Genomic DNA, 70841 nt, shown 5'->3' on the forward strand with positions numbered 1-70841 from the left:
CCTCAGCAGGGCAAGCCCAGGGCCCCTCCCCTCACCCTGTCAGCCCAGTCCGCTCACCCAAATACAGCTGCTTCACTCACTCCAGTGTCTGGCTTCTTCTCAGTCCACCTTACTCCGACCAGTGGGGCTTCCCAAAGCCATCGTTATCTGTGTTAGCTTGCTTCACTTTCCCCCCAAGTACTCTTCATTCATTCATTCACTCATTCAAATACTTCTTGAGTACCTACCATGTGCTAGGTGCCTTCTAGGCATTCAGTGACACAGAAGACCTGATTCTACCCTCACAGAAACTTTTCACTGTTCCAGTCTGCTTTTACTTTATCCCTGTGAGCTGCTCCATCAAATTTCTTGTACCTTTAGAATAGTTTCAGATCTTTTAGGAGGATGACCCTGATTATTAAGCTTCCATTGTGGGCCAAAGTGCTAACTTCTAGGGAATGGAGCCATTCCCCATTTATGTATACCTTGGAAGAACAGGGTTTCCATCCAGCTCCCATTGCTAATGGTGCTTCAGCCACCTGCCCCTATGTTTCATTTCCCAAATTGAGCCCCGTAGTGTCTCCTTGGATGGGTCCTATACTAGAGGAGGCATAGGACAGCTGCTGGGTGTGTCCTGGGTTTTTATAGTACCAGGTTACAAGGGCCTCAGGCAAGAGTCCTCTTTTCATAGGACCCAGGGAGAGTGGGCAAGCTGCTTCCTGTGCTTCCTCTTCTTCAGGACACTGCAGCTTCACTGGACACCTTCTCTACCTTTCCCATCAGGGAAGACTAGCTCCACCCAGCCAGATGGGCAGCCCCACCAACTGCTTGGGAAAGAGGCTTTCTCATCTTTTCTGCTTAGTACCTCCTACATAGGGAAGCTGCTACTGTTTTCCCTCGGGGTCTTAGAAATATTTGGTACCCAGCCTAGGATGGGAGAGAAGACATGGCAATGCCACTGACGATTCTGGCCCCCTTCTTCAGCTGGTTTATTTGTCTAGGTTTTCTCTGAGCATCATCTTTTGCACAGTTAGCACCTACAGGGACCAAGGAGTGAGCCCTTACCTGTTTCTGGGGACCCTCTTGCCAGGAAAGCCAGAAAGGAGTTTGTCCAGCTTGGAGTTTGTCAAGCCCTCTACCTAAGTCATCTATTTTGGGACTGGGAGAAATGGGCTTCCTTGGAGTGCAGGTCAAGGAGAAAAGGAGTTCCATGCCCATTGGTAACTGCTGAGCCCATGTAGAAAAAAATGAGCCAACTTCATAAGTTGAAAGCAAAGCTAGCATTTCACTGGAACTGCTGCTGGTGAAAATGCAGGTCTGCAGGGCCTGGCTGATCCTAAGGCCTAACAGTGAGACCATCTCGACATGGCCTGGACATGGTGGGGGTGGTTACAGGTTACATGAATCAAGGTCTGGCTTCAGAGATGGAGGAGTGTAGCCACCTCTGAGCAGATGAAGATGGTTTGGGAGAGAATCTCAGAGTTCTGCCCTCAGGGTTGCCCCCCTCCAGGAATTCTTATAATTGGCCCATGATGTGGAAGAGAGTTTCAGTTTCTTCTGTCTGGATTCCTGAGACGCTCTGCACAAACTTCCTCGGGTTTCAGGATTGGCCTGACTCAGCAGGAACTTTGTTTCTAGAAGTAGGACACTCCTGACACTAGGCCGACAGCTGGCTCTGAGGCTAGCCAGCCACATCTGGGCATCTTTTGTAAACTCGCCACTGCTGTCAATCAGGGATGGCAGTGGGGAAAATGACAGGGAGAAGGCACCTGGGTACAGGGGGCTGTGGGTGCAGGCGTGACAGTGGTGGCAGAGCCAGCAGGGGACTGGGTAAGCTCTGCTTACAGGGTGGGTGGGGCCTGAGACAAAGAAGAGAGAAAAACCTGAATTGTTTTGACAATTTAGTGAGTCTACCAGCTCAGAAAAACCCAGTCTCAGTCTTGTTGCTAGAGGTTGGACTTTTGGGTAGATGGTGATTTCTGCTAGAGTGGCTTCAGGATTTCCTTCTAGTTCGCAGAGAGGAAATGACCTTTGTACACGCCTCCAAGTCACTGAATCATCTCGGGTGTCTAAGAAGCTGTAAAGGGAAGAGTGGTGCTGGGGAAATCTGAGGATGAGTGGAAAGTGCTGCTTGGTGCATTGCCTCTGTTGACGTAAAGATGTGAGAAGCTTACAGGAAAAAAAGGATCTAAGTACTGACTTTGTTGTACAGGTCTCTGATTGGCTTCCTAGCTCTCTTTCTTCTGCCTCCTGGGTCTTCCTTTTCTTGCAATGCCAGAATGCGCTAGTGTAGCCTGGGAAATCCAGTGGTTGGGTTCTACTTTGGAGCATTGAATCAGGTCTGCAGGCAGCGGCCTCCTGAGCACACGTCCCCTGGCTCCTGGCTGGGATCCATGCCACACCTGCCCACATGTGCCTGCATCATGCTCTGCTGTGGCTTGGAGGGTGTTTCAGAACCTTTGCATCTGCCAAAGAAGCAGCTCCAGTTGGTCATGACTCAGTAGCCTGTCCTGGTGGCTGAGCGAGGCTGTCCTTGAATCAGTGGGGTGCACGGATGTCCTCCAGCACCCCTGAAAGCCTCAGCATCCACATATGTGACTTGGGTCACAGCTGGGCATTAATTGGTCTCAGTAAAAGCACTTTGATTGGGCTCAGATGAAAGGAGCTCAGAGAGTTCAAAACCAGACAGGGCTTTTGGGATGAAGAAGGGTGGCAGCTGTTTAGGTGACAGTGGGGCGGGGGGAGACACTGGAGTCTCAGACAAGGAGTTTGAGTGTGGAACCCATAGAGTTCCTCACTCTTATCCATCCTGACTGCTGCTTTTGCAGAGCAAGGACCTGGGGGAGAGCTGGGGCGTGGGGACGGCTCACTCCAGATGAGAGATCTCTTCCCCATCCTAGGCTGCTTCCTAGATGACCACCCCAGCGCACCCCCATTCCCTTTCCCTCCCATAATCTGAGAGAGATACTAGCAAATCACACCAAGGTTACCTAGAAGAAGCTCATTTCCAACATCATAGAAATCTAGAGTCCGAGAAAAGGCTAAGTTATTCTCAATTTGACTGGCTTTAGATAGCTTGGACTTTCCTCTGTCTTAGCTCCCATCATCTGAGCTGGGATGTTCTCCTTGCAGTGCAAGCTTGGCATGCCTCCCTGCATTCTTCACATCCTCTTGGGAGAAGGGTAACTATCATCTCAATCACCTTGGATAACTTTGAGGCTGGGACAGGAATGCGGTTGACATTGGGATGGCTTTCTCAGGAGACACCTGGAAAGAGGAATCGGGGGGTGGGGGGTGGGGTGGGAGTGGGGAGCAGGAAAAACTGCCCAGAGCTAAGCTTTTCTTCATGGCCCCTGGGGAAAGACTGTTTGTCCCTGGACTAGTGGAGGTGAGCACTAAATCATAGAATCTCAAAGCTGGAAGGGACCTCAAGGACCCTCTGGTGCTTGAATCTCCTTTGTAATCTCTAATCAAATGGTTGAACAGTCTGAGCTTGCATACCTGAGATGTAGGGTGCTCATTACCTCACAAAGCAACCCAAACCATCTCAGATCAGCCCTGATGCTCAGAAAGTTCTTAATATTGAGTCAATATATATCTTCCTGTGCATCCACTGTGAGGCCCCAGTTCTTTGGGACCACACTAAACAAGTCCAGGCTCTTTTTACACAAAGCCCCTTCAGATAGCTCCTCCCCCAGCTCCTGTACAGCCTGCCCCATGTGGGCAAGTGTCCAAAGTTCTGGAAACACAGAGCTCTTCTGAGCATTATTTTTTGGGGAGAGGTGAGTGGGTTGTCAGAGGGTAGAAGACAGGGAAAACGGGGAACCTCCCACTTTATCCATTGGGCTAGGCATGTTGCTCTCCAATCCTGACCAAGCTGTGTTGCCTCTGAGCCCTGCCCCCTCTGGCACCACCTTCCCCACATTCCTTCCCCTCTCCTGGTGTCCAGGCAACAGGAAACAAACATGGAGAGCAGAGGGAGGGCTGGTCAGGACAGGCTTAGTGGGGCAGCTTCTGAAGCAGACACACAACCGGCTTAACTCTGCTGTCTGCCAGCTCCCACATACTTCCCTGGCAACAGCCAGGAAGGCAAGGCAGGCCTAGGGCTGCCCTGGGGGCTGAGGGTGACCAGTTCCCCTCTGTGGATATGTGTTAGGGAATCCAGATGGCAGAATCAAAGGCAAATTTTATTTCTATAAATTCAATGGTCAGAGTCCCAGTGGACATATGAATTAATCCATCACAAGGTCTCTCTCCACATACAAACATGCACATGGTCCAGGAAGATGCATCTTAGTTGCCTAGTCCATCCTGAAGGCCTGGCTCTGACCCCAGTGAGTGCTCCAGTGGATTGGGTAGAAGGCCCCCAAGGTTCAGTTCTCAAGGATCTTCCCGCTTTAGTCCAAAAGTAACCACCAGCTCTCTCTCTTGATTTCTCTCTCTGGTCTCTGGCAGGGCCCTGGTTTATTTCCCAAGGACTGAAGGATTTCTCTGGCTACCTCTTTCCACTCTCAATTCTCCCAAAACATCTTCAGATAGCCTTCATCTCTGTTTAAACGTCCTTTCCATCAGGTCATGAGCCCTGCTTTGATTACCATAGCTCATCATTCTGGAATAAGGGGTTGGCACCCCTACCCTTGTCTATCTCCCCCACTGGGTGCTCTAGAAGGACAGACACTGTTTCATTAGTCGCTGCTCCCCAGGCCCTAGTGCAAGGCCAGCCCATTTGCTGAATGGATGAAGGTTCTGCAGGAGATAGGTGATCGTGTTGAGGTGAAGATCTCTTTGATCTCCAGGGTCTCTTAATTCTTCAGGTCTGTCATGAGGAATTCACACACGCTTTACAAGAAATTCTTCTTTCCTTCACTATTCTCTCGAAAACAGTTCTGTTCATAACATTGAATCAACCACGCTTTGCTTTGCTATGGTGCTCTGCTGACATAGTAGTGGGTTAAGCCACTCCTTTCAGTGATGGGGACCATTTCAGTGCAGTTTGCTCTTATGAGTCTGGGTCAGCTCTAGGATATCACTCATGTGGGCATATCCAGGCTCTCTCCTTGCATCCCCTCTTCTTCTGAGGTGGACCAGTAGGAATTGCCAAGGCTTGGGAAGACTGAGTCCCTGGGTCACATGTGTCTGAAATTCTTGCTTTCCAGCCCAGATCTGGACCTCAGTCTCTAACTCCAACCCAGATCCTGAAACAGAACCCCACACATGGCTCTCATCTCTCTCTCTCTCTAACTCTAGCCCTTCCTCAGCTGAACTCAACATTCTCCCATTACACCACCGGTACCACCTCTAAGACCACACTCTTCTTGTCTAAGCATGGCCTCACCTGGTAGTCCTCCAATCCCAAACCTTCATTGAGGGCTGGGTAGAAAGGCAGCAGCTGCAGCGACTCCCTGGCTTCTCCAAGACTGTGTCCTCATGGTGCCTTGTCTGTCCTCTCTGAGACTTAGCATGTTGCCCATTCCGTGCTGTTCATGACTCCTCCTCCCAGACCCTTCCTCAGAGGCTTTCTCTGCATAACCATTCCAGGGGTCTGCTGCTCACTCCTGAAGGGTGCAGGGGTGAGCCTGGTCTACAAGGGGACTTGGGAGAGTTGCTAAGGAGCCTGCTGACTGCGTGTGTGTGTGTGTGTGTGTGTGTGTGTGTGTGTGTGTGTGTGTGGTTTAGAAAGGGTTAAGTTATAGAGGGAGGGGGATAGAGGAGGGGAGATGGGAGCCTGAGGCCAGGGCATTGGGGGCTGGAGGGATGGTCTGGGCAGGTAAGGGCATGGCCTACAGGGGTTGTGTGGAGTTGCTGTTAAGGGCACTTTGGAGGAAGAGTAGGTGGGCCAAGGCCTCTGCCTGTCCTTCCCCCAAATGTTCTGAGGTGGAGCTGCACCTCATCTCAGAAGCAGTCCTTGGGTCTTTGACCTGCCTCGTCTCTCCTCTGTCTCTGTTCACTGCTTTCTAAGCCTCTGTCTTTGAATTTCTGTCTTAGAGTAGAAACAAATACAAGCCAAACTGGGGCACATGCACAAAAGAGTGGCCATTCTCCCCCGGAGAGCTATGAATTTCTCAGGGAAAAAGCAAGAGGCCTTTTTGAAAATTTGTGTTCCTCTGCCTCTCAGTAATCACTGTCTTGCCCTGGGGGCACACAGGGAACCCCAATAGTCTGACTCTGTCCAGACCTTTATGGGACCTGAAAAGGAAGTGGGTGGGGAAATGGGATGGTTGGGGTAGAGACTGGGTGAGGGAAAAAGAGAGGGAGGAGTTGGGATGGGGTCCTCCCAGGAGTGGGCCCTCTTCCTCTGCTGAAGATGAAGCTCAGAGAGAAACATGGGCCGAGAGCTAGACCTGTGCTAGGAAAACTAAGCTGATGCCCAGTGCCCTTACTCCACCACTCTCCCCCCCAACCCGACACAAGGCAGGAAGGCTGACAGCTTCTTTTATGGGCCCCAAATTGCAAGGAGGTGGCAATTAGCTCTCAGTGGGTCAGAGGAGAGCAACAGTGTACCTTCCTTTTAAGTCTTGGAGAGGCCACTGTGGAGCCCTCAAAAGTGGCTATTCCACTGGGAGCACCTAGGCCCTCCGTCTCCCCCAGCTCCTCCCTCCTAGACTCCAAAACCAGGACCCCATCTATCCCCCCAACAGTAAAACTGCTTCTGATGGACCTCATCTTCTAGTTTAATTTGGCGTCAGAGCCCCACTCATTGCTAATAGCTTCCTGTGTCCCTCCCCAGATCCCTTTTAGGGAGTGTGATCTGTGCTGAGCTAAGGTCGTGGAGCAGGACTTCAGAGGTTACATTTGTCATGGGATTAAATTGCTTCATACCCCTCAGATGAACTCATACATATTTGCAACTCTCCCCCAAATGTTGGGTCCCCAATCAACATATGCTATTGGTATACTCCCTGAGCACAGGGAGGAAAAGTCTAATTAAACTTGGATTTAGCAGAGGGAAGCTGAGGTCTTTCTTTATATATCATAAATAAAGCCTCATTTTTGATCCCCATGAATCTTCTTGCCCATATAACTTTAACCCATGTTCTAACCACAGTCTAGTCTAACTCAAATCCCAAACTCAATTCTAATCCAGCTGTAATCCCAAACCTAAATCAATTTCCACCCAGTCTGCAATTGAGCTATAACTGCATTCTCAAGCATAACTGTAAATGAAATTAAAACCCTATTCTTTGTCATAAGCGGATCCTGGCTATCAACACTAGTCTCAGTTCTAGCTGTTATGGTAACCCTAATCTCAACCTTAATTCTCATCCCAACCTGAAATCTGACCTCAACCTCATTCATAATTCCAACTAACTAACCCCAGCCTTTACCCCAACCTTAATCAAGCCTTTACCCAACTCTAACATTAGCTGAAATGTAGAACCCAATTAAACTACAACCATACCCTTCAGTTTAACCTAGCCTTACTCCTTTCTTTTCAGTCTCCCTCTTCCTGGTCCCACCTGTTCTCCCTGCCACCCATCACTGACTTTCATGTTTTTTTCCAATGGGTGTGTCTATTAACCCATAGGGTCACCAAGCCCTTTTCTTAGACCACTCTGGACCGACAAATCAGGATGCCTAGGTGTCCCCCACTTAGTCAGACCCCAGCAGCATCACCTGGACTGAATCCTCATGTTTCTTCAGGCCTCTGTTCCCTATCTGTAAAGTGGGCATAATGATCCCTGCTCTCCAGATTGTGCAGGACAATCCCATAAACCTCAAAAGAAATAAGGAAATGAGGATTTTCATTGTGTACATCTGATGGGATCCCAGAGCACCCTGTTATTGCTGGGAGTGTGGGTGGAGAGGTGTGGAACGTATAGACTCCTTGTGCTTCCTTACTGCTTCGTCTCATTTTTCCTGGAGGGTGGTCCCTGGCAGCATGTCTGAGCTCCATCACTCTCCACAAGACTCTTTCTCCTATCTATCCCATGCCCAATGCCAGGCCCATGTCTTCTGGAGCCAAGGGGAGGCTTGAGGCCTGTTCTGGGACCCCCGAGACCAACCAGCAAGGCTTAGCCCTCTGCTTCCGCCCTCTGCCAGCTGGGACCCTCCCATCCCAGTTCCAATCTGCCCAGACCTTGATGGCTTAGTCACCCTGACTAGCAGTCCAGGTTATGAGGGTCCTTGCTTTCCCTTCCTGTTCACAGAAACAAGAACACTAAGCAGTCCCAGAAGAAGTGCACGCAGCGGGTTTAGCACTTCTCAGCAGAAAGGAGGCATGCGACAGTGAGTGGGTAGACACGCACGGAGGCACACCCCCTTTCCTGGCCCTCCTGGTGCTATTCTCTGCGACATCCCTTCACCCACACATCCACTCACCTCACTCCCTCTACACACCCCGGTCCTTCTCCCCTCAGGCCTCACTGAACTGGTTGTAGTTCTGTGTGGGAGGTGGGGCTGGAGCCTCATAACACCCCCAGCTCCCAGGGATCCCGTACACTCGAGGATGACCTTGCATCAGGTATGGTTGGGGGGCACAGCTACAGAGGGAGCCGCCAAGAGACGATCCTGATCCCTGACACACCCCTTCCCTCCCTCATGCAGTCTGGAGGCCTGATTCCCTTTGAAGGGCTGGCGGCATCAGGGGTAAGGCGGGCTGGGCATTTCTGGGCCTCTTGCATCTCTTTGAGTCTTCCCTGCAGCCCCAGTGTCCCCTTCCTTTGTGCCCCTTCCCACAGTCCTCTGGGCAGGAGGTGTGTCCCTCAGAGGATCATGGATAGGAGGAGGCAAGATTTGGAAACTGTGTCAGACCTCTGTACCCTGGGGTCAGTGTTAACCCTTCAAGGTCTGGGCACCCTTCTTCCTCAAGCCTGGCTTCTCCTTCCTCTTCTATTTCCCCTGGGGAAGAAGGCAACAAAACTGAGTGGTGAGGGGAGCTCTGTGGACGTCATAAAATGGGGTGACTGTTGTCACCTGAGGACGGGACCAGGAGGAAGTGGAAGTTTAACAGGTGCCTAATTACAAGTCCCACTGGCCGCCCTGCCCCACTCTCAGGATAGGGAAGAGCTTGGGTGACAGCTGGGTAATGCCTGGGTAGGTCACTCTGTCACCCCGATAATTAGGGTTTTTGGGACTCCTCCCCAGGGCGGGGACCAGGCCCCCTCCCTCCCTTAGAAATAACTCCGGCTGCTCCCCAGCTGGGTACTCATTGGACCTTCCTGCCACCCTGGGCAGTGCTGGGCCTTCAGCTCCCCCTCCCTCCACCCGTCCCCACATACCCACCACCACCAGCCCAGGGATACCCAGCCCAAGCGGAGGAAACACCGAGCCTAGAGACATGGGAGTTCGAGGAGCATACTACCTTCTACTCGTGTGCCTGAGCCCAGGTATGGGTCTGGGCATCAGGCAGGGATGTCTGCACGGCGCCAGATGGGCAGGGAAAGGGGCAGCAAGGGGAACAGAGAGGAGCCCAAGTGGTAGTCTGAGATGCTCTGGCAGGGCGCGGCCCACCCTTGCCCTCCTGCCACCCAGGTTTGGATACTGCCAAGGGGTCTCTCCCCAGGAGAGCCCTGGGTCTTAAAGTTTGGGGCACATGTCTTTGATGGCTCCTCACTGTGGGGCTCACACATACATGCAGTGCTGTGACTGGGAGTACATAGCTGCAGGAACTGGGGGTGGGGTGGATGGTCAGGTGAGCAGCATAGCTGGGTGGGGACGGTGGAGGAGCCTGGGAAGAGCCCTTTTCACCAATGTGTTTGCTATTCCAGCGGGAGGGCCCTTTCCCCACCCCCAGGCCAGAGCCCAGGGCAGGGAGTTGCTTCAAGAAGTTTCTGGCTGTTGTGGTCTAATTGGTTACTCCCAGCTTAGCCAGTGAAAGCCTGGGCCTGAGACCTCCACTCCAGGCCCCCCGTGTTGTGCGAGTTCCAGGGTGGTGTTCCTCTACCTAGATGAGGCCCGAGGAGAGGTGGGGATGGTAACTCCCAGAGTCCTCTTACACACCTTGAGGGTAGGGCTCAGGTTGGATGTCATGGCTACCTGCCCAGGTTGGGGCAAGTCCCAGCAAGGGCCATTCTGTGTGGGCATTGCTGGAAATGGCTCTGAGAGTCCCGTGGGATCTGGATTGGGGGTGAGGGAGTGAGGTGGAGGAGTTTGTGGAGGTGGGAGTATTTTCAGCTGTTGTGTGTGTTAGTGTGAGACTGTGTGTGTGTGTGCGCGTACGTGTGTGAATGACTGTGTTTACAGCAGGACATCTGCAACACCCTCTGGTGAGAGCTGGGACATCTCCATGTGTGTGGCTTATGTCCTGGGTGTGTGCTGTGTGTATTTATGCCCCAGTACCCTCTTGTACTCTTGTGGGGGCTACCTTTCTTCACTACCTTCCCTTCCCCTCCCTCACTTCCAGAGGGAAGCAAGCTGAAAATTCACAAAGGATTTACAAGCTGAGACTAGACACTGCTTTTGAGGTGAGACCCTGCAGAGGGTGTGCAGCCCCTGGTCCTTTTGTGGGAAGACAATGAGTCACCACTGCTCTCTTCCTTGGATCCCACTGATTTCCCTTTCTCTCTCCACGTCTCCCTGCCCAGCTCTCTCGACCACGTTGGCCTTCTTCCCTCTCCAGCCTCTCTTTCTCAGGTTCCCTGAGAGTACTTCCTTAGTGCCACAGCAAGAGGAATCAGAGTGAGACACCAGGAAGAAATTCCCCAGGAGAGTGAAGGGGTACAGAAAGGCTGGAGCCCTTAGGAGGTGGTTGAGAAAGTTTTAGGAAGATCGAAAGGCTAGGGTGAGGCTCCCTGACCTGGGACAATGGAAGACACTCAGTCTAGTGCAGGGTGGAGGCACTCTTCTTCCAGCTTTGTCCCGCTTCCCCAAGTCCCCTTCCCTGAATACTTACCCATGGATGTAGGGAGAGTCCTCTGTTTGTGGGTTGCTTACAGGAGACCTTCAGGGTGGAGCCTCTGCTGTCTGCTGAGTTCTGGCTCATCCCTGGCTTGCCTTATGCGGCCCTAGGATCTGGAAGATAGCATCAGGATTCTTATCTCAGGAATGAGCTGGTGTTCTCTTGGCCTGGGGATGGAGGAGGCACCACCAGGTTCCGTTAGAGCCCTAGTAGCTAGCCTGCCTGCTCTGGGTCCCCCTGAAGTCTTGTGGGGTTAGACCATGGCTGACAGCCCAGCCAGTGTTCTGGGGGGCAAGTTCAGTGGGGGTGAGCTGTTGGGGGTGTAGGAAGTGTGCCTGCTGGCTCTCTAGAGCCAGGCTAAACTTCTGTATGTCTCGTCTTGAATGAGTGGACTTGAGTGTGCAGTGGGTGTGTCTTCCAGATTAATCTGGACCTGTTTGTGTACAGATGTGTGTCTGTATGGATCTGACAGTGTCTGTGTGTAGGAAGGTGGGACTGCATAAGTATGTACTTGCATTTTGAAGGCTTGCATCTATGTGTTGATGTGTTTGGCTATGACAGTGTGTACCTGTGTGTGTGAGACACTCTCTTAAGTGTGAAGATGATGCTAGAAAAGAGCCAGAGAAGGGCAGAGTAGAATGAGTTGCTGAGACCAGGGGCTAAGACTCCAAAGGACTTGCTGACTTTCAATGAAGAATGCAGGAGAGGGAGCAGGGCTAGGTGAGGGGCCTGGGGGTGGGGAGGGTTCAGAAGACTGGGAGGCAGAGCTTGCCAAGGTTGTGGCCCTGGGTACATACCCCTATTCTGTTCCTCTTTAGGTCCAAGTGGTTGGGGCTAGTGCTTGCTGGAGCTTTAGAGTAGGGAGGCAGAGGGGCCCAGTGCTGAGTTTCCAGATGCCAGCTCCTCACCCAGGCTGACTCAGTGGAGCAGGCTGGCAGCAGTGGGAGGGGTCTCAATTGGAGTGAGCATGTGGGGGTGGTTATACCCAAGCCATACAATCACACGAGGGCAGGACTCAAACAAAGTCCACACTGCCACACTTCATCACACAATGCTCACACTGTCCTACAGATGCATGTGGCCACAGTCCCAGGCACACGCCATCATTCATGTCATACAAACACAGCCTGGTCACGGTCAAACACAGGCATGCACTATCACTCAGAGAGAACTGACACAGCCAGGTACATGCTGTCACACAGGCATACAGCCTCAGACATGTACTGTCATACACAAGACATATAAAAACACCTCCAGTCTTCCACTCCAGATAGGAGCACCTCACTTAGCCCAGACAGGCAGCTTTTACCCAGCCAGGATCTTCCATCAGAGCATTTAACTGCTCTGTGTGTTCCATGTATGTGTGTATGTGTGTTTGCATGCGTGCGCACGCATACACACACACACACAAAATCACGTAAATATAAAAGTAGACACCCTACCTGGTCATGGCATGAGTATCCTTACATTACATGTGTGCAGCCACAAATACTCATAAGCACACCTGTACATGTGTGCATGCATATACATGCATATACAATCATGCATATGTACAAGCATATCTAAGAGCTATCTATCTATCTGTCTATCTATATATACACACACAGACAGGATTCAGATGCAATCCTACACATCATAGAATATAGACATATAGACACAAGTGTGCACAGACATGCATATACTGTTCATGCACACACACAGACACATACTTGGAGCAGCCCCTCCTCCCTGTGGAACCCCCACTAAGCCTGGGTTGCTGTTGATAGAGAATGGTGGAGGGAGAGGCTGAAGCCGACCACCCAAGCTCTGGTTCTGCTCCCCTCACCCTACCTGTCCTGTCCTTCCCCTAGCACTGCTGTCTGCTGTGCGCATTAATGGGGATGGCCAGGAGGTGCTGTACCTGGCGGAAGGTGACAATGTGAGACTGGGCTGCCCCTACATTCTGGACCCTGAGGATTATGGTCCCACTGGGCTGGACATTGAGTGGATGCAGGTCAATTCAGACCCCTCACATCGGGAGAATGTGGTAAGTGCCGGACACAGTGGTCCCCTTACCTTACTCCATGGTGTCTACCTGGTGGGCAGCCGACACTCTGAGGGGAGGAGGGCAAATAAGCAAACCAAGACCTTGAACTTCCCCAAGGCCTCTCGTGGAACGGAGCAATAGGGAATGAGAGCTCTGCAGTTACTCCAAAGGGATGGCACCTGCCTTCAAGAAGTTCCCAGCCTAACCTTATGCTTTCCAAAATACTTGGTCTTATCTGATCCTACCCATTTTGTAAGAGGTCACTGGGTCAGGCATCATCATTCTCATTTTCAGCTGAGAAAAATGAGTCTCACAGTTGGATGAATTGCCCAAGCCAGCTAATCCACATGACCCTCCTTGGCTCTGCTGTCTCACCACCTGTTTTCTTCTCTTCTTCACAGTTCCTTAGTTACCAGGACAAGAGGATCAACCATGGCAACCTCCCCCATTTGCAGCAGAGGGTCCGCTTTGCAGCCTCAGATCCCAGCCAGTATGATGCCTCCATCAACCTCATGAATCTACAGGTATCAGACACAGCCACCTATGAGTGCCGGGTGAAGAAGACCACCACGGCAACCCGGAAGGTCATTGTCACCGTCCAAGGTATGGCCAGGCTCCTCTGGGCTCCCCTTCCTCAGACTTCAGAGCCAAGGCGGCTTGGCCACTCTGAGCCTGGCTCTGCCTCTTGGCTGGGCCTAGCTCACAATAGCCTGCTTCCCTGCAGCTCGGCCTGCAGTGCCTGTGTGCTGGTCTGAGGGCCACATGGCACACGGCAACGATGTGGTGCTGAAGTGCTTTGCTAATGGAGGCACCCCGCCTCTCTCCTACAAGTGGGCCAAGATCAGCGGACACATCCACCCCTACCGTGCTGGGTCCTACCATTCCCAGCACAGCTTCCACTCTGAGCTAACTTACCAGGAGTCCTTCCACGGCTCCATAAATCAAGGTGAGGGGGACCCAGGTGAGGAGGGTGGGATGAGCAGAAGATCAGGACTCTGGGACCCGCTACGGCTTCTCTAGGTCATCAGTGGCAGCAAGTCAAACCTAGAACTCCTGTCTAAGGTAGACAGCTGGGCTTAAATCTTGGCTGGACCACTGACTGACTGCAAGACTCAAGCAAGTGGCTTAACCTCTCTGTGCCTTGGTTTCATCATGTATAAGAAAGGAATAATAATGTCTATCTTTCAGAGGGTTGTGAAGATTAGATGGGGTCAGGGATGCAAAGCTGCCGGCACACAGAAAAGCTGGCTAGTACTCACAGTTCAACAAAGATGATCAGAGCTGGAAAGAGCCTTAGAATTCCTCTGGTCTAACCCTGTCCTCATGGTACAAAGGAGGGGACCAAAGCTCAGAGAGGGGACCCATTTCCCTAAGGTGTCTCTGACCCATTGCTGGCAGAGGTATCCTTCCTTGCCTCTCTGTGTCAGCAGGGGAAAGGTGACTCACCCGGAGTGCTGAGTGGACCTGGGTGTGTGTGTGCATATGAACTGTCCCTCCTTCCATCACCCACCCTAAGCACTCGAGGCTGGGGATGGAGCTCTCAGATACCAGGTCCCTCTGCCTCACTACAGCCCTCTGATGCTCCTTCAGTTTCAGGTCTGCTGAACAATGGTGACCTGGTGTTGAAGGACATCTCCCATGACGATGATGGGTTGTATCAGTGCACCGTGGCCAACCACGTGGGCTACAGTGTGTGTGTGGTGGAGGTGAAGGTCTCAGGTAGGTGCAGTGGCCCTGAGGGCCCTGTGGCTGAGAAGATTGGACTGGAGGAATCTGGGCTGTGTTTTGGAGCCTCAGATGGCTTTACCTGCCCATTGCATTGTGTAGGTCTCTGCCTGGGGCAGCTGGAAAGCCCTGGGAGAAACATGGGTGTCCCAGGGCCCGGAGCCCCCCCGCCCCCCAGATACTCTGCCCTGGTACCTCCTGGTTAGCCAGGCACCTGCCAGGCTGCAGAGAACCTGACTGGTCTCTCCTTCTCTTCACAGACTCCCGACGTGTAGGCGTGATCATCGGCGCAGTGCTGGGCTCTTTGCTCGCGCTGGGCTGCCTGCTGGTGGGCATCTGGGGACTCATCTGCTGCTGCTGCGGGGGAGCCGGTGCTGGCGGTGGCACCTGTGGTACCTTTGGCTACAGCAATGGTGGCAGGGTCAGCGGAGGGGCCTGCAGCGACCTGGCTAATGAGATCAGGTAAAACCTGAGGCATGCTGCTTGCTGCTGTGCAACAGGGGGCCGGCGCCCTGCCCCTCCTCACCCCTGCCTGCCACCCCAACCCTGCCCACCATCACCACTGAGTGCTGGGACTGCAGCATGTCGACTTGCCACTCATTGCATGGCTTGTCTCTCTCCCCCTTCCCATGCCCAGTCTTCAGCTCTCCTCCCTGCCCTATCTCCCTCCTGTCTGTGCAACAACTCCGTCTTGTCTAGACTGTAAGCTCCTGGAGGGCAGTCCCTGTATTTTTCCACCTTTCTCCTGTATTGCGCGGGTGAAAACTCTGGATGTGTATATTTAAGAAGTGTTAACAACATAGTGCTAATAACATATTAGAAACAAACTAAAAATAAACATAGAACAAGACTAGTAGTGCTAATGATTGCAATGACTTGGGAATGAAGGAAAAGATGAAGATTGAGGGGAGGAGATGAGAAGAGAGGGACAGGGCAAGGTCAGGATTAGTTAAGGAGAGAAGAACCAGAAAAGCAGTTCCTTCTGGAACTCCAAGTTTCCCTCCTTATTAAAGCCGGTGGGAAATCATCAGAAGGGACTGGAGAGCGCCTAGGCTGTCTGGACACGTGTGGACCAGCTCTGTCTGTTGGATGGGATGACCCGGAACTGCTGCGGGGTCGCCGGCGCAGGAAGAGGCAGAGAGGAGAGTAGGTGGAGGCAGCGCTAGCTAGGGGGGGGCCCGGGCGAGGAAGCGCCGAGGGAGGGAGGCGCGGCAGCCCCGCGATGACCAAGAGCCCGTGCTCTGCCAGGCCGGGCCCACTCCTCGCCGCCGAGGAGCCCGCTCACCCCTCCGCCTGTTGTCTCCACAGGGAGGACGCCCTGGCGCCCGCGTGTAAGGCCAGCGGGCGCGGCAGCCGCGTCACCCACCTGCTGGGGTACCCGACGCAGACCGTCAGCCGCTCCCTGCGCCGCAAGTACGCGCCTGCGCCCAGCGGCGGACCGGAGGACGTGGCCCTGGCGCCGTGCGCCGCCGCCGCCAGCGAAGCGGGGCCCTCCCGGGTCTACGTCAAGGTCACGAGCGCCGAGCACGCCGACTGCGCCCAGGGGTCGCTGCCGGGCAAGGACGGACTGTTGGTGTGAGCGAGCGCGCGCCCGCCGGACTGTGTCCCGGCGGGAGGAGGGTGCGGGCTGCCTGCCCGAGGCTGGGGACACGCTCGGGCTGCGCCCACCCAGCCTGCCCCAGGCTGCCGGAAGGCTGCGGGCTGAAGGCGTTTCCCTAGGGAAGTGCGTGGGGAGGCAGAGCCTTCCCCCCGAAGTGGGAGGGGTGGGGAAGGGCGGAGAAAGGCCACCCGGAGCCCTCTTTTCCTCCCCTGGGTCTTGAGGCTTCAGGAGGAGGAAGACGTGTCCGAGAGCGGTTGAGGCGGAAGCCCAGTGTCCCCAGCCAAGGCAGAGGGCTTCGGGCCGGGCGGGTGGGGGTCAGGACTGAATTGTTCTTTGTGTGAGATCTGGGCTCTGAGGAGGCAGTGTTAGCAAAATAAAGAAACGGTAAAACCTGAGACAGGTGGCTGTGGTTCCACGGAGTGTTGGGCGTGGAGTCTGGTGGAGGCTCTGCTCCAGGATGGGGGACGTTGCTTTCTGTTGTCCCGCATTGTTCCTGCACCGTTTCCTCCTCAGATAGGTAGTATGGAGAACTGGAAGGGGCTGTCTAGTCCTACTCCTTCAGTACACAGGTGGGGAATTGAAACTCCTCGGTTTGGATTTTAAATCCAGAATCCCACTTTTATTCCAGAGGGTCAGATAGGGGAAACAACGGACTGGCAGGGGTGCCCCACGAATGTTCCCAGACCATTTCTTCATCCTTTTACCTCCTGCCCTCATCTACCCAATCCTGACTTCTTAGCTCTCCCAGATGTATGCCTTCCCTCTCAACAACCAGGAATGGTTTCAGTCATACCCTGGGGTAGAAAGACCTTCAAGGTCATCTAACCTAGCCCCCCTTTTAATGGAAAGAAGATTGAAATTTGTTGGGCACCCGCAAAGTGTTAGGTGCTTTCTGATATTTTGTCTTATTTAATCGTTACTTTAGTCCTGTGAAGTTGTGCACTATCCCATTACACAGATGAAGAAACTGAGGCTCAGAGGGATTAAGTATGTTGATCAAGGTTTTGATCCAGGCTTGTTTGACTCTGGGACATCAAGCTGTTTCTCTGATATTTGAATTCCTTATACAGCATTTCTGACAGAGGTTATTCTAGCCTTTTCTTGAATACCTCCAGTGGCATCACCCTACCTCCCAGCGCAGTCCATTTAGCCTCTGACTATCAAAAATATGCTCCTTCTATTGAACCCAATTTTAGTTCCCATAGAGCTTTTATCATTTGGTCCAAGTTCTATTCTTCGGGAGCCCTAAGCATCATATTTCCAATTCCGCTGCTTCTAGTGGCCCAAGTGGTTTTACTCCATAATGATGGCTGCAACAGGCACACAACTGCACCTGTGTCTGGTCTAGGGATTGAGGGTCTACTTCAGGGTCACTAGGTTCCACCTACTTCTGCCCAGTCATCTGCCTGTGGAGAGCCCAAGCACTTCTTTCTTTGCCTCTTTTTCCCTTGAGGAGAGAAGCTAGGCTTCCTAATTCTTCCTGCTTCTGTTTCGGGGCCACGTGAATTATGGGGCATGGATGGACTTCAAAAGTATCTGGGTTTCCGTTTTCTTAACTGAGGAAGCCCAGAAACCCTGCTTGGTTATAAATAACTAGGAAGCCCTTCCAATTGGCTTGGGTATTTACTAAAGGGTAATGGCATTGCTGGCTCTGCCTTGATAGAGCTGGGGAAGAAAAAGGAGAGACAATGGTGGATATTGGAGGCATCCAGGGACAAATGTCTTGGAGTGGGGATGAGGGTTCTTGGGATGGGTGGGGTTACAGGAAGTGAGGGAATTAAACGATGAGGGGAGCAGGGAATTGCAGGAACCATCCATCCCTTCATTTATTTATGAGCACCTATAAGATGACTTGTTCAATAGTTAGATCTTTTGCAGGACACTGGGCCTGGCACTCTTTTGCCCTAAGGCAGGATTGAGTAGGATGACTTGGAGAGGGCCCTCCCAGTCTGAGGAACCTCCTGCAAGTCTCAGCCACCTGCAAGATGGTGAGGGAAGGAGGCAGCCAGCAGGCTGTTTAACAGGTTGGGTAAATGACATCACCTTCCCCATTCCAGAAACCAGGGAGCCATACTCAGACAGCCTTCCTTTAAAGGGTGAGAACAGTGAGACTCTGGCAAGAAAAGCTCATTAAAAAGCAGCAAGAGAGATTTTAGAGAGACTCTGGAAACAACTTCCTGTTAGGGTGACTCACCAGGGAAGCCAAGGAAGTTCCCTCACTCTAGGCTGCATGGCAGTCATCAGCACAGTCATCACTGCTGGGTGTGAAAGGAGGGAAGTTTCAGTTCCTAGGATTTTGCTTCAGGGACTCCATGATCTTTTGTTATTTCTCCTGCATGAAACCTTGTCAGAGTTAGAGGGGGGCACTGGTTGTGGTGAATGTTTAACAGTGGCTTTGGGAGCGGGGTGGGGGCGGATAGGAGGCAGGAAAGCCTTAATTTGTAACATTTGCCATTTCTGTGATGTAAATTCTCTGTCATGGCTGATTTCAGGCTACTAACATGATGCCCCTGGTGTGGAGTCTGGCGAATGAGCAGTAGCACCCCACCGTGGAGTATTTCCATGGTACAGATACCGTAGTAGAAGTCAATAACCTTGAGAGCTGATATAGGAGTGGAGAGTAAGATAATTAGGAAGTGATGAGTTTTGAATACTGATCTCCTTTGTTTTTATATAACAAATTATATAATTTTTTAATAATTAAAAATTATTAAAATTATATAATTTAATTTTGAATAATGGCTTAATTTAACAACTGGCTTGTAAAACTTAGGCGGACCCTGCCACCAGGCCAGCAGGAGGCTGTGTGCATACAGGCTGCCTCAGGAGAGGGGGTCTCAAGTACAGTCCTGAGTTTTCTGTTTTTCCGTAGAGATACAAACAGCACAAGTCAGTTGTCCCCATTCTACGTCCCACTTTCCCCTTTTGTGTCTCCCCAGCCTTTTGAGAGCTGAATTCTAGTTCCTGTGGTCACTGAAAAATTATTTAGATAATTTATATGTCCTTGGTAACCACCAGCAACCTGACTTGGCATCCAGCCCTCGAAAATCTATTCAAGAGACATTCTGAGTCCTTCCTGACTCAGTTCCTTCTCTGATCTCTTCCCCGTGGTTTAGGAAGTCAGCCTCTAGTCACCTTCTCTTAAGCCCCAAATTCTCAAGACCATGAGTAGTATGCAGTCCCAATGAATTTCCTTCTGTGTGCTCCTGTTAGAGTAGCTATTATCATGCATGCTGCCCAACTGCATTTCAGTTACTCTAGGCCCGGTTAGATTGGGGTGAGTCTGGGGAGGGATGAATATTTTTTCCTGCCTCATTGGAAACAAAGGAGTTCTGAGAATTACCTAGTCACTGCTTACGCAGTAGCCTGTCTAGATGCAAGGAACTGGGTCTGAACTTTAGCCCTGTCCCCTGTGCTTCCCAGGGAGCCTCCTGGTGAGAGCCTGAGACACCCTTGTTCTGGAGTTTACATTGCATCCAGCCAGTGCGTTTGGAGTAATCGTTTCATTTATTCCTGATGTATGGAAACAGGCTGATTCCATTCAGTTCCTTGTAATTAGATTAGGAAGGAAGTGCTGAATGGAGAGAGTGTTGAGAGACATGGGACTGTGCAGGCAGATGGAGAGAATGGTTGCTTTGGGAAATCTGGAAGAATTTGGGTGCGGTTCACCATGCCTGCCAGTGGGCAGTGGACAAGATGGCTTTCTACCACCCCTCTGCAACCTTTGCCCTCAGCAGTCTTCTTGGATGCATTTGGGAAGGACGGGAAGGATGGGACACAGCACGAGGCAGGAGACTGAAGCCCTTGACAAGGCAAGAAATCGAGCAGAGGATGGGGCAGAACTGTCAATCTTATTTTAGAGGCTGAGTTTGAGGTGATGGTGGGCTCATGTGGGTGTCTTGAGAAAATAGGAAAGGAGGGAGGGAGAAAACTTGTAATAAATATATATGAGTTAGTCATGATCACATATGCAAAGGAAAAGACCTCAGTTTTGAGTCAGAAAGACCTAAATTCATAGATTTCATAAGCTCCCAAAGCCTCGGTTTCTTCATTTGTAAAATGGAATACCGTGTTTCCCTGAAAATAAGCCCTAGCGTGATTTTTCAGGATGATAGCCCCTGAACATAAGCCCTAATGCGTCTGTTGGAGCAAAAATTAATATAAGACGCGGTCTTATTTTCGGGGAAACCCGGTAGTAATAGGACTAGTTTGAAATGAAGTGCTTGTTACAGAGCCTGGTACCTGGTAGGGGCTCTGTAAATGGTTGAACCCCAAGCCTCCAGTCCTCAAAATATAATTTCATCTCCCACAAGAGTGCAGGTCTGGAGGCAAGAATCTAACACAGAGGTTGGGGTGGAGGCTGTGGCAATGGGAGGTACACAGAGAAAGGGATGGAGCGAGAAGAATGAAGCCTTGAGAATCAACTTGGAGATAGCTCACCATGCAGGGGAAGAGGCAAGGAACCCAGGAAGCAACAAGTAGAGAAGCAGGAGGAGAAGCAGGCCTTGCCTCAGAATCCTAGAATCCACATGCGTATGTTAATATTGACAGCAATCCTCATTACTAATAGTGAAATTAGTAAGAACAAGATGCACCTGAAACACAAGTCCGGCAGGGTCCCTGAGTCAGGCATGGTTGGGCACAAGCTGCCAGAATTCTCAGGGCCACTTCCCTGCCTTTTCTCGTGCAACTGCTCTCAGCTCCTGGCACTCAGGCTACCGCTGCTGTCCTCTTGGCCCAGTGCCCACTGTGGCGCCCCCTGTAGCACTCATCTTGATAGTCCCTTCTAGGTGTACAGTCCTTCCTGAAGGGTCTCCACACAGCTCTCCCAAAGCTGAGGGGGGGACCCTCCCAGAGGGAGCACATACATTTTTGGGAGAATCAGCTCAATCTTGGAACTGAGCTCCTTCTGATCAATACACGCCCCAATTCCTCCCTGTCTCCTCCTGTCAGTCCCTATAGACACCACCTGGTCTTTTTCCCTCCCCTTTCTCCTGCCTGGATGCCACCCTAAGCCTTGTGGCTCCTTCCTGCCATGACTTTTATGAACTGGCTCCATGGCTTTCCAAACCCTGGGATTCAGCAATAATCCCAGCTCCAGCTCCAGCTCCAGCCCCCACCCACCTCAGCTCCTTTGCTAAGGCTGTTTGTCTTACCTGTAATCTGTCTCTGACTGTCTCTTTTTTGCTCTCTCTCATCCTCTTTCTTGGCCTGCATAGATTCTTCACAAAGGCATTGGCCAAATCCTGTTCTACTGTCCCAGTTTCTACCCTGCTCCCGGATAAGGGAGAATGGTGGTTACTTTGTTATTTTTGCCCTGTCCTGAGGAGGCTAGGCTTACCACTGAGGGCAGGGCTATATAACCTCCTTTCTCAACAGCTCTCTCTTCAAGAGCTCTGAATCGCTCCCTGAGCTGATCTTCCCTCAAATTAGTGTATGGATAAAGATTGCACTAGAGACTCCTCTTTCCTGACTTGGAGTGCTGTGATTACTTCAGGACACAATGAAAAAAGCCACACACATCCCCCCAAATCCTTCTCAAAAGTGTGTCGTGTGAAAATTGCCCTCCAGAGAGGGCTTGGCAGCCAATGAGCAGAGTCAGGTAGTACCCGAGAAAGATCCCACTGGGCCTCCCGACCCAGGGCAGGGCCCACGCCAGGCAGGGCTCTGCTCCACATTATCACAGTGCTCTGTTCCTTTGACAACACGTTCTTCAGAGAGCCCTTCCCTGCACAGCATGCAGGCTTCTCATTCAGTTTATTAAGGACTCGAGGAAATGCCATCTTTGTGATCATTGCCATTAAAAAATTGAGCAACAGTTTCTTGGTTAGGAGCCTAACCTGCTATTATAACATTGTTCCTGTGGGGAAATTGGATTCCTTCCTTTTGACACCCATCAGCCTTTCCAGGAATGTAGAACACAGTTGGAGAAAGTGAGAAATGAGGATGGGGATAACCTCCCATCTGGCTCCCCTACCTCTCTATCCATATAAATCAATATGCCAATGACACAAATTTATACACGCAGGCCAGACCTCTGTCCTACATTCCACAGTCACTTATCATATTTAACAGACATCTCAAACTTAGCAAACCCCAAAAACTGCCCTGATCCTCCCTAAGCCTGTTCTACCCACTGTCTCCCCCATTTCAGTTGATGACAACTGTCTTTCCTTAGTTTCTCTCCCCACTTTTCCCACTACATCCAGCCTGTCAGGAACTCCTATTGGTTCTGTCTTCAGAATACATCCAGAATCCAACCCTCTTCTCCTCCCCTGTGGTTATTTACTGGCTCCTAGCTACCATCATCTCTTGCTTGGGTTACAGCCACAGTGTCCCAGCTGATGTCCCTGCTTCCTTCCTTGCCCACCTGCACTTTATTCTCAGTGGAGAGGCCAGAGTGATACTTAAATCACTTTTTCTCAAAATCTTGAAGTAGCTTCCCATTTTACTCAGAGCCAAGATCAAATTCCTTGGCTCTGAGGACATTGGTCCTCTGGGCCTTCTATGTCACCTCAGGGACCTAACCTACTTCTCCCCCTGGCTCTCTCCACTAGAGCCACACTGGCTTCTAACTTCTTGAACCTCCTACATAGGGCCTTTACTCTGGCTGTTCTCTTTGCGTAGAATAGCTTTCCTCCAGATTTCCCAAGGGCTGGATCTTTAGCTCTTTCAAGTCTTTGGTCAACTATTTCCCCTCACGGAGGTCTTACCTAAGATTCCAGTGCCCTTCTGCCTACACCCCTTCATCCCCCCGATTTTCTTTAATCCATAGCACGTATCCCATTCCACCATGTTATATAATTTATTTGTTATGGTTATTAATTAACTACTCCTGCCTCCTGTGTTATAAGCTCTGGAAGAGCAAGGCATCTTCGTTTTACTCCTCACTCTTATGAGGTCTGACAATTAAGTTCGTGAACTTGTTGCAACGATGGTGCTAAACTTTTTTGATATCAGAGGGATTATTCATTATGAATTTGTACCAACTGGACAAACAGTTAACCAAGTTACTATTTGGAAGTGCTGAAAAGGCTGCATGAAAAAGATAACCTGAACTTTTTGCCAACAATTCATGGTTCCCCCCCCCTTCTTCTGCCTCCCCCCTCCCCCCAACTCCGGTTCAAGCCACTGTTTCTCAGTCTAGTTGTGTAGGACACAACTCCCTGGCCCATGCTGGTATTATGAGCCTTGCGCTACCCTTGTCTGAGGCAGTCTTCAGTCGGCCGCTCACAGCAGTTCACAGCAGCCCATGGCAGCCCCCGGCATCTCACGGCCAACCTCCGGCTGCTCACAGCAGCCCAGCTCCAGGGAGAACTGTTGTTCACAATCTTAGCTGTAGAGGGCACAGCTCACTGGCCTATGTGGGAATCGAACTCGGCGTTAGGAGCACTGTGCTCCAACCAACTGAGCCACCGGGCCTGCCCAATTCATGGCTCTTGCATCATGACAATGCACCAGCTCACACGGCACTGTTTGTCAGGAAGTTTTTAGCCAGTAAATAAATAACTGTATTGGAACACACTCCTTACTCACCGGATCTGGCCCACAATGACTTCTTTCTTTACCCAAAGATAAAGGAAATATTGAAAGGAAGACATTTTGATGACATTCGGGACATCAAGGGTAATACAACGACAGCTCTGATGGCCATTCCAGAAAAAGATTTCCAACACTGCTTTGAAGGGTGGAGTAGGCACTGGCATTGGTGCATAGCTTCCCAAGGGGAGTACATCGAAGGTGACTGTAGTGATACTCAGCAATGAGGCATGGAGCACTTTTTCTAGGACGAGTTTGTTAAGTTGTCTGACCTCCTATACCTAAGCTCCAAAATATGCCAGGCATATATTAGGCACTCAATAAATATTGCTTCAAAGAATTAAAGAGGATGGGAGGAGACAGACAAACAGTAGCAGGAGGAGTTAACCCCTTCCCCAGGGCCCCCTAGGAGGTAAGAAATTAGTGAGGAGAAGCCTATCTCCTTGTGGGAGGCTAAGAGGTCCAGAAGGTTATTTGAGCCCAGCCAACTGATTATGCTGCCTGGAAGGGGGGACATCCAGAACTAGAATCTCCCAACCTGAGACTCGGCTTCCTCAGTGGAAGGGACATCTGAAGAATAGTTGCTTATTGTCCACTTGCACATCCCTCACCCTCTGCATTGACCACTTACTTCACAAGTATGGTTTGGCGATATGCTTATTGTGTGTCAGTGGTAAGACAGGTATTAAACCTGGCCTTTCCAGGAGCTCCCAGCCTCCTTAGGGAGACCATTAACCTCATTTGGAAAAATTAAAGAATGATGCACACGACTGTTGATTCGGCTACATGAAAAGCTGAGTGAGTTAATGCTATGAGATCGCCAGAGGGAAAGCTTCTGGGAGGAGTGCCTGGGGCTGAGCTTTGAAGCTTTTCTAGAACAAAATGGATAAAAGGGTATATTCTAGGCTGGGAGGTAGGGGAAGAGCCTGGATAAAGGGGAAAAGGGCATGTGCTTGTCAAGTTTAGTAGACAGACAGAAGAGCTGGTTCAATCTGGAATAGGGCTTCTAATGGCTGAGTCATCTCCACAACAAGGCCTTCCAAGGGTAGGGCTGGGGGAGAGGGGAGTTGAGGTGTGTATGTTAGCTGACATGGTCCCCAGTGAGCGGTGGTGGTGAGCATGAAGGGGGTGTTCCCTTCTTCATGTTCCAGGCTGAGGGCCCTTTTTTTCTCCTGCACTGGTCCAGGCAGTGCAGGAGCACTACTCTTCTCTTTAGTGTAACCGAGGAACCTGGCTGACTCAGCCCTCCAGGAATGAGGCCCTGCTTTGATGGCAGCATTGAGGCTATGCTGCTCCCAGAGGCAGAGATGACCTGGTGATGGGATGTTTCTCATACTGGGTGGTTGGACAACCTTACAGGAAGCAGTGTCTGAGAGGGTGGGATGTTCACTGGGGTAAGTGATGGCCAGACGGCCACAGCTTACAGTAATGGGACACAGCAGACTGCTGGTACCTTCTTCTGCTGGCCCAAGAACACCCCAACCCCAGGGCCCTGACTCATGCTGCCCTGGACTCTCTGCCTGCCCTCCCCGCCCCTAGGCACCTCATTGGTCCTTCAGAAGAATATGGGACATTTCCAGCACAAAGTGGCTGCATAGGCAGAGATAGGCCCAGCTCTGTGGCTGGGAGGCCCCCTGCAGTCAGGCACTGGTGTCCATCCTGGAAAGCTAACGCATATCACACAATTCTTCCACCAGCCAGCCTGACCCTGAGCAGCTCCTCTTGATGTCCTCACCACAAAAAGATACCCCAGAGAGACAGGCCCCATGGCCTCTGACCTGGCTTGTGAGACTTTCCTCTGTGGGATGATCAGGGAGTCTGTCAGACACAAAAGGGCAGTATATGAGCCACTCCTTTGGATATACTGCCCTACTGTGACCTTGACACTGTCCCTCTGCTTGGAAAGGCTGTACCAAGACAGCATCAGAGGCTCCACCTAGGAAATCTCTGTGGGACTCTGAATGCCACAGGAGTGGGCATGAGGTAGGTTGCATTAGGAGGATGTTGGAGTCATGGGCAGCCCCTCATGGCCACTGAGGCAGCTCCAGCACTCCCCATCATATCAGCTTTGTGTCTTTTCTGGAATCGGGTAGGCAGGATTCAGGCCAGCTGGTGGAGGAGCTAACCAGGTCAGGACGGACTTGGAGCAGTGTGGGCTGAGGATGCTATGTATGGGAGGGCCTCTCTGCCCCAGAGATGTCTTGTAGCCCCTCTATCCTCAGGTTCATATTGAAGGATCTGGAATGTGATTCTGGTTCTGATTATAGGCATGGACCAGCTGTCCTGCGTGGGAATGGAGCTGGGCAGAGGAAACTTTTTTTTTCTTCCTCAAATAGATTCACGTTTAAATTATTAAGTTACATCATATGAAATGACTTATTTTTGACCATTTTTAAAATTTATGAAAACTCCATTTTCATATAATTCAACCCAATACATTGTTTAGCCTCTACCTGTTTTGTTCCTTTAAAGCTCTGTTCCCTGATAATTAAGGGCCAATTAAGTCTTGACTTTATCTTAAACTTGCTCTACTTTCTGTATTTCCAGTTTTGGTAAACAGCACTTCCATTTGCCTAGTTACTCAGGTCAGACACCTCCATGTCATCCCTCACCCCCTCCCTATAACCAATGCTGAATCCTGTCTATCCCAGCTCTTAGATATTTCTTCAATGTACCCACTTCTCCCACCACCCCTACCCCCGATTCCAAGCTGTCATCGTGTCTTGCTAGGATCACTGCAGTTACTTCATCTTCCTGCTTCCACTTGCTTCATCTTCAATCCATTCTCCACACAGCCACCAGACAGCTTTTAAAAATGCAAGTCTGATCATGTTTCCCTTCTTAATGCTCCTCAGTGGCCTGCGTTCACACTTAGAATTAAATTTTAAATCTTACCATTTCCTACTGGACTCTGTATGATCTGACCTCTGCCGTTCTCTCCAGAATCTCCTTAGCTCATTACCCTCCAGCCATGGTACCTTCCTTCAGATGTTTATATACGCCAAGATCTTTCCAGAAGGGCTTTCCAGTGTGCTCATCCTCAGTGTGGCAGACCGCTCTACTTGGCTTTGCTATCTCCTCTCCCACAGAGAGCCCCTCTGCCTTGCCCCTGCACCAGCTGTGTTTTTTCATTCTTCATCCTTGCTCACAATTTTCAGTTCTTTTCCTTTATAGAGATTAGCACAATCTTAATTAACATCTGTGTGTATTTATTTAATGTCAACCTCTCCCAACTAGACTGCAAGCTTCCTGGGTGCAGGGGCCCATCAGTCTTGCTCACAGCTGTCTCCTCAGTGTCTCTGGCATGTAGCAGCTGCTTGGGAGAGATGTGCTGAGTGATGAATGCTGGAAATAGACTGCCTAGGCCTCCAGGAAATCGGGCTATTGTCCCTGGGGGCTTGCTCTTCATCATGGCCTTGAGAGGAGGTGGCCGTGCAGGCGGTGGTCTCAGGTTCAGGAGGTAGATGGGAATCATGATAGGAAAAGTCCAGAGGGAGAGGGTCCTCTGTCCTTAACATTTGTACTGATGAATCAAGCTAACAATTTGTTATATAAAATATTTCCTGTCCCCTGACTTTGACAAATACACCTTCAAAATGACTTGGGAGGCCAGATTTGGATTCAGAGATCTTGGACTCTTTGGGTTTCGTATCAGAACTTGGTAGCATAAGAAGAACTGGTCCCCAGCCCCAGGACTGAGGCCAGACCTCTTCTCTTTTCACCCACAACTCCATCCCACACAGTGCCCCCATTTGTGGATCCCAGGCTTCATGTCTGAGCTCTGCATGGACCCCTAAAGCTGCCCCTTAACTACCCTCAGACCTAGGGGTGCACGTATAGGCGGTTTAGTCCATCTTTGGGAAAATGAACCCAGAAAAGAGGCTTGAACAAGTTTCAGATTCCCATTTGGACAGGGAATTCCATGATTCTGGATTCTTGCGAGTCTGTTCGAGAAGGGAAGAGTGAGCTCCAGGTGGATGTGCCCTTGTTTCCTTGCCCACGGAGGAGAGCCAGAGCAGCTCTGCAGTACGGGCCCAGAGCGGTGGCCCCCCTTGACTTGGTGGAAGGCTGTTACTGTCTGCCCTTGGCCTGCTGAGAATAACTGGACAGGGGATGGACTGATAGACATCCTGCTGTGCTCATCCTTTCTGGACACAGCCTGCAGAGAAATAAACTGTCTGCTAACTGCTGCTTGGAGCTGGCTGAGGCCCTAGCGGGGAACTCTGGCCAGGGAGTGCTTGGCTGAGAGTTCCACACCATCTCCTGAGTGCTCAGGCCTCAGGACACCAGGTAAACCGGGACTCTCAGCCCCATCTCTGCACTCCCTGTCCCTCTTCCCAGAGCGGCCAGGCCTGCGGTCAGTCTTGCCACCGTCTGCATTTCTGACATCACCTTGTGTGGGGCTCTGGGCTCTGTGCTCAGTGTTCAAGAGGAATCCAAAGCCCCCAGTGTGTGTGTGGACTGCTAGGGATTTTCTGGGAGTGTTGGGCTGGACGATTGTTATCAAGTTGGGGCAGGAGGGATCCCAGTGTTTCTGAACAAGAGTTTGGAAGACTCCTGAGGGTCTGAACAGCCCCGGCAAGGAGATGCAGGCCTGAGGTCAAGAAACTGGGCCAGAGGGCAGGACTGAGTATGTCAGCATCTCACTCCAGACATCCAAGCCAGTACCCCCCACCCCTGGAGGGTGGTACCAGCCCCCACTCATCAGCAGACAGCTGTCCCTCTTCTGTGCTACCTAGAGGGGAATCTAAAGACAACCTACCACCCTGGGATGTCTTGATATTCTGGGAACACTGTCAACCAAACTTCTTTGTTGCTGTTGGGAAGAGCTTCCCCAGGAAACCACCATGACATACCTTCTTCAGTTCCTGCCAACTGAAGCTTTGCTCCCATTCAGAGCCTCTGTCTGTTTCACCACTTCCCTGTGGATCTGAATGGTGCTCCTTGGGGACAGAGGAGCACAGGTCAGGAGATGCCCCTAAGTGCACACTGGGGGCTGTGTTATGGCTTACTCATTGGAATCATTTATCCACACTTTGCTTCCCCAGTAGACTGTAAGCTCTTTGAGGGAAGGGATGGTGATGCCACTATTTAGAAATCTCTGTACGCAAGTTGGTGCTGATGGCCAGTAGGTAATCAGTAAATGCTCACTGAATGAACCGATAACATTTCCTGTTCTACAAATTCCTGTTCTACAAATTCCTGTTTAAACTTCATTTATACTTTATTTTGTTAAACCAACTACCACTTCTGACAAAATGTCCTGCAATCCTCCCAACCCCTCCCCGCCAGAGGGAGAATCCTTGACCCCAGCTAGGCCAGTAAAGTTCAATCTGTTTGTTGGGAATTTTAATCTTCAGTGAGCAACACAGGAACAGGAAATATAACATTTACCTTTTTAAATTTATTTTTTAAGATTTTTATTGGGGAAGGGGAACAGGACTTTATTGGGGAACAGTGAGTACTTCCAGGACTCTCTTCCAAGTCAAGTTGTTGGCCTTTCAATCTTAGTTGTGGAGGGTGCCGTTTAGCTTCAAGTTGTTGTCCTTTCAGTCTTACTTGTGGAGGGCACAGCTCAGCTCCAGGTCCAGTTGCCATTGCTAGTTACGGGGGTGCGCAGCCCACCATCCCTTGCTGGAGTCGAACCGGCAACCTTGTGGTTGAAAGGACGCACTCCAACCAACTGAGCCATCCGGGAGCTCAGCGGCAGCTCAGCTCAAGGTGCCGTGTTCAATCTTAGTTGCAGGGGGCACTGCCCACCATCCCTTGCGGTAGTCAAGGAATCAAACTAGCAACCTTGTGGTTGAGAGGACGCACCCCAACCAACTGAGCCATCTGGGAGGCAGCTCAGCTCAAGGTGCCGTGTTCAATTTTAGTTGCAGGGGGCAGAGCCCACCATCCCTTGCGGGACTCGAGGAATTGAACCAGCAGCCTTGTGGTTGAGAGCCCACTGGCCCATGTGGGAATCGAACCGGCAGCCTTCGGAGTTAGGAACACGGAGCTCCAACTGCCTGAGCCACCGGGCCGGCCCCCTAACATTTATTTTATGGTGGCCCCTGAGGAGGTTGTCCTGAGGCCTAAACCCCTGAGACCATCTGGCTGTTTCCTTTCTGAGGCCTGGTTAGTCTGTGTTTTCTTTGGTTCTCTTAGTGCTATACACTGATTTTTGTATGCTCCCAAAATTTATATGCTGAAACCTACTCCCCTGTGTGATGGTATTTGGAGGTGAAATCTTTGGACAGTGATTAGGTCATGAGGTGCCTCCCTCACTAAAAGAAATTCCAGAGAGCTCCCTGACCCCTTCCACTATGTGAGACACAGCAAGATGATGGCTGTCTTATGAACCAAGAAGCAGGCTCTCACCAGACACTGAATTTACTGGTACCTTGATCTTGGACTTCTAGACTCTAGAACTGTAAGAAATAAATGTCTGTTGATTATAAATCGACTAGACTATGATATTCTTTTACAGCAGTGTGAACTAAGACACAAAGCTATGCACAACTTCCTAATCCTTTGCTTTAGTTAAAACCAAAGTTGGTTTCTTTGCTTGCATCCAGAGAACTCTGATACAAGTGTTTTCTCATTATTCTTAACTATTCTAAAGAACATGATTTCTTAAATGGCCACATGAATTGTATTCACTTATTTGATTGAGTTCATATTGTGTTGTGCTTTCCTGGCAATCGTATTAGTACTTCTCATCAATCTTTCCTTTGTTTCCAATTCTGATATATTTCCTGAGTGATATACTGAGGAAAACGGCAGAAGAAAGGAAACTAGAATAACTCTTCTTTATAGGAAGCACAGATTGTTTCTGACACCCAGATCTTTCATTGGTCTTATTGGTTCCACTGTCTATTAATTTATTCTTTCTTTAATTTATAATTCATTCTCAATATTGGAAGGATCTTATGGGTTATCTAGAGCAGGAATGGCAAATTGGTTTCATCTTGACTCCCTACTTCAATTAATTGTTGGAGTTACTTGAGTGTTGTGCTGCTTGTGGACTCAGTGGGAAAAGTATGTCATAATTAATTATCCACATTCAACATGGCCCTGGAAGACAGAAGTCTGGATACATACATCACATATCTGTCATTCCTGATCAAATACAATTTCCCACCTAATACAGAAAGTCTCTAGTCTGTAGTATTGTTCTGAGATGGTTCCTGCTTAAGCACATTCATTGAAACAGCTCATTTCATATTTGGATTTCTCCATTTGTTATTAAGTTCTTCCCTGGTAGTATGTGTAAAGGGCTAGATTGATTTAGATAATCTAAAGCTAATTCTGACTCTGCCACTAATTATGTAATTCTAGAGAGTAACAATCTTTTTGGGTCTCAGTTTTCCACCTCAGAAATGAAGAACTTGAAGTGAATAACCACAAAGTCTCCTTTTAGCTATAAGATCCTATTATTGATATGAGTCAATATCTGCCTCTCAGTGACATGCTCCACTGGCTTCAGTTACATAACGTGGCTTACATGAGATTCCTTCAAATATCTGAGAACCTATGGCCTACTAAGTTGTTTGTTTGGAGTGAAACATGACCAGTTTCTTTAATCATTTCTCAGATGTTTCATCATTCCAGTCATTCTCTTCTGGACACTTGAGTTTTCCAGTATCTCTCAGGCCAATCATGCAGTGGGAGTGTCCCCACTACTCACCCATGTGCTCAACCTGACTCTCCTGGCAGACAGGACCCATGTGAGCAGTGCACAGCCCAAGGGGAGGCATGCATGGAGACTATCCTGGATCTGGGGATGGCTGTTTTAGAGGCTCTCCCTCAGGATGCATGCAGAATAGATGCAGGGAGCCATCAAGTCAGAGCTGGAGGGAGATGGTACTTCCCTGAAGACCAGTGAGTAACCAAGTGCTGATAAACCGAATAGGTGCTACTTCTTAATAAATGTGAAAGAAAGATCTGCTAGAGAAGTCATTAATGTTTGCAACCAGTGTTTTTAAGCAAGGCATTGGGTGCTCCTGTCTCCAATAATGAAAAAAATGTCTTTCTAACTCTTTTCTTTTGCTACACCTCCTCTCCATTCTCTCTGACATCACGTCACATGACCCCTTTATTTGTTTGTTACTTTTTTGTTTTATATTCCACATATGAGTGAAATCATATGGTTTTTGTCCTTTTCTGTCTGACTTAGTTCACTTAGCATAATACCCTCAAGATCCATCCATGCTGTTGCATGAGTTCTTTATATATTTTGGATAGTAACCCCTGATTGGAAATATCATTTGCAAATATTTTCTCCCATTCTGTTGGTTGATGACTTTTTGTTTGAAATAAAAATGTAACAAACAAAACAAAAGAAAACAAACGTATAGATACAGATAACAGAATGATGGTTACCGGAGAGGAAGAGGGGAGGGAAGGGCAAAATGGGTAAAGGGGGTTAAATATATGGTGACATATAGAAACCAGACTTTTGATGTTGTGCACACAATAGAGTATACAGATATTGAATTATAGTGGTGTACACCTAAAATTTATATAATGTTATTAACCAGTGTTACATCATCTTAAAATAAATAAATAAAATAAAAAAACAAGGGAGTGAGAGTGGAAGGGTAAAGGTCAGAGTGACTGACCTTGGGCCACAGCACATGGGACCTTGTGGTCTTCAGAATATTCCTTCCCTGGGGTGAAGGTAGCCAGGAGAGCCTCCTTCTGTTTGGGTGTTAGACTCCTTTCATAATAACCTTTGCATGATTATTTCCAGTAGGCTTGTGGTCAACCATTATCCTCTTCAAATCTGCCTTTGCTTTTCCTTGTTTTCATTATATTTTCCTTGAGCAAGAGCCTCTTTACCTTTCCTTCTGTGAAAAGGACAGATATAAGAGCTGCTGACTTGAAAACCTTATTATCTACTAATCCCTAAGTATAAAAATCTCTAAATATAAAGCACTAAACTGAAAAGGTATATACACCTCTATGTTCATTGCAGTATTATTCACAATAGGAAAGCTATGGAAACAATCTAAGTTTCCACTGATAGACAAAAAAATAAAGATGATGGGCGGGTGGCCAGAAGGCTCAGTTGGTTAGAGTGCGAGCTCTTAACAACAAGGTTGCTGGTTTGATTCCCACATGGGCCAGTGAACTATGCCTTCCACAACTAGATTGCAAACAGCAGCTTAAGCTTGGAGCTGAGCTGCCGGTGGGTGGATGGTTTGCTCAGTGGTTGGAGTGCAGTGCTCATAACACCAAGGTCGCCAGTTGGAGTCCCACATGGGCCAGTGAGCAGCGCCCTCCACAACTAGATTGAAAAAACAACGACTTGACATCCTGGAAAAACACATTGTTCCCCAATTAAAAAAAAAAGATGTGGTACATATATACAATGGAATATTACTCAGCCATAAAAAATGATGAAATATTGCTATTTGCAACAGCATGGATGGATCTTGAGGGTGTTATGCTAAGTGACATAAATCAGAAAAGGACAAAAACCTTATGATTTCACTCATATATAGAATATAAAACAAAAAAATAGCAAACAAATAAACAAAACAAAAACAAACTCACTCCCTTGTTTTGACCCAGCCACTCTAGCCTTCACTCTAGACTTCATAAACCCAGGCATGCTATCACTTCAGGGCCTTTGCATCTTCTGGTCTCTGGAACACTCTTTGCCCAGACACTGCATGGATCACTCTGCTTCACTAGATTTCTGTTCCAATGTCACCTCATCATAAGGTATTCTCTCACCACCTTATCCAAGATGGACCCCTTCTCCCAAAGACATCATTCTCTAGCCTTTTACTCTGCGTATCTTTCTTAATACAACCTGGCATATACTTGTTTGCTTATTTATTATCTAGATTATAAACTCCATGAAGGAAGGACATTGCTTTGTTCACTACTGACACACTAGTGCATTGAAGTGTACCAGCACACGCTGGACCCTCAATCAATACTTGTTCTTGTATGACTTCTAAAGCATCAATCCCAATGCTTATTAACACAAATATTGTTCTCACAGAAGCACTTTGAGGTTTTCAGTGGGGAGTTAATTAGTCCACTAGTTGACAATTGAGTCATTGGGGATGGAAACGTCAATTAATTCGAGCAGTGTAGATCTGTTCAAAAAAGCCCTGGTGTACCACATTACAAAACTACTGTCTCAACGTGGTCACTAAGAGTTACCTTGTGAAGGGTGCATTGTGGGCCCCGTCACATCACAATGTCTCTGATCTGAGGTGGGACCCTGGGGATGAAGGAAAGAAAGTGGGGCAGAGAGTGTGTGTGATTCCCCCATACAACCATCATGGCCATTGCTAGATCCTGGGCTTTCTCTTTCACATGACTTTAGAAACTGAGGCCAGTTTTGCAGATTCACTGACCAGGAATAGGGAATGTGTCTAGGTGTCAGGTTGGGGCAACACAAGCTACCAGATTAGGTGGCTATGTGCACGTTCAGGTAGACTTGGGGAAAGGTGATGGGAGAGAAGTGGGTACAGGAAAGGTATGAAGACTAGGCAAAGTCAGGTGAACAGCAGGGGACCTCTGAGCAGAGCTGGCAGGCAGGAAAATTCCAGGGCTAGTCAAGTGGAAGAGTGGCAATATGAATCTGGAGGCCATTTGTGCTGACTATTTGTCCAAGGTGAAGTGACTGCCCAGGAATTGGGAAGAAGAGGGAAGATCCTTGGACAGGACTGATATCTTGGGTGAAGTGAATTAAGCCACCCTGTGAAAATATTTCAAAACCTACTCCTGTTTATTCAATGCCTGCTTTCTCTCTATTATCAAGACTTGAATGAGGCTGCAGAGAGACATCCAATTATGCTTGGAAAGGAGTAACTATGAACCTTATCATCTACTAATCCTAAGTATAAATTTGTTTCATCAAGGTTTTTCCAGTGGCAGTGCCCCAGAGCTTTTCTAGACAGAAACACTCACTGGCAGATAGTATTTTCCAAAGATGGTCACAATAATTACTTCCATCTAACATGCTCTTTTTTCAAAGTGACCTTGACCATCTTCCCATTGAGTGGTGGGGTCTTTGTCCTCTCCCCTTGAACTTGGGTAGATCTTCTGCACTTGCAACTAAAAATGAATGTTCCAGATTCTAGAATGCCTCAACAACCATTTCCTTAATAATTTTCCTCTGTTTAGCTTTTCCTGGTTCTTCCCTCTCTTGGTCTCAAGCTGAGACACTCATTCTGAGCTGAGCTGCTTTTCTTGAAGTTGTTCAAGATCTTCCTGTTAGCTCGGGCAAATTTAATATCTTTTTTTCTGGTCACTGTGCTACATAGAGAGGAGAGAATCTCAAACCCCACCCCCAGATCTTGCAGGAGGCATGATGGTCAGCAGAGATGGTGAAGATGTCTATTAAAAAGGTGTTACCTGTGAAATGGCACCCATCCCAACCATAGGATATAAACCATCCTTCGATTGTCTAAAACTGAAAATGACATAAAAGTCTTTCAGGCCAGAAAGAGAAACCCTTGCCCCTCACCTCTCACCTTTACCTATTTCTAGACCTTTTCTTATGATAATGCCTTGGTCATCATGAAGCATCACGGTCTCAAACTATAAGGGCTGGGCCTGGGGTTAAGGCTGGGACTAGGGCTGGAAGTGGATGATTCAGACATTCACGTTTAATTCAAAGGTCTAATGTCTTTTAGAGCCTGGGACCCAGGCTGGAGACAATCCTTTGGTGCTAGTTAGTTAATACTTGTATTAGTCTGCTAGGGCTGCCATAATAAGATACCACAGACTAGGTGGCTTAAACAACAGAGATTTTTCTCATAGTTCTGGAGGTTGGAAGTCCAAAATCAAGGTGTCAGCAGATCTGAGGTCTCTCTCCTTGGCTTGAAGGTGGCTTCCTTCCCTCTGTGTCCTCCCATGGCCGTTTCTCTCTGTGTACACACATCCCTGGTATCTCTCCCTCTTCTTATAAGGACATCAAGCATATTGGATTAGACCTCATCCCAATGACCTCATTTAACCTTAATTATCTCTTTAAAGGCCCTATTTCCAAATAGTCATATTCTGAGATATTTGGGGCTAGGACTTCAACATGAATTTTGAAGGGACAAATACAGTCCATAACAATACTTCATGAACAGTTGTGGGGAATGAATGTCCTGGGTAATCACTGTCCCTGTGGGTCCTGGAGAATGTCCAGTGTCCTGGAGATGTCCAATGTCCTTTATGGAATGTCCTCTTAGGTCCATCTCGCCCAAAGCAGAGCCAGGATATGCAATGAGGGAAGAGGAAAGGGGGAGGGTATGGAAGGTCATACCAATGTTTTCTGTCCTCCCAGTGTGATGGCTTCCCAGGCTGCTCATGGAAAGTGGGATGGAGTCTCATGGGAGGTATGAAGACCATGGTAGTTTCCAGGTAGCAGATATATCCCAGACCATCATGTGCCCATGTGGTGGGGTTCCTCATGATCCAGGCATCGGTTACCTCCTCCCTCATGGCAGACCCTACACAAGGGGGTTCTCTGTGTCTGGAGCCACTCCATCAGCACAGACATCCTTCTTCTTTTTTCCTGGTGAGGATATCAGAAAGAAAGTTACTCCTCCAATGTTTGGAATCTTAACATCCTTGGCCTGGCACAAGGTTTCTGAATCCTAATTGTCCTGGCCCAAGATCACTTCAAGCAAAAAAACCCCACACTTTTTTTCCTGGTTTTCCATGACCCTATAAGAGGTGACACTTCAAGGACAGAAGTTCTTAATGTCTAGCCTTCCTCTGCAACTATGCTATACTATACCGTTAGCTGTAGAAAGTATAGAACTGGGATGGGCCCAGTTAAATGACTGGCCAGAAGCCATGGCCAGCCGGTGTGAGGCCCTTCCTCTATCCCAGGAGGTTGGGTTCTTTTTGTCCCTTCTCAGTGGCCAAAGTCACTCTTTTCTGAGCCTTGAAAAAACATTAGACTAAGTGAAAGAAGTCAGTCACAAAGGACCACTTTGTGCATTGTCCAGAATAGACAGTAGATAGAAAGTAGATTAGTGGCTGCGTAGGGCTGGAGGGGACGGGGGAATTAGGGAGTGACAGCTAAGGGGCTTGGGAGTTTCTTTTTAGGGTAATGAGAATGTTCTAAAATTGATTGTGGTGATGGATGCACAATTCTGTGAATACAATAAAAGCCATTGAACTGTATATTTTAAATGGGCGAATTGTATGGTATGTGAATTATATTTCAATAAAGCTGTTACAACAAAAAACTGCTCTTTTCCTGGCTTTTACCTTCTTACCAAGAATCCTGGGGACTGTCTGGGGCAGACAGGGCCCCTGGGTGGAGTGCATCCTCAGCTGCTCTCACCCTGCCTCCCCAGGGAAAGAATATATAGGAGCCAGTCATTCACCCCAGCTCCATGCTGAGTGGCTGGGCCAAGACTCTTGCCTTCTAGGACAAATCCACACTAATGAGGTCTCATGCATCCTTCTCCTTGCTGACCCACTCTCTCCACCCAGGGGCCAACAAGCCCAGACAGCCTGGGATGGACATGACCATGAAGCCCAGGCTAGTTGGGTGTTTCTTTCACAGGCAGGGCATTCTGGGGCAGAGGTAGGGCTGATAGGTAGAGCTCAGGACCCAGCGGATCTCAGAGTTTCACCTTCCCTTTCTCTTCAAGAAGGAGGCCTTGTCAGCTCCTGACCAGAGAGGCACTTCTCTCAGGGAGCATTTCCTAGACAAGAATTGGTTGGGATTCAACTAGACTTACACTCAACAAACCATTATTGATACCACCTATGATCCAGGAAACATTGCTAGGTGCTCAATGGTGACCCAGCCTTTGCCTTTAAAGGGCTGAGAATTCAGTGGGAAAGAAAGTGCAGTGAGTGCTGAGTGGGGTAATTAATGGACATTAAAAGCAGGATGCTAACACAACCTATGCATGGGGAAGAAGGTCAGGAAAGCTTCCTAGAGCGGGCACACCTTCATGTAGGAGACAACCAAATAAAGGAACTGGGTGGGAAATCATGGAAAGTGTGTTCCACACAGTGAGAATGAAATGTGCAAAGGCATGAAGATACTAGGTGTGATAAAAAAAAAAATACAGTGAATATTTAAATTTAAAAAATTATTACAGTAAAAGACACATTGCTATTAATCCCCTTCAAAATACTCCCCCTCGCTTTGAACACACTTATTCCATTGTTCTTGCCACTTTCTGAAGCAGTTCTGGAAGTCCTCTTTCATATCTTTAGTTGTGCTGTTATGGTTGCCTCAATGTCTTGAATCGATTAAAAACATTTGCCTTTCATGGTCATTTTGACTTTGGGAAGAGCAGAAGTTGCATAGTGCCAGATCCAGTGAATAAGGTGGACGAAGACACATCATAATGTTTTTATTTGACAGAAATTGCCATACCAGAAGTGATGCGTGACATGGAGCCTTTCCATTGTGATCATAAAATACAGTGACTGCTGCTGTCAAGTGCCATCCAACGGAAAGGCAGGGGTCTTCAATAAGGGAAGCGGCATGTTGAACCTTAGTAACAGCGTATGACAAGTTTCAACTTGTTTGGTACAGTCAGTTGGATGTGAGCTACAGTTGAGAGAAGGTGTGTTTTAAGGTGTGCCATAAATCATCCTCCATCATGACAACGCTCCATGTCACACATCGCTTCTCATATATGGCAATTTCTGTCAAATAAAAATCATTACAGTGTTTCCTAATTCACTGGATCTGGCACTGTGCGACTTCTAGCTCTTCCCCAAAGTCAAAATGATTCAGAACATCGAGGCAGCCATGACAGTGCAACTAAAGCCATTCACAAGAGAGGACTTCCAGAACTACTTCAGAAAGTGGCAAGAATGATGGGATAATTGTGTTCGAAGTGAGGGGGAGTATTTTGAGAGGAATTAACGGCAATGTGTCTTTTACTATAGTACATTTTTAAATTTAAATATTCACCATATTGTTTGATCACACCTTGTATATGTAAGAGAATAGTTCATTTAAGGAACTATAAATGAAACTTCAAGTAGTTCAGTCTGATTGGAGGCCAGGATATAAGATGGAGAAGGCCAAGAGATGAGATGGGAGAAATAAGGAGGGCAGATGATCTGAAGACAAATAGGAGAGGTCCAAACTCTACCTTCCTCTTGGGTACATCCCGCTCTTCCACCCACCTCCAGCACTTGCAGGACTCCCACCTGAGTAGGGTCCCCAGTGCCAGGCAGAGAGGAGACCAGCCAGGATCAGGAACAGTGAGACAGACACCATCACCAGCAGTACATCTTTGTAGTAGGCCTTCCCTACAGCAGGACATGAAGAGGCATGGTCAGAGGTAGACTTGAAGCTTCACCACCCCATACTGACCCCTGGCCCTTGGCATACTTGCCTCATGATGACAGCTCTCCCAAGGGATGACTGTAGTTGAGTCCCAGCTGACAGGGTTGGAAACAATGCAGGAATAGGCCACCCCCTTGTCTCCTGGTCCCAGTGAAACCCTCAGCACCTGTCCATTCATGAAGAGGCCAGGTGACTCGATACTAAAGTCAATGGTCCCCTCCCATCGCCAGCTATAGGTTATATCACTGATGTTGGTGACCCAACAAGACAGGAGCGCTTGGCAGGTCTTGGGGGGCTGGCCATCCCTCAATACAGCAATGAACACTTGTACCATGGGCCTGGGTACTGCTTCTGGGCAAGAACAGTAAAGCAGGTGTGGGTAACAGGGATGCTGGGCAGGACCCATAGCTCTGCCTCTGGGATCCACACAGGGTTAGATGTCACCTCTGACTAGATCACTCTTGTCTGGCTTCCCAGTGCCCACAGGATAGAAGTTGAACTCCTTAGTCTGGTATTCAAAATCCTTCATGAAATGGTTGATGTCAACCTCTCCAGCTGTCCCTCCTGCTGGTCCTCCTTACCTATCCTAATTAATTTCCAGTTCTCCCAAACATGTTATGCTGTTCCATGCTTTCATATGGCTAAGCTGTGCACATATACCTTTTTCTTCTTGTCCTCCTAGAAAACTTCTTGGCTTAGCTTGGACACATTGCTTGCTGCCCTAATTGTGAATCCTTCCCTTATACTCCAGGTATGGCTGTGAGCTCTCCAAGCACTCTCTCTATCCCTTGTCATAGCACTTTTCTCACAATAGATCAGTCAGAAAGACAATGAGCATTTAAGTCAAGCAAGAAAACGCACATTCCTGGACTTTTGGAGCTTAGAGTTTGGTGAAGAAGACAGATACTGATAAGTGATTATGAATAATTAAGAAAATAATTACAGTGGTACAAAATGCTGTGAAGGAGGTGACCAGGGTGCAGTGGCTATGTCTTGTTATCTCCATAACCTTCACTCTCTAGGTGCTCAGCTACCTGGGCCAATGACAAATTGGTATCCTGGTGTTTTAGGCTGTGGCTTCCCTTTCCTATATATGTTGATGATTAAATCCTGAGTTTCTGTGGCAATGGGGACCAGCAGGAGAGAATTTTGGTGACAACAACAAGAGGACTCAGTGTCTGACAACATTTCCAAAGTCAAGCAGAGCGAAACCTCATTAATGCCAGCCCAATCTGCTGGGATTTGTGATATGAAAAAAGAAAAAGATTTGCCAGGCACACTAATAGTATACAAAAAGATTATAGGGAGGGATATTTACTTTTTTTTTTTTTAATTTATTGGGGTGACAATTGTTAGTAAAATTACATAGATTTCAGGTGTACAATTCTGTATTACATCATCTATAAATCCCATTGTGTGTTCACCAAATATTTACTATTTAAGAGGACAAGTTGCTTCCAAACACGATGGGCACAGTAAAATCACCCATTGACATTTCTAGTAACTGATCTGCTAATTCAAATTCTTTTTATCTATTGTCAAAGCAGAGCTCCTAAGGATGGCTTTGTGCAGTTAGTTCTAATCATGCTAAGTATTGGAAGCAATAAAACAGCAATTACCTTAAAATCTGTAGTCAGATGCTGAGAACAAGGCATTTTAGAACTTAGTGGTATGGGTGCTGCATGTATTATCACATTCAATGTCCTCATTTTATATGTGCAACAGCTGAGACTAAGAACAAGGGAGAGGCTCCCAAGCTGCGTGTACGGTTGTATCGGTTATTCACTGTGGAGGGCATTGGCTAAGGTGGGTAAGAGCTGAGGGTAGGGGTGCTGAAATTCAGTTAGCACTCTGCTTGTCAAGCTGGCTCAGGCTGCATGAAACCAGAAAGACACCCATCTAATTGCACAGCAGTACCCTGAGTGGCACACCCAAGGACAGCTAGTTAGCGGTCTCCGTGGGGTCTCTCTCTCCTCCCAATTTGCTACTTACTTTCTCTCCCTCCTTGTTTCTCTCTTCCTAGCTGTCACCCCTACTCTCCATTATTAAATTTGGATCTTTTCCTCCCCTCAACAAATTTCTGAGGTTTTACTGAAATAGTGTTTTGGGGTCACTCACATCTTTTCCAAGCTATTAGGTAGCTAGATGAGAGATAGAAGGCCATTTTTTTCTTGACCAGCAAAAATATAGTGGAGGTGAAGGTGGAGGTGATGTGGAGCTGGTGGAGGTGATGGTGGTGGAGGTGATGGTGGTAGAGGTGATGGTGTTGGAGGTGGAGGTAAAGTTGCTGGAAAGAAAGACCCTTCCAGTCCCTAGTGAATTCAGCCACCCCAGTCGAGGTGCTGAATGCAGCTGCGTGAATGACCCTAGCAAACCCATATGGAGCAGAAGGTCTGCCTGGCTGAGCCAGGCCAACACAGAGAATCATGAGAAATAAGAATAGTTGTGTTTAGCCAGTAAGTTTTGGGATAGTTTGTTCTGCAACAATGAATGACTGAAAGAACCCATGAATGTTATATAGTAAGAATCTCTAAATACATCTAAAAGAGATTATACTTTTGAACTGATAAGAATAGGCTAGCTTCTGTCCTAGATGCTTTCCCAAGCATCACTGTATTTCACTGTTATGGACATCTATGTGGTAATAGCACGATGCCCACTTAACAAATGAAAAGGTGAGTGGCAGGGAGCTAAACATTGTGTCCAAGGCTATTGAGCCAAGAAAAGACCAAGTTGGAGCTCAGACAAGGATTGCAAGAGGCAGAGCTGGGCTGCTGCAGATAGGAGCTCACTGGGAAGAATCTGAGGAGTTTTCTTAGATGTGACTGCAGGAGTAACTGGCCTCTGAATCAGTCATGAAGTCAGAGGCCTGAGGTTTCTGGAACCCACTTCTCCCAGCTCCCAGGACTCAGGATACCTTTCTAAGGCTTTGTTGGGGGAGAGGTGGGACAGAGAGCCAGTGTCAGGTGTACTCATCATATACCTTGAGTTGCAGGATCTGGGTCCAGGTCCGATCACCCGTGTCCACCAGCAACACAGAGAAGTTGCCGCTGTCTCCAGACTCCAGTGGCCAGAGGTCCAGACTCAGGTTGCTGTGCAGCTGGGTTCGGCCCAGGAAACGGGAGTGGTACAAAATCTCCAGGGAACCCTGGAAATATGTGGCCAGGAGCTCCTCTGAAGGCCATAGAGATCTCCAGATCACTTTGCGGACGTGGAAGCTACAGGGGCACTCTGCCACTAGCAGCAATGAGCCCCCAACCTGTCCCTGCACGTGGGCACCAGTATCCATAATGGGAAGTAATGCTGCAAGAACAGAGCCCCGTCATTTTGCCTGCCCTGAGCTCTTCCTTTGTCTTCTGTATGCAGCTGAGCTGCTATGAAGCAAATTAGAGCCCCCTCCCCACACTCCCTCCATCCAGATTGAGGGTGCACTGTGCCAGGGGCTGGGAATAAAATAGTAAGAAAGATAACTTGGTACCTGTACTCATGGAGCTCACAGAAAAAGTCAGCTTCTTAAGCAAGCAATTAAAATATACTAAGTACCATGATGGGGAAAAAGGGGTGCCCTAGTAGAACATAGGCAGGGTGAAAGGGTGACCTCACTGGCCTTGAGGGGCTTAGAGAAGAAATGGTTAATCTGAAGCCCAAAGGAGGAATGGAATCAGCCAGGCCAAGCAGAAAGCTGCCTGGAGCGAGAATGGGAAGTGTTACAGGCAGAGGGAACAGTGCCTATAAAGGCCTGGAGGGTGAGAAAGCATGGTGCACAGGGAACTGAAAGTAGTTGTCGCAGGAGGAGTAAGAAATTGCCACTGCAAATTTGGAGGGAGCCAGATCATGCAGGGCCCTGAAGGTGACATTGGAGTTTGGGCTTTATCCTTAGAGCAATGGGGGCCCTTGGGTAGGTTTTAAGTAAGAGAGTAACAAGATTAGATGCATGTTAGAAAGATCAGTCCAGCAAAGGGGCAGAGGATGCATTGTAGGTGGGGCAAGACTGAGGCTGCTTCTATTAATCCAAAGGAGAGTGATGGAAACTTGTGCGGAGGGGGAGTAACTGGGATTGGGAGAGGTGGCAGGAACCGAGAGAGATTAAGATGCATTGTCAGTGGGATCTGGTAACATACTGGATCTGAGGAGTGAAGGAGAAAGGAGTCAAGGATGGCTACCAGGTCCTTGGGTGGCATTCCCTGTGATCCAGAACAGGAAGAGAAACAGAATTTTGGGGGAGGGGAAAGATGGCAGGATGCTGAGTTTTGCTGAAAACATATTGAGTTTGAGGTTATGTGGGTGACACCTCTGCTTGAAGTGTCCCCTCCCTCCTTCTCTGGCAAATTTCTGCTCATCCTTGAAGCATTAAGTTCCCCTGACCTCCCCCATTCATCTTCAGAGGTTACACACTTGTTCTCACAGGGGCCTGGCATCACTGCTGTGAATGCCTTACTCCACTGTTAGCGCCTGTTTATGAGTCAGCATCTCCCACTAGGCTGTGAGTTTCTCTTCATCTTTGCACTCCCTTTGCCCACCACCGTTCAGGAGGAGGATAAGGAGAAGCTCAGTAAATTTTACTGAATGAATGGCAGAATTTACTGACTTACCTTGTGCCTGGCACAGTGGTGGACACAGGTGTACAGAGCAAAATAAGAGCAGACATGGAACATACTCAAGTGCTGGGAGTTTGGTTAAGGAGACGTGTTCTGGATGGTCACTTATCCAGCCACTGGTAACCCCAGCCCCTCAGCTGCCTCATTGCCCTCCCTAGCCCAGATCAACGCAGGCCTGACTGGAGATGGCTTCAGGGTAAATGCGGGGTGGAAATATAACATAGAGAGGAACTAGCACTGGATGTCCGTCAAGACTATGTTCTATTCTATCCTGCTCTGCCCCAATGAGCTAGATCACCTTCAGCTGTCACCCTCCCTGTATGGACTTCCAATGTCCCATTAGTAAAACAAAGGGATGCACCAATCAGTTGCACTCATCTCATTTACCATTAAGAGCCCTTTAGAAAAATTATTTTTGCTTCCCATGTCCAAAGATTTGAAAGATTTGTGAATCGAACAGATTCCTTTTTTTGAGAGATTTCCTTCACATGTTTAGGAATGTTGAAACCTGCAGAGCCTTTGGAGCCCTCAAGGCCGGGGACCCAGACGAAACACTGGACAAAGTCATCTCAAAGTCCCTGTGAGTCTGATGTAAACAAAGGTGTCTTTGTCTTTGCCACACTCCACCACTCCTATCCCCTGGTTTTGTAGTGTTGACCCCTGTCACACTGAGCACTTGTTAACCAAGGAAGGGAAATCAGGCACCAGGCAGGATGGAGGGACCGCCTAGTGCTGAAGAGACCGGATGGGTCTGCATCCCAACATCACACCATCATCAGCTACCCCACATCGACATGTGCTATATTTAACTTTCTCTTGCCTCTCCTCTCTACTCAGTATCCACCTCCCCTTACACAGACTTCAGGAAGGATGTCAGCTTTCCCACAGGCTGTTGGAAAAACATCCTTAGATTGTAAGAGCCCTACTCTGCCCTGCCCTTTCCTTCTCTCCCCAGACTGTATTTAGAATCCTCATGTGTTAACATTGCCAGATCCTTACCATTCTCACAACCATCTCTTTCCAAACCACTGTTTTAACTGCCCTGGGCCACAAAACAGCTTGAGTCTCATGGACATGGATACTCCCAGTGCTGCTGCCTCCTTCCACCCAGGACACCCTGCATCTCTTTGCCTCTGCCTAGCTTTCACAGTTGCCCCAAAACTTGCTTCAGTCTTTCCTACCCCTCCTTAGCTCCTGGGTTCTCACTTGGTATGGGGAGCCCTGCCTAGATGTCTAGTGAGAGGCACGGGGTGAGGTTTCAGTTTTCTAAGGACAGGTCACTCACCTGCTCCACTTACCTGCCCAGAGACTCCACAGGGACCACATGGTCATCCTTCTCTGGAGAGGCAGGCAAACTCCCTGGACAACCTAAATCTAAAACATCCCATGTCAAGTGGATGCATGGAAGGAGCTGTGGTCCTTCTGGACAGTCCCATGTTCAGAATGAGGAATCTTGACTCAGAACAAGTTGCAGGCCTTTCTGGCTTTTCCAGGAACTATTTCTTATAAGTCAGCCTCTTCTTTCACATGCCTTTGGTTGGCCATGCAATCACAGGCAACAAGGGCCTCCACACAAGCCCACATCCTCCCCTCTGACTCTCGCCAGGCATTCCTGCATCCCACCCTACACCATAGCTGTCTGTCTTTCCAGTTGCAGCCACAGAGAGCCCTCTAAACTGCAGTTTCCATTGTCATTTCTCCTCTGCTTTTTTTTTGACATATAATATTATATTACTCTCAGGTATACAACATAGTGATTAGACATCTGCATACCTTACAAAGGGATTATCCGTAAATCTAGAACCCCTCTGACTCCTGATACATAGTTATTACAATATTATTGACAATATTCCCTATACTGTACTTTACATCCCCGTGACAATGATTATATCTGGAAATTTGTACTTCTTTCTTTTTTTATTAAATATATTGGGTGACATTGTTAATAAAATTATATAGGTTTCAAGTGTATAGTTCTATAATACATCATCCATCATCTGGCCCACTTGACATCTGACCATGGTGGTGAGCATTTTGTGTTCACCACCCAAAGTCAAATCTCCTTCTGCCACCATATATTTGACTCTCTTTACCCTCTTCTGCCTCACCTTCTGTTTAAAATTCCTCCATGGCTTTCTGCTGCCCTCGGGATAAAGACTAAACTCTTGGCTCAGCACAAAAGGTCCTCCTAAGTCCTACTCCAGCCTGCTTCTCCAGGCTGATCTTCCACGTCCATTGTACAGCCATACTGAGCCAGAACTGCCTCTTCTTACAACTATCAATTTTACACTGTAGGTGTTGCACTTGTTCCTCCACCAGGCATGCACCAGCATTTACCCTTCTGGACTTGGCATGGTCATGCAGCCAACCAGCCTCCCATGCATGCCTTCCCTACCACAGGCAGAGTGAGGAAACTCCCCTTCTTAGTACATTGTTTCGCAACAGTTTTCCGTCTCACAGACTATTGGCTGGCAAGGTCTTCTTATTTTTATGCTCCCTTTGGTGCTCTGCACATCATGGACAACATTCGTCAAATGAGTGCATGAATTCTAGACATGGTTACATATTTTGCTTCCTGGAAGCCCTGCAACTCTTCTCCCAGAGGATCTTGTTATTGCCCCCTTAGAGATGGAGAATTTGAAAACCAGAGCGAGGACAGCACCTCGTGGAGATCATGGTGTGGCAGAGCTGGGACTTGAGCTTCAACCTTCAGAGTGTGGTCCATTTTGCCACAGTCGCACCCTGCTCACCCCTTTTCTCTTCTCACTTTGAGTTACTTGGTTTCTGGAGTCAGGAAAGGCTTTGTGGGAAGATGAGGGAAATCCCCATGTGTCCCTAGTGTGGCTTGCAGTGCCTAGTCTGGCACAGCTTCTGACCAGTTCGATATGCTGACTGGTGAGAAGGAGGACTCTACAATGGGGTTCCTGAGCTTCAGGGACCCATAATCACATGTGGAAACAAGATCCGCCTGGAAAGTGAAGGCCCAGAGCAGAAAGGCACACCTTTGTGCTGATGGTACCACAGGCTGTCCATGTTGCTGTAGGGCGTGGGGAAGAAGGCTCTGTGGATGTGGCCAGGGAATGCTTCTTTAAAAGATGGCGCTTGAGGGGCTGGCCTTGTGGCTCAGCTGTTTGGAGCGCCGTGCTCCTAACGCCACCAGAGGTTGGCGGGAGCTGCTGCAGGCTGCTGTGTGCTGCTGTGGGCTACTGTGTGCTGCCACGAGCAGCCAGTGGCCAGCGTGAGTGGCTGGCAGCCATCGTGAGTGGCTGGCAGCCAGAGTGAGCACCGGCGAGAGTTGCTATGAGCTGCTGTGAGCTGCTGACCGACTGCCTCAGTCAGGGGGAGTGCGAGGCTCATAAAACCAGCGTGGGCCAGGGAGCTGTGTCCTACACAACTAGACTGAGAAACAACAGCTTGAACCAGAGTTGGGGGGAGAGGAGGTAGAAGGGGAAAAAACAGGTGCCGTGTGAGCTGCACTTTGAAGATGGGTGTGATTTGGATGGGCTGAAAAAATAGTTTGGGGTGGGCTCTGAGCAGGAGAGGAGACCTGCGTGTCTAAGACTTGGCAGTGGGAAGTCCTGAGTGGGCTCCAGGGACAGCGAAAGACCTCGGGAAGGATGCTTCAGGACTGAAGTGAGTAAGAATGAAGAGGGAGATTGGGGGTCAGATTCTGGAGGCCTTGAATACTGGGTTAAGTATTAGGCTTTATTCTGGAGACCAGGGGCTCTCAACCTTGTATAATACTTGGATTGTCAGGGATTCTGGTTCAATGGGGCTGCGAGGGAGCCCAGGAACTAGTAGTTTAATAAGCTCTTCACCCCAGGTGATTCTGCTGCTGGTGGGGTCAAGGGAAGGCTCTGAGCAGCACTGCTTGGAGGGAGGCAGCTGCTGCCATTTTAAGCTGGGACTGGCTGGTGGGAGGCCCCCATGCAGGGCAGGTTCGGGAACAAAGAAGAGGCAGGGAAGCCTGGGGAGCAGCTGTTGTGATAGTCCTGACTGAAATAGGAAGGAGATCTCTAGCGAGAAAAGGGCAGAGCAGGAGTCCTGACAGAAGCTGCCTGGCTCTGGGGCAGAGAGGCCACGGGAGGTCAATCATTATGGCTCCATTGCCAATTCCGTCACTCATATGTCAGATATTTATTGAGCATCTACTTATGAGCCATGTGCTGGGGACACAGAGATGAAAGGCATAGCCCTTCCCATCAAGGAGTCTGCAGTTTTGATGAGGAGAGGGGACATGTAACCCAGTAATTACAATCAGTGTGGCAAGAGTGGCACATGTAAGGGTTCAGGATGGGGTCTAGTGCATAGTCAGTGCTCAAAAATATTAACCATTGCTACTAAATGGCCAGAGAGAGAGAAGAGGGGAGAGACGGATAGAGGCAAGTAAGGCATGTTGCAGTGTGAGCGGCTCCTGCTCCCACTCCTTCCTCGCAGGCTGGGGGCTTTGTGAGGTGGAGATTAGGGCCCCTTTATTTCTGCCCCCTTATATTGCTAAGGGCAGGCTTTTTCTGAGGTGGTGCCCTCCAAGTGTGTGTCAAAGTGGACTGAATGAATTTGAGTTGCTGGCTTTGGGACTGGAAGGCCACGAGAAGGCTGGAAGTATGTATGCTGCATTTCTTGGGGGTAGACAGTGGGCAGCCACACTCTTTCTTAGCAGAATGCATGTCCAGAGTGGTCCACTCAAGAAAGAAATGGGTTGCAGTCTTCCTTGCTCTTTTCCTTGAGGGGAATTTCAGGGAAGCTGAGGAAGGGGGAGGAGGTGGTCAGGGAGAATGAAAAAGCATCCCACCTCCCCAAAGGAAAAAACTTCAGTATGTGACAACTGGAGAAAATGGGCTGAGGAAGGTGCAAGAAGGGTTAAGTCTGAGGAGGCAGGTTCCCCCCCCCCCCCCATTGCTAATCACTAGTTCAAGCTGCAGTAATTATTGGAGGGGTGGAAGTGTTTGCATGGGAGTAAATTAGCTGGTGAGTCCTGCATTCCTTATTTAAGAGAGCAGATGGCAGCCCCGCTGCTCCCCAGCCTCTCATCTGCCAGGGGGAAGGGCCTGCACAGACTTCAGCCCATTTTCACTGAGGGCTGGGGGTGAGGAGCAGGTGTTAACTGTGCCAGATAGCCTCCTGAGCTCACAATAATCCCCAAAGATGCTTGGTGCAGAGATTCAGGGCCCAGTGAAATTTGGGTGGGGTGTGAAAGGTGTGACCTGTGATGCCCTGTCCCTGACTGATCACACTTGACCTCGCTCCTTGGACTGGCTTGAAGGCAGAATGGGGCCACACTTCTCCCAGGGGAAGAGGTAGAGAAGGAACAAAAAGGTGGGATGCTTGAGGAGAGAATGGAGCCAGGCAGGGAAGGAGTCAGAGGCAGAGTCCCAGACAAAAAGGAGGCGCACTCAGCAGGCTTTTTAGGAGCCCAGGGTGAGGGAGCCAAGGGTGAGGGTGGGCCTCTGGGCACCACTTCAAGGGAGTGGTGTGAGATGGGGGCTGAGAGGGCAGGAAGAACCCCACCTAAGCCCTGTCTTCTTCACCTAGATGGTTCCCATAGAGTGGACCAGCTGCCTGCATGATCTGCCAGCCAACATCATGCCACCAGGCACTGGCCAGGCAGTCCTGGGCAAAGTAGCCCTTGCCCATCCCCTCCCTTACCAGCCAGCATAGGCAGCTGTGCTGTGAGGTGGCAGAAAGATTGGGTTTGAGGCAGTGCCTGCACTTGTGGATTGGAAGTACCTGACCGCCTCTGAGATGGCACTCGCACTCATACGTGGCCCTGAGGAGGATGACTCCTTATGTTTGTGCCTAAGGTGACTCCCTTACCTCCACCTCCTCCTGGCCCTGCTGGGTATAGGTAAAGGGAATGGGATCTTTGGTGGACCAGTGGCATGATGCACACAACTGGAAAGGGAGAAACTGAGGACAGGAGAGTGAACCCAGTGAAGTAGCTGGTAGGAGCCTGGGTGGGAGGGGTCTGAGGCGCACAGAGGGTCTGCTTTTCAGGCAAAGACACACCTTCCCGGAGAGGTGGAGGAAGGCTGTGTGAAACATAAACAAAACCAAGATTATGCTTCGAGAGGGGAGAGCTGCAAACGCATTCATTCCTTTACTCATTCACCTAACATCTGCTGGCTTCCCATGTTGTGCACACTAATGCTCTAAACATTTATAGAGGCTCTTGCACGTGTAAGCCCCATAGGGCAGGAGTTCATGCTGATGATGACAGTGATCAAGACGTTGACAATAAAAGGAAGAGTCACTGTTGATCTGTACCCCACGTGGGAAAGAATTCTGGAAACACAACATAGGCTGTTCTTTCCTTATTTTTAAAAATTTTTATTAGGGAATATTGGGGAACAGCGTGTTTTTTTCCAGAACCCATCAGCTCCATGTCAAGTCGTTGTTTTCAATCTAGTTGCGGAGAGCGAAGCTCACTGGCACATGTGGGAATTGAACCGGCGACCTTGGTATTATGAGCATTGCACTCCAACCACTGAGCCAACCGGCCACCCCAGACTGTTCTTTAAAAGAGCTAGAGAGAAGAATCTGTCTGAACAAAGGTACAACAAGTGATGGAGGCTGGAGAAGCAGACTTGCTGACCATTCCAGGTCCTGTCAACAGCAGCTTCTTCCAGCAGTGCAGAAGGAGATAGAAAAGTGTGCAGGGTAAAACATTTCCCACTATTGGAAGAAAAAGCCTGGGTTTTTCCCATCACGTGAACCCTGTCTATAGTTATAGTCATCCAGTAGATACAAAGATGAAAGACACAGACCTGTTTAGTGGGTGCTCATTTAAATAAAAATGTAGAAGGCCCTATGTCCTAGCCAAACCTAATACAAACAAACAAAACAACAACAATAACAACAAAAAACCCTGGAATTGAAAGAAATCCCAATATGTGAAACCTGCCTGGTTCATGGAAAGAATCATGCTCCATTTTCATTGTTCACATCTAAATTGTATAGCCACATACAAGACAAGGGCCTAATCAAGTATCTAATGATATCTTACAATGAAGTTGTCCAATGAATGGAGCAGAGCTCAGTTGACACTGCTGTGTTAAGTCCTTGACTACCCAAGAGGGCAGCACAAGGCTCCCAGCTGTCTGTCCGCTTTCTGCCTTAAGGGGCAGCTCTGGGCTGCCTCTCCACCCTAAATCCAGCAATGGAGTTTTCCCCTCTCTTTTTACCCCATAGTCCATGTCTCTCTTACAGCTCAGGTCCCTAGAGCAGACACAGCCAACTCACCCCTGCTGAATAAGAGTTTGCATTTAGTTCTGACTTGGAGAAAAAGAACGTTTCATAGTGCAGAGTCTTGAGACTGTATGGAGGCGGCTCATGGGCAGTTTTGTGGTCAGTAGTGCGGTGGTAGTTGGGGTGTTGGTGGGGTGGGGCGGCATCCTTCCTCAGTGTTTGCAGGGCCTGTCTTTGAAGAACTGTGCAAGTCCCGTTCCCCCTTCCGCCCCTGCTCACCAGTGTCCTCTAGGGACAGAGTAAGTTCCTGCTTTGAGGACTGGAAGTAGAACATCTCGGCTGGCTGTGCTGACGCCAGGTAAACCATTGAGCATCTGGGCTGAAGACCATGGGTCTCCTCTGAAAGCTCTACTTTCCCTATGTTCTTTATGGGGATTTTCTTTTTCTTCAGTTTTTTAAATAATTGTTCATGTTGAAAAATGTCAGCTCATTCTTCTCTAAACTAAAGGAAAAGGATGTTTTCAGCTGTGCAAATAGAGCTGGGAGGTGGGGAGGGGTTCTGGGGAGAATGCAAAGTGCCCGAGAGGCCAGGCCAGTAGTGTGTGTGTGTGTGTGTGTGTGTGTGTGTGTGTGTGTGTAGTATAGGGTTTGTTGAGCAAAATCAAAAGGAGTCTGGGGGCTTTATCAGAAATAAATGATAAAGATTTATTCAAGAGTCTTAAGAGTTTGCAAATGGGAATAGAGCTAGGCAAAAATCCAGAAGTGTTCCAAAGAAGAAAGAAAAGTTAAAAGTTCTTACAGTAAAAAGTGCATTCTTAACAATAATCAGTCCTGCATTCTTAGCCATAGGATTGGTCCAGGATGGGTATTGGTCAGATGTCAAGTGGTCTGGATGATGGATGCCAGGTGGTCTGGGTACATGAGTCCTTCAGGACATAATAAAAGGGTTATCTGCAGGTCCAGTGTATGTCCAGGTATTGACATACAACTAACTGATGTACCTCCAGGCATTAACACAGGACTGGATAGTTCAAAAGTTTAAGTTCCCAGGTTGTTAAAACAAGAATAGAATTGTTTTTTCATGCCTCAACCTACTTGAGTTTAGTAATTTAGCAGCTTCACTATGGTCACTCCTTTTTATTTCTTCACTCTATTCCGCATTTCCCCCTTTTGATCAAGATTTTTCTGTCAGAAAACATCATAGATCAAACAAAACATTTTAAAGTCCCTCAATGCCAAGGTGGCAATGTCTTCCTTGGGTCCATCATGTCCCTTGGAGGGAGGATATGGACTAGAGACATGTGTGCCATATGTGAGTTTATAGTCAGCTCAATATTTGTGCCAATTTTTAGGTTGAAGCATCAGGAAAGGACTAATTAAGACATTGTTATTTATATCAGTTTCAGAAACCAGTCTCAGTCTTCAGAATAGGGTAAGTTCAGTTAAACAGTTGCCTCTCATTTCAGTAGGTGGGGATGCTGGTGGACTTCTAAAGTCAGGCCTATGGTGCAAGCAATCAAGTATTTAATAAGAGGCATCTCTATGGAAACTAAAGAAAAACAATTGTTAATGATTAAAGCAGATTATAATCCCAGTTTCTGAGTTCTGAAGGCAATCAGTCAAGATGTCTGGCTCGAAGCATCTTCAGATGGCGTGAAGGCAGACAGTTACAGTCTGATAGATTCCCCTAGTCTGCAGTTTGAATGTCTGAATGATGTTTGAATGATCTTTCTGTAGCAGGCACTAAGACTGTCCATAGATGAGCGGTTGTGGTAATTTCTCTAAAGTTTATATCAAGCTGTCTAACTTTAGCTTGCATTGCCTTGGAAAAGGGCAGTTTTAGTTCTCAATGATTCTAAATCAAAAGATGGGAGAAAACTTGGAAATGTTACTTTGGAGAGTCATAGCCAGACAGTGGAGGAAACTAGAAGAATTCAGGACCCAGTTCAGTTTATAGGTGGGAACAATACCTCAAAAGATAATAAACAGCACTAGAATCTAATATCCACAAAGGTATATTACTGAAACATAATTTTCCTCTCTAAAATCACTGTCAGTGTTGCCAAAGTTAGAAAGTTAAGACTAATTTGTTTGCAAAATAAGTCTAATTTCAATAAACTTGGCCCGTTATTTACATAGAAGCAGCAAGTATAGTAATTAACCATATAGGCTTTTAAAAATATGTTTTTCTGGAATTTTTCATAAGGAATTTTCAGATTGAACTTTAAAAGGCCTCTTGAAGCTAGAAAAGCCAAGGCAAGGACTTGCCATGAAATGTTGCCTGCAGTACCTATAGATTTGAGTGTGTTCCTTTCTTCTCCAGGTCCCTCAAATATCCTATATCTGCCAGGAAGTGACCTTCCTTACTCACCTGGTAAGGCTGCTTGGAATCCTGTAAAAAGGTACAAGGCTGATATTTCCAGGGGTCTTATTGGTTCCGTAAGTCAATCTTAATTCTTTAAAGCTGTTCGGTCATATCTGAGTCTATGCATGTTTCTCCCAAATAATGACATTCCAGTAAAAGCCTTGGTAATATAACCAGTTTTCAATTGTGTCCTGTTACAAGGAGAACAGATTCTTATTGGAATTATGCAAATAAAAATATTGCCGTGAAAATAAGAATGCTCACTAAGAGTTTCCAAATTCTGGAGGGAACAGGTAGAGAGAAAAAGGCAAATGTCTGAATTTTACTTACAGAGGTATAATTTACCAAATTGCTTTAAATCATAGTACTTTAAGAGAAAAGGTTGCCTTATATCTGAAAAAACAAATGATTAAAGAACCAGTAGTATTTCAAATAAAAAAATCATAAAAATTATAATTATCCTCATTGGTTTATTTAGTCACGTTAATTAATTTTTGTTGATCATTTGTTAGCAGTTTTATGAATTTAGTTTTTCCTAAGTGCTGCAAATTTTCATCTAGTTTAATAGAATGATTGAAAGTTGATTAGAGAGGTGGACAGGTGGCTCAGTTGGTTAGAGTGCAAGCTCTGGGCAATGGAGCTACTGGTTCAATTCCCACATGGGCCAGCGAGCTGCGCCCTCCACAACTAGAATGAAGTCAATGAGCTGCTGCTGAGCTCCCGGGTGGCCAGATGGCTCAGTTGGTTGGAGCACACGCTCTCAACCACAGGTTACCGAAAAACGCCCCCAGCAACTAACAACAGCAATTGGACCTGGAGCTGAGCTGCGCCCTCCACAACTAAGATTGAAAGGACAACAACTTGACTTGGAAAAGTCCCAGAAGTACACACTGTTCCCCAATAAAGTCCTGTTCCTCTTCCCCAATAAAAAAAAAAAGAAAGAAAGTTGATCAGAAACCTGTATTTTAGAGTAAGTGTGAGAGTTCTGTTCATGAATCTCTCAGAGGATGAAACAAATGTATTTGCAAAAAGTATGAGTAAGACAGTGATCTCTGTAAATGCAAAGACTTCAAATGACAAGGTTAAAGATTACAATGCATTTAACAAAGAAGTTTGCTTTTCTTTGCAATACAAAACATTTTACGATAACAACTAGAATTGCAAATGAAAACATATCAAGACATCGTAGATTCTTAGCATTTTAAAATAATTTTTAGAACATTTATTTTAAAAACAACAATATATCCATACAAATAGAACATAATTATTGTTTCTTACTTGACAATGTTTCCCATGTAATTTTAGCATATAAAAATGGCCTAATTAGTGTATTGGGTTGGTGCAAAAGTAATTGTGGTTTAAAAGGTTAAAAATAATTGCAAAAACTGCAATCACTCTTGCACCAACCTAATAATATCCCTTTTTTATAAAGAGACATTTTTCATTTTGAGATCCTTATGAAAAACATCTGAAAGTTATTTTCAGGTTAAGAAAAAGGCTCTATTTAATTTTTGAATTTTGGAAACATATCAAAAGTTTTAAAACACTTGGTCACATAGGACCATAGTTCCCCGTGATTAGTTATCTAATTATTGTGACAATAATTATTCAATTGTTGTCTAATTAATTATTGTGACAATAATTATTCAAGGTGCTGGCTCATGTAGTGAATGGCCATCAGCTGTGATTGGTTGGCCGTTGGCTGTGACCAGTTAGCCAATTGGCTACTGATGTAACTGCAGGCTGTGTTGAATGGTTGGTTGGTTGGCTGGCAGGCAGAGAAGTGAATGGCGGACTGCAGATCGTGTGGCTACTACTACTGTGTGTGTCTTGCCCAGCCTCCAGTGAAACTATAATGGTATGACTCCCCTATCTATGGCTCGATGGATGTTCCTTTTTGGCCTCACCATATCCTGCGTTCTTATGTGGGGAGCGGGAGCTGAGACCCCGCAGGCTGCCCCACACGACACAGAGCAGCAAGCAGGGTCTCCTGCAGGACAAATGGCACAACAAGCAGGGAATGGTGCCAGCCAAAACCTACCGAAGCATGGTGGAGCAGTTTGTGCGTGTAAAAGTTCAGTTTCAGAAGGCCCGAGAGGAGTTGCGCCGGGAATGGGAGGCGTGGTTTGCTTGGGAGACTGGAGCCTCCAGATGGTACACCTCCCTCCTGGCCATAGAAGGTGTCAACTTCCTATTAGTAATATGCTGCTGCTGTAGGCTCCGATGGTTGCAGACATCTTGCACTGAGGCCTCCACCCAATCGGATGCCAGGCATGGCGAGCAAAATTCCGGCCAGGTAGGAATGGAGTCTGACTCTGGGCAGGAGGACATGTGGCCCCCACACAGTGTGTGGTGTCCGGTGGCCACTGTTCTCAGGAGTTGGACCCCCAAGGAGGGGTGGGAGGACATCGATTGCTTTCCAGCCAGTGTGGAGAGGGCCCTGCAGGCTCTGGCTAAGCGGTTGCCGGAGGAGGAGAAGGCTATAGCCGGCCCTACAACCGGCCACGTAGGCTGAATGCTCCTCACGGCCTTGAGCCTCAACACGGAAAGTGCGCTTAATGAAATGGCCCAGGTGCCGAACCAGGTGTCCCGGTTGGGAGCTCTGGAAGCTCGGGTCCGCCTGTTAGAAGAGGGGCCCCACAGTGGAGACTCTGAGGCAGAGGCGGAGGAAGCAAGTGGAGACAATGTAGCTCCCAACCCCCAAGCCTGGCCAATCTTGAAGCAAAGGGGAAAACATGAGCAACCTTTGGGCCCTGGGGGCATTGCTGCCGGCAACCCAGCTGTGACTGAGTTCACAACCTACCCCCCTTCCACTTCCACTGAGTTGCAGGAGCTGGGGAGGTGGTACAGACAGATCCCTGGAGAGCCAGTCTCAGCTTGGCTACGACATTTATGGGATGAGGGAGCAGACAGCATTCTCTGCTCCCCAGGCGAGATGGAAAAGCTAGCCTTCATGACAGTACATCTGTCCCTGCGACAAACGTTACAGAACTGCCATAGGTTGGCCCCAAACCAGGGCAACCATTCTCTAATGGAGTGGCTCACTGCTGTGGTACACACAGTATGGGGACAGGCTGGCGAGCTGCCAGATACTGTGAGTCAATGGCAGTCATACACGGAACTTACGCCAATCATCTGTGAAATGGGTATGAGACATGCTATTTTCAACCCTAATATGCAGGGGCCGGATGACGAGCTTTTTACAGCCAGCATGAGAGATTTGGTTTTGGATACTGCATGTGGGGACAGAGCCCCAGAGAGTAGTTTACAGGCTCTTGGCCTCACGTGGAGAGGTGCTGGCTCGGGTGGTGGATGGCCGTCGGCTGTGGCTGATTGGCCGTCGGCTGTGGCCGGTTAGCCGATTGGCCGCCGGTATAACTGCTGTGGCTATGAAGGATTGCTGAGGATTGCTGAGGAGCCGAGCAGAGCCGAGCAGAGCCGAGCAGAGCTGAAGAGAGCGAAAGAGGAGAGCCGAGAGAGAGGAACAGAGTCGAGATAGTGGAGGAGAGTCGTCGGTCGGTCGGTTGGCGGAAAGACGGACGGCAGGTCACACGTCCGGTGGGCCCAGCCTCTAGTGAGACCATAGTGGTATGACTCCCCTACCTATGGCTCCGTGGGTGTTCCTTTTTGGCCTCACCATATCCTGCGTTCTTATGTGGGGAGCGGGACCAGAGACCCTGCAGGCCACCCCGCCCAACAAATGGCGGAGCGAGCAGGGTACAGTGCTGGCCAAAACCTACCGAAGCATGGTGGAGCGGTTTGTGCGTGTGAGAGCCCAGCTTCGGAACACCCATGAGGAGCGACACCGGGAACGGGAGGCGCAGTCTGTCTGGGAGACGCAAGCCTCCAGCTGGCACACCACCTTCTTGGCCATAGAAGGCATTGTCCTCCTTTTGTTGATCTGCTGTGGCCTTAAGCTCCGAGGGTGGTGGACATCTTACAAGGAGGCCTCCACCCACTCAGACACCTGGCACGGTGAGCAAGATTCCGACCAGGTAGGAATAGCGTCTGACTCTGGGCAGGAGGATGTGTGGCCCCCACACAGTGTGTGGTGTCCGGTGGCCACTGTTCTCAGGAGTTGGACCCCCAAGGAGGGGTGGGAGGACATGGACGGCTCTCCGGCGAGCGTGGAGAGGGCCCTGCAGGCTCTGGGTGAGCGGTTGCCGGAGGAGCAGAAGGCTATAGCCGGCCACGTGGGCTGGATGTTCCTCAAGGCCTTGAGTCTCAACACGGAAAATGGGCTTAATGAAATGGCCCGGGTGCCAAACCAGGTGTCCTGGTTGGAAGCGCTGGAAGCCCGGGTCCGCCTGTTAGAACAGGGGCCCCAAGGTGGAGACTCTGAGGCAGAGGCAGAGGAAGCAAGTGGAGACAATGTAGCTCCCAACCCCCAAGACCTGCCAATCTTGAAGCAAGGGGAAAACACGAGCAACCTTTGGGCCCCGGGGGCGTTGCTGCCGGCAACCCAGCTGTGACTGAGTTCACAACCTACGCCCCATACACTCCCACTGAGTTGCAGGAGCTGGGGAGGCGGTACAGACAGCGCCCTGGGGAGCCAGTCTCAGCTTGGGTATTATGTTTATGGGATGAGGGAGCAGACAGCATTGTCTGCTCCCCAGGCGAGAGGGAAAAGCTAGCCTTCGTGACAGTGCATCTGTCCCTGCGACAAAGGTTACAAAACTGCCATAGGTTGGCCAACAACCAAGGCAACCATTCTATAATGGCGTGGCTCACGGCTGCGGTACACACAGTATGGGAACAGGCTGGCGAGCTGCCAGACACTGTGAATCAATGGCAGTCATATACAGAATTTACGCAAATAATCCGTGAAATGGGTATGAGACATGCTATTTTTAACCTCAACATGCAGGGCCCAGATGACGAGCTTTTTACTGCCAGCATGAGAGATCTGGTTTTGGATACTGCACCTGCGAGTGCTTTTGGATCCTTGGTTGCTATTCTTACACCGTATGTAGGGCGACGGATTCATGAAGTTACAACTGCCATGGCCACCCTAGGGGATGTTGAAAGCCGGAGGCGAAGGAAGTTAAGACAGGAGGTCCGCACAGTTGAGACCTGGAAGCCCAAACCAAAGGTAAAGGGGCGAGGTCGCGGGCCTCAGAGAGTAACACGCGCACAGATGTGGCGTGATCTCGTGGCAGCAGGGGTTGATCAGGAAAAAATAGACCAGCAACCCAATGCACGCCTGCTTGAACTTTGGAAACAGTTGCGTCCGGAACAACAATTCCGGAGAAGCATAAAGGAGGAGTCTGGGAAAGCGCGACCCGTGCCCCTCCAGGACTTCATGCAGCCGCTTGAGGCTGACCGCTTGCAGCTTGATTAGAGCTGGGGCCAAGGTACCCGGTCAGAGGGGACAAGCAGGGACCGGAGGCCCCACGTGGAACTGTCCATACATTGGTCCCCTTCGAATGTACAGAGGGTTTTGGCTCTACTTGACACTGGCGCCGACTGCAGTCTCGTTTACGGGAACCCAGAACTGTTCCCTGGACCAGCAATCTGCATTGATGGCTACGGGGGAAAAACTGTGACTGTGAAAGCCGTTTCCTTACCACTGGGTATAGGAAGGCTTCCCCCTCGTACCTACAAGGTGTATGTCTCCCCCGTTCCGGAGTATATTCTAGGGGTGGACGTGCTACATGGCCTCAGCTTACAGACGTCGGTAGGAGAGTTCCGTCTCCAGATCCGGGTGGTGAAAGCGGTGACACGCGGGCATGCTCACCACCCTCCTCAAGTGTTGCCACAGCCCTGGCGCGTGGTTACAGTGCGACAGTACCGCCTGCCAGGAGGGCAGGAGGAGATTGGTCGTACAATATTGGAATTGGAGAAGGCACATATTGTGAGGCCAACACACAGTCCCTTTAACTCCCCAGTATGGCCTGTCAAGAAGCCAGATGGGACCTGGCGAATGACTGTGGACTATAGGGAGTTAAATAAGGTGACGCCACCCTTGCACGCTGCAGTGCCTTCAGTTCATGATTTAATGGATCGTCTGACTTTCCGCCTGGGGACATATCACTATGTAGTGGACTTGGCCAATGCTTGTTTCTCCATTGACATTGCACCCGAGTGTCAAGAGCAGTTTGCTTTTACGTGGGATGGGCGGCAATTGACTTTTCAAGTCCTTCCGCAAGGATACTTGCACAGCCCCACTATCTGCCACAGGCTCATGGCCCAGGATTGGCACAGTGGGATCAGCCATCCTCTGTGGCCTTGTTTCATTGTGTTGATGACATTCTGTTAACCTCAGATTCTCTTTCTGATTTAGAGCAAGCAGCTCCCTCTCTTCTCTGCCACCTGAAGTCACGTGGCTGGGCGGTGAATGAGGAAAAGGTCCAAAGCCCTGGCTTATCCGTCAAGTTTTTGGGTGTTGTGTGGTCGGGTAAGACAAAGGTGATACCTGAGGCAATCATTGATAAAGTAGAAGGCTTTCCCCGGCCGACCAAGGTCTCTCAACTGCAGACGTATTTGGGTCTGCTAGGATATTGGCGGGCGTTTGTACCCCATTTAGCACAAATGGCAAGGCCCTTGTACAATATGATAAAAAAGGGGGCCTCATGGGATTGGACTGAGGCTATAGAGCAAGCCTTCATTGCCACGAAACGGGCAGTGCAGCAGGCACAGGCTCTGCAAGTAGTGGACCCCGGCCGCCCATTTGAACTTGATGTTCACGTAACCCAAGAGGGGTACGGATGGGGCCTCTGGCAACGGCAGGAGCGTCTCCGGTTGCCAGTGGGATTTTGGTCCCAATTGTGGAAAGGAGCGGAGGTCCGCTACTCTCTAATAGAGAAACAGCTGGCTGCTGTGTATGCAGCCCTAGTGGCCACAGAAGCCATCACAGGAACTGCACGGGTGTTGGTTCGAACAACGTATCCCGTGCAGGGGTGGGTCCATACATGGACCCAGGGACCCAAAACGGGGGTGGCACAGACCACCACCCTCGCCAAGTGGGGTGCCTACTTGGAGCAACGTAGCACCCTTAGTTCAAGCCCTTTGAGCACAGAGCTACAACAGGTCCTGGAGCCTGTGGAGCTTGTAGCCCAGGCTGAGCCAAGTGCTCTGCCTAGAGGGGAGGACTTGGAGCCCTCGCCCTACAAAGAAGGACAGTCCCCAGTACCTGAGGATGCCTGGTTTACCGATGGTTCTAGCCGAGGGGCTGCAGCCATTTGGACGGCTATTGGTGTCCAGCCCAAAACAGACACCATTTGGTTTGATACTGGGACGGGCTGGAGTAGCCAGTGGGCTGAATTACGGGCTGTGTGGATGATAATCAGCCACGAGCCTGGGCCCCTAGTTATTTGCACTGACAGCTGGGCGGTGTTCCGGGGCCTAACGTTGTGGCTGCCTACATGGAAACACCAAAACTGGTTGGTGGGACACCGTCCACTGTGGGGTCAAGCCATGTGGCAGGACCTCTGGGACCTAGGGCAGAGAAAGGAGGTGACCTTAATGCATGTCACAGGTCACTCCCCCTTAGTGTCCCCAGGTAATGATGAAGCAGACACCCTAGCACGGGTACGATGGTTAGAGCGGGCTCTTGCCACTGATGTGGCCCACTGGCTGCATAGGAAATTGCAGCACACTGGAAGCCGAACCATGTGGCAGGTGAGCAGACGCTGGGGCCTGCCTTTGAAATGGCAGGAGATAGCAGATGCCTGCTATGACTGTGCCGTCTGTGCCCAGGACAGCCCCCAAAGGCGGAGGCTCCCCTGGGAGACACAGCAGATTACGCGAGGGAGGGTGCCCCTCACTCGCTGGCAAGTGGATTACATTGGACCCCTGCTTAAGGCCCGCAATGCGATATATGCATTTACAGCAGTGGACACTGCTACAGGGTTGATGTTTGCTTGGCCCTGTCCGGCTGCAGATCAGTGGCATACAGTGGTCGCCCTTACACGGCTGTGCGCCCTCTATGGGCGCCCCCAAGTCATTGAAAGTGACAGGGGTACCCATTTTATGGGGCAAGAAGTGCAGCGCTGGGCTGCCAGGATGGACGTGCAATGGTTGTTTCACACCCCATACAATCCACAAGCAGCTGGCATGATTGAACGCTATAATGGCCTTTTGAAGCAAGGTCTCCGGGTGTCAAAACACCCTCCCACGATGCATGACTGGGCCTCTCCTCTATGGGACGTCATGAGAGTCCTGAATGAGAGACCACGGAAGGGAGGGCCCGCTCCAGTAGAAGCTCTGCTACATTGAACGGCCGCTCCCATTCAATTACAAGTTACCACCAGTGAGACTCTGTTAAAGCCAGGCTATGGCAGAAATGGGAACATTTTGCTGCCAGCACCCACATGCTTGAAAGCAGGGGAACTGCAGCAATGGACTTGGCCCTGGCAGGTCAAAAGCCCCCACTGTCGGTGGTTGGGTCTGATAGCCCCATGGGGGGCCGGTTTGACTCATGATTTGCAAGTGACGCCAGGGGTGGTGGCCACGAGTAGTTTACAGGCTCTCGGCCTCACGTGGAAGGGTGTTGGCTCGGGTGGTGGATGGCCGTCAGCTGTGGCTCATTGGCCGTTGGCTGTGGCCGGTTAGCCGATTGGCCGCTGGTATCACTGCTACGGCTACGGAGGCGAGCCGAGGACTGCCGAATATTGCCGAGGAGCCGAGCAGAGCTGAGGAGAGCGGAAGAGGAGAGCGGAAGAGGAGAGCAGAGGAGAGCGGAAGCGAGGAGAGGAACAGAATCGAGGAGAGTGGAGGATAGTCGTCGGTCCGTTGGCGGAAAGGCGGACGGCAGGTCGCGCGTCTGGTGGGCCCAGCCTCCAGTGAGACCATAGTGGTATGACTCCCCTACCTATGGCTCCGTGGATGTTCCTTTTTGGCCTCACCATATGCTGCGTTCTTATGTGGGGAGCAGGACCAGAGACCCCGCAAGCCACCTCAGATGACAAATGGCACAGCGAGCAGGGTCTCCCGCACGACAAAAGTTCTAGAACTTCACTATTGCCATGACCTGCTTTTAATTAGAAATTTTTAAGTTCAGACCATCCTACGTGATTACTTTTCAGGGTCTGAGTTTGTAGGACCCACAGTGCTGGTCTCTCCTGAGCTTGTCAGTTTTAGTATGTGATCTACAAAATGATCTAGATAGGCAATAAATTTAACTGGACCCATCATTTAACTTAACTTGACAAAACTCTAAGGTTTCAAGTTACCAAAAGATTTTGGGAAAGTAAGTAGACATTCCATAAACATAAATATTTTGAAAAGTTCACCTAAAAACTTTTTATCCCGTCTACATCTATTTTTCACTTGTTGTCAATAATTACATTTAGGTTACTTCTGACAATTTCATCATACTGTTTTTCTTTATTTTTTTAAAATATATTGGGGTGACAACTGTTAGTAAAATTACATAGATTTCAGGTGTACAATTCTGTATTACATCATCTATAAATCCCATTGTGTGTTCACCACCCAGAGTCACTTCTCCTTCCATCACCATATATTTGATCCCCTTTACCCTCATCTACCACCCTCTCCCCCCTTACCCTCTGGCAACCACTCAACTATTGTCTGTGTCTATGAGTTTTTGTTTCTCATTTGTTTGTCTTGTTCTTTTGTTGTTTTTGGTTTATATACCACATATCAGTGAAATCATATGGTTCTCTGCTTTTTCTGTCTGACATATTTCGCTTAGCATCATACTCTCAAGATCCATCCATGTTTTCTTACTGCCGAATAGTATTCCGTTGTGTATATATACCACAACTTCTTTATCCATTCATCTATCGAAGGACATTTTGGTTGTTTCCATGTCTTGGCAACCGTAAACAAACCTGCAATGAACATTGGAGCACACGTGTCTTTATGTATGAATGTTTTCAGATTTTTTGGATAGATACCCAAAAAAGAGAGGGATTGCTGGGTCATATGGTAATTCTATTCGTAATTTTTTGAGGAACCTCCACACTGCCTTCCATAACGGCTGCACCAGTCTGCATTCCCACCAACAGTATATGAGGGTTCCTTTTTCTCCACAGCCTCTCCAACACTTGTTACTATTTGTCTTGTTGATGATAGCCATTCTGACTGGGGTGAGGTGATAGCTCATTGTGGTTTTTATTTGCATTTCTCTGATGATTAGTGATGTTGAGCATTTTTTCATATGTCTATTTGCCATTTGTATGTCCTCTTTGGAGAAATGTCTCTCCAGGTCCTCTGCCCAGTTTTCAATTGGGTTATTTGTTTTTTTGTTGTTGAGTTTCATGAGTTCCTTGTATATTTTGGATATTAGCCCCTTATCGGAGGCACTGTTTACAAAAATCTTCTCCCATTCAGTTGGTTGCCCCTTTATTTTGTCGATGGTTTCTTTTGCTGTGCAGAAGCTTTTAAGTTTCATATAGTCCCATTCATTTATTTTAGCTTTTACTCCCATTGCCTTTGGAGTCTAATTCATAAAATGCTCTTTGAACCCAAGGTCCATAAGTTTAGTACCTATGTTTTCTTCTATGCAGTTTATTGTGTCAGGTCTTATGCTTAAGTCTTTGATCCATTTTGAATTTATTTTGGTACATGGTGACAGATAGCAGTCCAGTTTCATTCTTTTGCACGTGGCTATCCAATTCTCACAGCACTATTTATTGAGGAGGCTGTCTTTCCTCCATTGTATGTTTTTAGCTTCTTTGCCAAAAATTGTCTGTCCATATTCATGTGGTTTTATTTCTGGGTTCTCAATTCTATTCCATTGGTCTATGTGTCTGTTTTTCTGCCAATACCATGCTGTTTTGATTATTGTAGTCCTGCAGTACAAGCTAAAGTCAGGGAGTGTGATAGATACCTCCATTACTGTTCTTTTCTCTTAAGATTGCTTTGGCTATTCAGGGTCTTTTGTGGTTCCAAACAAATCTGATGATTTTTTGTTCTATATCTTTAAAAAATGTCATTGGGATTTTGATGGGGATTGCATTAAATCTGTATATTGCTTTGGGTAATATGGCCATTTTAACTATGTTGATTCTTCCAATCCATGAGCACGGAATGTCTTTCCATTTCTTTGTGTCTTCTTCAATTTCTTTCAAAAATGTCTTATAGTTTTCAGCATATAGGTCCTTCACAACCTTGGTTAAGTTTATTCCTAGGTATTTTATTCTTCTTGCTGCAATTACAAGAGGAATTGTTTTTTGTATTTCTTTTTCTGAGATTTCATTGTTAGTATATAGGAATGCAATGGACTTTCGTATGTTTATTTTATAGCCAGTAACTTTACTGTATTCGTTGATTGTTTCTAATAGCTTTCTGGTGCAGTCTTTAAGGTTTTCTATATATAGCATCATGTCATTTGCAAAGAGTGATAATTTAACTTCTTCATTCCCAATTTGGATGCCTTTTATTTCTTTCTCTTGCCTGATTGCTCTGGCCAGGATTTCCAACACTATGTTGAAAAGCAGAGGTGATAGGGGACAGCCCTGTCGTGTTCCTGAACGTAGAGCAAAGGGCTTCAGTTTTTCACCATTAATTATGAGAATAGCTGAGGGCTTGTCATATATGGCCTTTATTATGTTAAGGTATTTTCCTTCTATACCTATTTTATTAAGTGTTTTAATCATAAATGGATGATTGTATCTTGTCAAATGCTTTTTCTGCATCAATTGATATAATCATATCAATTAGCCTTGGAAGGCTATATGTTTCTAAGAACTTGTCCATTTCTTCTAGGTTATTGAATTTGGTGGCATATAGTCCTTCATAATATTCTTGGATGATCCTTTGTATTTCTGTGGTGTCCGTGATAACTTTCCCTTTTTCATTTCTGATTTTGTTAATTAGTGTCTTCTCTCTTTTTATCTTGGTGAGTCTAGCCACGGGTTTGTCAATTTTGTTAATCTTTCAAAGAACCAGCTCTTTGTCACATTAATTTTTTCTATTGTCTTTTTGTTCTCTATTCCATTTAGTTCTGCTCTGATTTTTGTTATTTCCTTTCTTCTGCTGAACTTGGGTTTCACTTGTTCTTCTTTTTCTAGTTCTTTAAGGTGTAACATGAGGTTATTTATTTGGGATTTTTCTTGTTTCTTGAGATAGGCCTGTAATGATATAAATTTCCCCCTTAAAACTGCTTTCGCTGCATCCCAAAAATTTCGGTAGGATGTAGTTTCATTGTCATTTGTTTCTATGTATCTTTTGATCTTGCCTCTAATTTCTTCTTTGACCCAGTCATTCTTTAAAGTATGTTGTTTAATCTCCATGTATTTGTGTTTTTTCCTGCTTTCTTTTTGCAGTTGATATCCAATTTCAAAGCCTTGTGATCAGAGAATATGCTTGGTATGATTTCAATCTTCTTAAATTTGCTGAAGCTGATTTTATGTCCCAATATATGGTCTATCCTTGAGAATGTTTCATATACACTAGAAAAAAACTTATAGTCTGATGTTTTAGGATGAAGTGCTCTATATATGTCAATTATGTCCATTTCATCTAATGTGTCACTTAAGGCTGTTTTTTTGTGTTTTTTTTTTTTTTGTTTTTTTTTTTTTAACAGGACTTTATTGGGGAACAGTGTGTACTTCCAGGCCTTTTTTCCAAGTCAAGTGGTTGTCCTGTCAATCTTAGTTGTGGAGGGTGCTGTTCAGCTTCAAGTTGTTGTCCTTTCAGTCTTAGTTGTAGAGGGTGCAGCTCAGCTCCAGGTCCAGTTGCCATTGCTAGTTGCAGGGGGCACAGCCCACCATCCCTTGTGGGAGTCGAACCGGCAACCTTGTGGTTGAAAGGACACACTCCAACCAACGGAGCCATCTGGGAGGTCAGCGGCAGCTCAGCTCAAGGTGCTGTGTTCAATCATAGTTGCAGGGGGCGCTGCCCACCATCCTTTGTGGGATTCAAGGAATTGAACTGGCAACCTTGTGGTTGAGAGCCCGCGCTCCAACCAACTGAGCCATTCGGGAGACAGCTCAGCTCAAGGTGCCTTGTTCAATCTTAGTTGCAGGGGGCGGAGCCCAGCATCCCTTGCAGGACTCAAGGAATCCAACTGGCAACCTTATGGTTGAGAGCTTACTGGCCCATGTGGGAATCGAACCAGCAGCCTTCGGAGTTAGGAGCATGGAGCTCTAACCGCCTGAGCCACCGGGCCAGCCCCAGGGCTGCTGTTCCTTTATTTATTTTGTTTGATGATCTATCCATAGCTGTCAATGATGTATCTAAGTCCCCTAGTATAATTGTGTTTTGGTCAATTTCTCCCTTTAGTTCTGGTAGTAGTTGCTTGGTATATTTCGGTTCTCCCTGACTGGGGGCATAAATATTGACGACTGTTATGTCTTCTTGTTGTACAGTCCCCTTTACCATTATGAAATGTCCATCTTTGTCTCTTGTTGTCTTTTTCACCCTGAAGTCTGTTTCATCTGATATCATTATGACTACACCTGATTTTCTCTGGATACCATTTTCTTGGAGTGTCAATTTCCACCCTTCACTTTGAGTCTGTGCTTGTCCTTGTAGCTGAGATGTGTCTCTTGAAGACAGCATATTGTTGGGTTTAGTTTTTTGATCCAATGTGCTACTCTGTACCTTTTTATTGGTGGGTTCAGTCCATTTACATTTAGGGTGATTATTGATATGTGAGGATTTCCTGTCATTCTATCTTTAGTTTTCTGGTAAGACTGTGTCTCCATTGTTTCTTTGTCTTTTTGTTGTTGTCTATTATTTCTGTGTGGTGGTATTCTATGATGTTTCCCTCTGTTTCTTCTTTTATTACAGTATATATTTCAATTCTGGATTTTTTTTTGAGTGGTTACCCTTAAGTTTATGTTAAAGAAAGTTTGATATTTAGAGTATTCCATTTTCTTCAGCACACTTACTTTCTCCATTCCCATATCCCGGTTCAGGCCTTTACTCTCCCCCTTTTTATGTTTTGGTTGCCACAAATTGTCCCTGTTGATGGTGGTCGAATAGCCTGCTTTAGTATTTCTTGTAGTACAAGTCGTGTATTAGAAAATTCCCTCAGCTTCTGTATGTCTGGAAAGGTGTTTATTCCTCCTTCATATCTAAAGGATATCTTTGCTGGATATATTATTCTTGGCTCATAATTGCTCTCTTTCAATAGTTTGAATATTTGGTTCCACTCCCTCCTGGCTTGTAGAGTTTCTGCTGAAAAATCTGATGATAATCTAATGGGCTTTCCTTTGTAGGTTACTGTCTTCTTTTCCCTGGCTGCCTTGAGGATTCTTTGTCGTTGATTTTAGACAGCTTCAATACAATGTGCCTTGGAGAAGGCCTGTTGGAATTGAGGTAATTAGGTGTTCTATTTGCTTCTTGGATTCTAGGACCCAGTTCTGTCCACAAGTTTTGGAAGTTCTCATCGACAATTTGTTTGAATATATTCTCTGTTCCCTTCTCTCTTTCTTCTCCTTCTGGTATGCCCATTATTCTTATATTGCTCTTTCTGATGGAGTTAGAAAGTCCTTGTAGAGTTCTTTCATTTCTTTTAAGTCTCAAGTCCTCTTTCTTCTTCCATCTGTGTAATTTCCAGGTTTCTATCTTCGAAGTCACTGATTCTTTCCTCCATTGGTCAACTCTACTACCTAAGCTGGTTATTTCATTCTTAATTTCTTCTATTGAGTTCTTAATCTCCAGAATTCTATTTGGTTCTTTTTTAAAATTTCAATCTCTTTTGTAAAATGCTCATGGTGTTCTTTGATTGTGTTTCTGAGTTCATTAAACTGCCTTTCTGTGTTTTCTTGCATCGCATTGAGTTTTTTCAGAACTGCAATCTTGAATTCTCTGTCATTTAAGTCACATATTTCCATATCTTTAAGTTCCTTTTTTGGACACTTTTCACTTTTTTTCTGAGCTATCTTGTTGCCTTGGTTATTCATGGCAATTACTGATTTATTATTTCTCTTCCTAGACCTCTACAGGAGTGACTTTTGCAATAGGTTGATAGGAAGAGGTCTTTCTTTTGTTTTCCAGTACTTGTTGGTAGAATGTTTTATTTTCTCTCCGACTGCAGCCTTTTTTTTCCTCTCTCATACAGTAGTGCTATGTTTTCTCTACACTATTCCAGCTTCTCACACAATGGGGGGATTTCCTGAGAGATGGGCTTCTCCTTTGTTAATAGTTCACCTGGGTCATAGGTCGCAGTGTCCGTGTGGGTAAGCGGAGAGCTTTTGAAGTTCCAAAGCTCTTCCTGCACCAGATTCAGAGCCCGTATGTTTCAGCAGTTCTGTTTACACCTGCAGGGATCCGCCCAGATTGGTGGGACCAGGGATGGGGTTAGTTGTGAGAGGTGACCCAGAGCAATGGCGGCGACCACCACCACAACCGGTCCTTCTTCCACAGGCTCCCTCCCCTTTGCTGGAACTAGTTGGGCTGCGAATCTGTGTCTGCAGTCCACAGTTCTCAGAACAGCAAATATTCTGTTCTTTTGATCTGACACTGGTACTGTTCGGCTTCTAGCACTGGGCAGGTGGGGGTGGGGCGAGCTTGGGAGGGTAAGGAGGGGGCGGCTAGTCTCTGTGCCTAAGGCTTCTGTTATCTGTGGCAGTGAGGGCTTAAACCATCGTTTTCAGCCTTCTTCCCTCAGTCTTTTCTCCGAGGTCTTTGCCATGAGCCTTGGGTTCAGCTGTGTTATATGCTGTCCCCTCACCCCTGTGGGCAATAAATAGAGCCCTAGCAGTCCGAGTTCTACCCTCTCCCACAGCTGCAGTAGTTCCGGGATGCAGTGAGCTCAGAGCACTGAGCTAGGTCTGCGTCCTGTGCCCGTGCGGCTCCATCTCCACACTTTTCTCTTCCCTCCTCCCCTGCTTACGTGATTCTTCCACCTTTAGGTGAATTCAGTAGTGGGCCTCTTCGTCTTGCCTGTTTGCTCTGCAGGTAGTCCTTTGTGGAGTTACTGTTGTTCAATTAATTGTAAATTCCAGGGGAGCTTAACAGAGGCTCACCTCACACCCCCATTTTGATGACATCCGCTAATTTTGCAACAATAATTCTGGCCAGTGATTTAGGAAATTCTTACAGGCAGTGTCGTGCCGGGAGGCCTGCAGGGTCTCTGGTCCCGCTCCCCACATAACGCAGGATATGGTGAGGCCAAAAAGGAACACCCACGGAGCCATAGGTAGGGGAGTCATACCACTACGGTCTCACTGGAGGCTGGGTTCACTGGACGTGCGACCTGCTGTCCCTTTTGTCTGCAACCCACCGACAACTCTCTTTCACTCTCCTCGGCTCTCCTTCATAGCCGCAGCAGTTATATTAGTGGCTAATGGCTTAATGGCTACAGCTGACGGCCAACCAGCCCCAGCTGATGGCCATCTACTACCCGAGCCAGCACCCCTCCATGTGAGGCCGAGAGCCTGTAAACTACTTTCTGGGGCTCTGCCCCCACACTCCACCCCTACAGGTTCTCGCCTCACAATCTACGCGACAAGCGTCTTCCGCAAGGGTCCCTGTGTCATATTAGCCTACTGACACCTATGGACGAAAAGAAATGGTAGTCTTAGGAACCAACAATGGCAAATCCCTTCCATCTGGGAGGATACATGCCAGCTTCTTCTCCTGGGAAAGGAGGGTTGCTGCCACTGGCACCTTTCCCGGTTTGTGGTACCAAACCTTTATGGCAGTGCTTGGGGTCCCTTGCATAGTTTCAACATGTAACAGAACAGGGGACCCCATAATAGGCCATAGTGAGAGCACATAGTTTCCTCGCAAAATCATCCCGGTATCAGGACCTCTGTATACTACAGTCACTTGAGGTGGCCACTCAGCCACCACACCTGGCATCACTTGCAAATCATGAGTCAAACCGGCCCCCCATGGGGCTATCAGACCCAACCACCGACAGTGGGGGCTTTTGACCTGCCAGGGCCAAGTCCATTGCTGCAGTTCCCCTGCTTTCAAGCATGTGGGTGCTGGCAGCAAAATGTTCCCATTTCTGCCATAGCCTGGCTTTAACAGAGTCTCACTGGTGGTAACTTGTAATTGAATGGGAGCGGCCGTTCGATGTAGCAGAGCTTCTACTGGCGCAGGCCCTCCCTTCCGTGGTCTCTCATTCAGGACTCTCAGGACGTCCCATAGACGCGAGGCCCAGTCACGCATCGTGGGAGGGTGTTTTGACACCCGGAGACCTTGCTTCAAAAGACCATTATAACGTTCAATCATGCCAGCTGCTTGTGGATTGTATGGGGTGTGAAACAACCATTGCACGTCCATCCTGGCAGCCCAGCGCTGCACTTCTTGCCCCGTAAAATGGGTACCCCTGTCACTTTCAATGACTTGGGGGCGCCCATAGAGGGCGCACAGCCGTGTAAGGGCGACCACTGTATGCCACTGATCTGCAGCCGGACAGGGCCAAGCAAACATCAACCCTGTAGCAGTGTCCACTGCTGTAAATGCATGTCGCATTGTGGGCCTTAAGCAGGGGTCCAATGTAATCCACTTGCCAGCGAGTGAGGGGCACCCTCCCTCGCGTAATCTGCTGTGTCTCCCAGGGGAGCCTCCGCCTTTGGGGGCTGTCCTGGGCACAGACGGCACAGTCATAGCAGGCATCTGCTATCTCCTGCCATTTCAAAGGCAGGCCCCAGCGTCTGCTCACCTGCCACATGGTTCGGCTTCCAGTGTGCTGCAATTTCCTATGCAGCCAGTGGGCCACATCAGTGGCAAGAGCCCGCTCTAACCATCGTACCCGTGCTAGGGCGTCTGCTTCATCATTACCTGGGGACACTAAGGGGGAGTGACCTGTGACATGCATTAAGGTCACCTCCTTTCT

General features: G+C 48.3%; 2 protein-coding genes across 2 annotated transcripts; one reads left to right on the forward strand and one right to left on the reverse strand.

The window, feature by feature from the left end:
- The first annotated feature begins 11076 nt into the window (after positions 1-11076).
- VSIG8 (V-set and immunoglobulin domain containing 8) lies at positions 11077-18524 on the forward strand. The gene is made up of 7 exons (XM_074322449.1): positions 11077-11122; positions 12667-12842; positions 13244-13445; positions 13567-13788; positions 14433-14561; positions 14828-15029; positions 15876-18524. The coding sequence occupies exons 1-7, from the start codon at positions 11077-11079 to the stop codon at positions 16144-16146; spliced, it is 1248 nt and encodes a 415-aa protein (XP_074178550.1). The 3' UTR covers positions 16147-18524.
- A 17634-nt stretch (positions 18525-36158) lies between these two features.
- On the reverse strand, positions 36159-44907 carry SLAMF8 (SLAM family member 8). Its single transcript, XM_074322178.1, has 5 exons — positions 44880-44907; positions 41958-42286; positions 39011-39332; positions 38845-38946; positions 36159-36223 (listed from the first exon to the last, which is right to left on the reverse strand). Exons 1-5 carry the CDS (start codon positions 44905-44907, stop codon positions 36159-36161), a joined length of 846 nt encoding a protein of 281 aa, XP_074178279.1.
- Between the last annotated feature and the right edge of the window lie 25934 nt (positions 44908-70841).

This window comes from Rhinolophus sinicus, linkage group LG17 (assembly GCF_036562045.2).
Source record: "Rhinolophus sinicus isolate RSC01 linkage group LG17, ASM3656204v1, whole genome shotgun sequence".
Lineage (NCBI taxonomy): Eukaryota > Metazoa > Chordata > Mammalia > Chiroptera > Rhinolophidae > Rhinolophus > Rhinolophus sinicus.

Coding starts and splice junctions, on each gene's coding strand:
- VSIG8 (XM_074322449.1), top strand. CDS start 11,077: ATGGCTGACAGCCCAGCCAGTGTTCTGGGGGGCAAGTTCAGTGGGG. Junction 13,446..13,566: donor GGTCATTGTCACCGTCCAAG/GTATGGCCAGGC, acceptor GCTTCCCTGCAG/CTCGGCCTGCAGTGCCTGTG. Junction 13,789..14,432: donor CCACGGCTCCATAAATCAAG/GTGAGGGGGACC, acceptor ATGCTCCTTCAG/TTTCAGGTCTGCTGAACAAT.
- SLAMF8 (XM_074322178.1), bottom strand. CDS start 44,907: ATGTGGTCCCTGTGGAGTCTCTGGGCAG. Junction 42,287..44,879: donor CCTGTGGAGTCTCTGGGCAG/GTAAGTGGAGCA, acceptor CTGTTCTTGCAG/CATTACTTCCCATTATGGAT. Junction 38,947..39,010: donor AAGTATGCCAAGGGCCAGGG/GTCAGTATGGGG, acceptor GTCCTGCTGTAG/GGAAGGCCTACTACAAAGAT.